This window comes from Arvicola amphibius, chromosome 15, assembly GCF_903992535.2.
Source record: "Arvicola amphibius chromosome 15, mArvAmp1.2, whole genome shotgun sequence".
Classification (NCBI taxonomy): Eukaryota; Metazoa; Chordata; class Mammalia; order Rodentia; family Cricetidae; genus Arvicola; species Arvicola amphibius.
This window is the reverse complement of record NC_052061.1, coordinates 25284087-25355752: the sequence shown is the minus strand read 5'-3', so window position 1 is coordinate 25355752 and position 71666 is coordinate 25284087. Positions and strand designations below refer to the sequence as shown.

Sequence of the window (71666 nt, the reverse complement as noted above, 5' to 3'; positions counted from 1 at the left end):
GGAGGAATTTTATAAGCTCAGGGATCTTTTAGAAAAAAAAGGATAATTGGATGATGGGATAATAGATTTGTAATTGTCAGTTACTGTTTTTAGACAAATATATTGGGATCGATTCTTGTATATTGATACAATGTTAAATTATATTGACTATTGTATGCATGCATGCTTCTACCTCTGTTTAAAACATTTTTATGTATATATATATATATATGTGTGTGTGTGTGTGTGTGTGTGTGTGTGTGTATTTCATTGACATATGTATATTTACCATATTGCAGTATACATTTCTATCTCTGATTAAGATACTTATATATTGTTTATATATTGCTATATATTTACCATATTGCAATGTATATTTGTACATTGTTTATATTTGGAGGTCATTGTCCTCATTTGTTGCACAGTTATTTATTGTCTTAATCTTTAAGTTAGGTATTGAGAATTATACAGATCAATAGTCATCTATGTTTGTCATTTATAATTAGACTAATCAGGTTCGTTAGATACATAAAGATTATACTCAGAATAGATAGATAATCTTCAACCTCTTCAAAGAGCTGTAGAAAATGGCCTTTAATTTAACTCAGAGTTCCATGGTAGACAAATAATTTGGTAGTGAGACACAATTGCTCCTGTCAATACCGATCTATTCCCGAGAGAATGTTGAGCACCAAAGACACTCCACCTGGAGCCTTTCTTCTTGGTAGAACTGGCCTTTGGGCAAAGAAATGCCCATACGTCAACCACTGACAGATACAGAGTATCCGTAAAAGTATAAAACAGGACTGTCATATCCTGCCAAGACAGGGTAAGATAGTTTTGAAAAGTTTTTTGCCTTTGAAAATGGTATGTCAGTTACGTTAGGCCTTAGCCAAAGTTGGTTGCTTCAATGCTGCAAACGTGACTTTGGGTGATTGTCCAGGTAGCTAGTTGTCTCTGTGATTTGTTGCATGTTTTAGAAGTTGTTTGAATGCACTCCTAATTACTCAGGTAACACTATTTCCCTTCTCAGATCTTCGATGGGGTTAAAGACTATATAAATGTAGTTACTTTCCTCTCATGACTTGGACAAGTTATTTATTATACAAGGCTTAAGCTAGTTGGGATAGGATATTGGTACTTATTGTATATAATTTCATGGTAGGTTTAGAACTTTCTTACTTAAACAAAAGGGGGAAGTGTTGCGGGAGCTCCTTCTGCTCCTTCAGCCAATAGCTGCTGAGATACCAGCTCATTGGGACATGGTCTCTCTCTTTAAAAATGGTCCACTTCCCTCCACTCACTCTCTGGCTTCCGGCTCTGCTTCTGGCGACTAGGCTCCCTTCCTGATTGCGCAGAGGGCTGTTGTCTGGGACGATGATCTGTAAGTTTTTCCCCTTTAAATAAACAACCATTCTATTAATCATAATTCCAAACTGGTGTGGGATTGTTTGTGATTTATGCCTTCACATGTGGGGCCTTTAGAAGGTACTGGCTCCCAGCAGGTGAAGGGACATGTCACCCCTGTGTTGGCTGAGAGACAGCCTCACTTCCCCAGCCCCCAAGCTGAGGCCCATTGACAGGACTGGGCTGCCATGGGAGCCCGCTACCTTCCACAGTCCCGAGGCCTGCCCTTCCCAGCCCCAGAGCTCTGTTAGTGATTTTCCCCGCTGGGCGGCCTGGTGGCTGGTGCCTTGAGAAGCAATTATGTGAAGTGGCTGAGTGAGGGAGCTATTACTGGCAGGGTGCCATGACCTCAGTTGCCACTTAGCTGTGCCCAGCTAGAGCACCCACAGCAGGCCCAGACACCCCACCCTGGCGTCGCAGACTGCCTCTTGTGGAGACCAGCTGTTGGGGAGGCTAGGGTGCTGGGCTCAAGGCTATCACTGATTGGGCGGCAGTGGCTGCCTAAGGCATTGGGTCGAGAAGGGTTAGAAGGCCAGATCTGGGTGGGAGGTGGGCCTCCATTGATTAGTAACTTCTGTTATAGGCTCACCTGTTTCTAGGGGAGGCTGTTTGTTGTCTGCACTTTGTTGACTTAAAGCTCTGGAGGTAGTTTTTCCCAGATGCCCCCAGCATTGTGTGTGTGTGTGTGTGTGTGTGTGTGTGTGTGTGTGTGTGTGAGTGTGTGGTATCATGTGTGTTCACTTGTGTGTGCAAGTGTGCTCATCCATGCCTCTGTGTCTGTGGAGGTCAATGATACCTTCCTCCATTGTTCTTGACCCCTGAACCATCTCCCTAACTCTATGGTATTTTGTTTGCGATTTTTAAAGATTGTGATGAAAGCGGCCAGGGTGAATCTGAGCTCAATCCCTAGAAGCTCCATTAAAAAGGCAGCCGTGGTGGCTCACACTTGTTCCCAGCACTGGGGTGGTGGAGGCTGAGGTTCCTGAGGCTCACTGGCCAGCAAGCCCAGTTTAATCTGCACTCTTGGGCCAGGGACAGAACCTGTTCAAAAAAACAAGGTGTCTGGGCGGTGGTGGCACATTTCTTTAATCCTGGCACTTGGGAGGCAGAGGCAGGCAGATCTCTGTGAGTTCGAGGCCAGCCTGGTCTGCATAGCTAGTTCCAGGACAGCCAGGGCTTTTACACAGAGAGACCATGTCTTGAGAGAAACAAGCAAATACACACAAGACAAGGTGGACAGGAACTGAGGATGAGGCCCAGGGCTGATCTTTGGCCTCCACATACGTGTGTACATGTGTGAACATGCACACATAAATATTTTTATAAAACCCACAGAACAAAATTATCATCTTAGCCATTGTTAAATTCATGAGGTCAAATACATGCAACCATCGCCGGCATCTTTCTTCAGAATGGCATCTCTGTGCCCAGCGAACATGGCTCCCCTCTCACTCCCAGCCTGGTGGCGATCACAAAAGCTGGTTCTTGATGAATGGCAGGGTTGAGGAAAACGTACTCTCCACTCAGTCATAACTGGTGGGACACCTGCTCAGACAGGAGAGAACCCGGGCCTGTCCCATGTCCGAGTTTTAGCAGGCCTGGCCTGAGTGGGATGGGGGTGCGCTCCCATCGGAATGCATTCGCTAACCTTTGGTTCTGGGTTTGCAAACAAGGTCTCCCTGTATACACCAGGTAGGCCTTGAACTTGTGACCTCTTGCATCAGCCTCAGTGCATCCTTTAACACCTTCCCCAGCAACTGTAACCTGCGGTGGCTCTCTCTCCACCCAAAGCTCCTCAGGAGCTCCTTTTGCTCCAGGGACCCATGGGCCTGATATCCCCAGCCTTACCTGCCGTGATATCACAGCCCTCAGTTTCTGCTCTCCTGTGACCATAAAGACGTCGATGTAGCAGGACAGAGAAGGGGCTAGTGTGGGGTTAACATTGGGGGACAGCACTGAAGCTTCAATATTAACTTCTTGTTATTGCCTTGGGGTTGCCAGTGATGGAGCCCAGGCTTTGTGCATGCTGGGCAGGATCTCGACCACTAAACCCTGCCCTGCAATAACGGCAGCTGTGGCGTGAGTTTCAATATGATGCTTGTTTGAAAGACGAGAATTTGCTCCACGGAGAGCTTGAAGACTTGTCTGAGGCCATGCAGGCTTTGTGTTTCCCTCTGCGCGGGCCCTTGTAACCCATGTCAGAAGACACAGATGCACCCTGCACCCCGGCTTCCTGCACCCTAGGACTCGTCACCCAGCCCAGCTTTCCCTTTAGCCCCATCACAGCAGCTCCCCAGTAGCCCCCATAAACCAGTGTCGTTTCCAAGTTCAAGGGATGTTTTCGTGGGTGTGGCTGTGTTCTAACCCTGCTGGATTTTTGTTATTGCTTTGGTTTTTTTTTTTTCTTCCATACAGGGGTTTCTCTGCATAGCCCTGACTGTCCCGGAACTGTAGACCAGGTTTGCCTCAAGCTTACAGAGATCCGCCTGCTTCTACTTCCCAAATGCTGTGATTAAAGGTGTGTGCCACCTCCGCTTGGCTGACCCTGCCGTGTTGTTATCAGCTCCTGCCCTCCTGTGTCTCTCCAGCCCCATCCACACAGCCGTGTAATTGAATGGTGCAGTTCACCTGTCCATGCTGTGATGTCCAGATGTGCAGGCATCTGTTTTAGTGGCGTCCCTGTTCTGTGGCATGTGAGGGGAAAGTCACATGGAAGTGTCGAGGGGTTGAAAAGAAATGCCTCCCACAGGAACCTGAACTCTGGGTGCTGGCCAGACCTGGACTCCTTCCAAGTCTCGGGGCACTGGAAGGATACAATGAGGAGCTGGAGGCAGGTGGAGGTGGACTGGTGAGACAGGGAGGTGAGGGCCTGTCGCTGGGTTCACCCTAGACATATACCCCATGGAGGGTTGTTTCCATCACCTGCCTGGGCTTGCCCATGTGTTGGCGGGGAGTGAAGCCTGAGCTTGGGGTGAAAGGCCAGGCCTTGTCTGCCACTCTGGGCCCTCCCCACACCTCTCAGCCTCCTCCTGTGAGGGCTCACCTGAAGCTTGTGTTCACTCATTCATTTAGTTAGCTACTTAAGTTTTGAAACAGACTCGTGCCATGTCATTCTGGCCAGCCTCAAACTGACAGTAATCCTCCTGCCTCAGCTTCCTGAATGCCTTGCTGTCAAAATCAATCTTTCTCATGTTTGCCTTTCTCCTCCCAGATGCTCTGCTCTTTTATATAATAGAGGATTTAAACTTTCTTAGACACAGACAAAACCAGATAAAGCCAGCCTCCCTGCTGCTGCCGGCTCAGTAGTGCCCCCATCTGGAGGGTCCTTACACTGTTCCTCGAGGTTAAGGGATAATGGGGAGATGGCAAGAACCCAGCTGGTGCTGTTCTAGCCTGGACTGTGTGTCTCCTCCACAGTACCGGGAGCCCAGGCTCTGACACAGGTGCCCCGTCTGTGCCTTACGGCACCCCTACATCCCGCATGGGCCTGCCAGGTCTCTAAGACCCATCTCGGGCAAAGCGCTTGCTCTCCCTACTCCGCTGTGTGTGTCCTGTGTCCTGTGTAGATGAAGAGGCAGACACACAGCAAGGCAGAAAGGTGGTTTGAGTCTTGGTTGCTCATGGCTACAGCCATGCCATCTTCATCTTCTGCCCGTCACCGGGTGTGCAGCTTGGTGCGCACCTGCAGACTGGTCGAGTTGGAAATGAAGGTCTCCTGAAGGCAGGGGTGAGGAATGGAGCCTGGTCAGGAATCTTGAGAGTGTTCTAGTGGCTGGATGGGGCAGAGTCAGTTGACAGTCACCCTTTGGCCAGTCAACTTGTGGGGAGGAGTCCGGTGCAGCACCCCTAAGTTCTGTTCACTCCAGTTCCTCTAAGCCAGGACTCCCGGGGCAGAACTCTGACTTAGCCAGGTTCGCAGCTCCTCACTGGCATAATCGGACCCCTGCCTGGTGTGTGTGTGCGCTTTATGGCAGCCAGCTGAGTGCTGTGTGTCAGGGTGAGTCTTAGTCCAGACCTGCACTTTGAGGGATTCCAGGTGTCACCTACACTCACACATCAGCCCCTCTGGGCTTCTGTCTTGCTGACCCTGGCAAGCAGGTGGCGCTCAATGCCATTCCTCTCAGGGAGACACACAGCAGTCAATGCTGCTCCGCTTCCTGCCCCAGTCTGGCCCTCATCTCATCCCGCAGAGGAGACCAACTAGAACCTTCCTCCCCAGGGTAGCACTCCGGTGCCTATCCAGGACACCTGAGTCAATTAGCTGCCCGAGGCCTGTGAGTTGCAAAGCTGTCTTGCCAGGATGAATTTGGCTGGTGACCACACAAAGTCCAAGCAAGCTTTGGCTGGTCCCACACATAAGGTCTCGGGGCATAAGGTCTCAGGGCAGGTGGACTGAGCCCCGGGGCCCCTTTGGAGTACCTCCTGCTTTCAGAGTGCTGCCCCAACAGCCAGTTCATGTCATCGGGTTCTGAGACACCTTCTTTGAGCTTCCTTTGCTTGTGACTTTGCAGGTAGCCACACCTTGCAGACTCTAAACCAGCCAGAGAGTCAAAACCCAGCCAGCCCTCTTCCCCTAGGCTCAGACTTCATGTGCAGGGGCAGGGCCTGCAGAAACTGGACTTGACTCAGTGACGGGGAAGCCTGATGCCCCTCCCCTGTCACAGAGTCCACAACCGCTCTTACCCTAATCTTCCTGCCTCTCCCTCCCAAGTGCTGGGATTACAGACATGTGTCACCATGCCTGGAATGAAATCTGTCTTTTAAACACACTGGTGGTGGTGACAGCTGGGGCCTGGGTGAACTCACCTCAAGGTTCTCCCTTTTTGTATTTTTTTCTTTTTTACATTTACTCTGTGTGTGTGTGCGTGTGTGTGTGTGTGTGTGTGTGTGTACCTGTATTAGTATGCACGTTTCATGGTGTGCATGTGAAGGTCAGAGGATAGCTTGGAGGAGATGATTCTCTCCTTCCACCATGTGGGTTCTGGAAATTGAACTTGGGTCGTCCAGCTTGGTAGTAAGCCCCTTGTACCCGCTGAGCCATCTTGCTGGCCTCTCTAGGTTTTCCCTTTAATCATATGTACAAACTCTCGTCTGAATACTGCAGGTCATTCATTGCAGGTATGAGGAAAGAGGAGGGTGTATCTTTGGGGGGGGGGCACCTTGTCTGATGTCAGGAAACTGAATGAGGAGAGTAGGCATGGAGTGACACCTAGTGATGCTGGAGTCGTTCACAGCCAGGGTCCCTAGCTCTGGCGTTGGCACATTAGACTGGGATAGGCTGTGACTGGACCTCCCGGCCCTGTTTCCACACCCCACTCCTTCCACTCCCTGGATGTCAAGTTCAACTCTGCCACTAACTCCAGTGTGCTCTGGGTTCTGGTCTCCAGAGACCTCGAGCACATTACAAACATCTCATTAATTTTCTCTGAGGCCACTGGAGGCCAGGCTGCCATGACTTTGCCTTTGGAGGACTCAAAAATCACAAAGAAATGGCTCCTTGCAACCCTTGTTTCCTCTTTCAGGAAGCTCCATGTGGGTGAGGCTTGGTGTTTGAGTGTTTCCCTGATGGATAGTTGAGCAGTGAGCTGAGGTCCTACACAGGAGGGACAATGTTCAGCTGTGGGGGCAAGGAGTCAATGAGGAAAGGGCCTTGGTCACATTGGAACGGCTACTCAGGCTGTTTTGTGGGAGCAGGGTTCTGGGACTTTGGACCCCAGCCCCATCCCCTTCTGGCTACTTGTCTGCCATCTGAGTCATTGCTGATCCCCGGTAGTTCTCGGGGGTGACCCAGACACAGTACTCAGGCTGACACCACTGCAAGTGTCAGGAGCTCTGTCCCTGCTTCGTGCTGCTCCAATGGTGAAAGAACTGGGTGGCAGGTGGCATTCAGGCCTGGGTCCCTGACAAACCCTGTTCAGGACATTAGGGTTTTTTTCCCAGAAGCCTGGGTACAGAGTCAAGGCTTTGATGGACATTTCTGCTGTAACCTGAGGTCCTCTGAGGTCGAGCCTGTCCTTAGTTTCCTCTCTTCTGTCAACAGTTGTGTTTCAAAGCCAGATCTGACTGGTGGAGACAAGGGCAGTCTACCTTCCAGTCCTGCTCAGGCACTGCCTTCCCTTCCCCCTCCCCTCTGTCCATTCCCCACCCACACTGTCTCCTCCTTCCCTTTCCCTCTCCCTTCTTTCTGCTCTCCTCTCTCCTCTTCCCTTCCTCCTCCCCTCCTCTTTCTGCTCCTCCTGTCCTCCCCCCTCATCAGATTGAGATCTGTGGCCCTACTGTGTGAGGAGCTGCTGACTGGTCTCTGAGCTCCACCCGACTCTGTCCTTGGTTGCTGGCTGCCTTTGCAGACAGCGTCCCCTAGAGTGGCCTTCATCTGTTGACTGCATTCAACCATTGCCTGTGGGGCTGCCCTAGACTCACCCTGCCTTTGGCTCATGGGGGCACATCCTACCACATGCCCCGCTCACATTGGAACACAAAGGTGAAATCCAGGAACTCCAGCAAGGTTGGCAGGACAGGACCTCAGAGATGAGGTTTAGCTTGGGAATTTGCAGTGTTGGGAAACATCAGAACCTGTCACTAGGTGAGGCCCCAGGATTGGCATTGGGCCTGTGCTATGCAGTCACCTCGGCCTGTGCCCAGCCAGGCATGTCTTAAAGAGAATACTCATGGTTACCACCTTGAAGTTCCAGGAGTTTTATCTGGGTGTGGAAGCCAACCAAGGCAGGGAAGACAGCTGATGACCTGAGTGCAGCTCACTCCCAGACAGTCCCCTGGCCTTGTGCTCAGGCTCCTCTTGGTCTCATTGACCTCCTGAGAGGATGCTGGGGTCCTGCTGATAGAAAAGTCTGAGTTCCTCTCTGCCCTCTGCCACATGGAGATCTGGAACCCGCTGACCAGGCAGCACCATAGCAGACATGTCCTCGTGGTATGGGGGCTGCTGCTCTTTTGCCTGTTGGCTAAGGGCTGGTGCTGAGGCCCAGGGTAGAGAGAGAAGCAGGGTCATCACACATGATCCGCTTGGACTATTCCTGGGGAGGAAGTGGTCCTGCTTGAGACTCCATGTATGAGGTTTCTTCTTCACCTGGTGTTGCCTCATCACCCAAAGTTTGAGGTTTCTCTCTGTGAATGCCGGGAGTCGGAGGGGGGGGGGGTGCTCTCCGGACACACGATTCCACTTTTAACTGAGTAGAGCAGATTAGATGTACACTCGGCCCTACACATGCAAAATGAAAGGATGGAAAAAGGTTTAGGTTACTGAGGCTCCATCCACACACGTGAGGATTCTGCTTTTATGTAAGCCCATGCCTGATCTTCTTCCCCCACCCCCTACCCCCAGCATTCCTGCATCCAGGATTCACCTAGCCATCCCCTGGGGGAAGACCCTGAGCTCAGCCTGGTGGGAGGACTGCCCTCTTCAGTGGTTCTCTAGGCTGTTCCTCGTACAGTTCGCATGGTTTACCTGCTATTCCTGGGCACGGGGGTGGGCTGTGGGGTGAGGGAAAAGAGGGGGTGCTGGATCTAAAGATAGATAGGAGGCCTGAAGGTGAGGGGAGGCACCAGAAGGGGGGTGAAAGGATGCTTAAAAATCAACCCGCCTTTGCAGTTCTCAGGCTTCCCGAGCTCCTAGAGCCCTGGGGTTGTCATGACAACTGAGATACATCCTCTCCATCCTTTCCTACACACAGAAACTGGTTGGTGTGAGTGGGGCCTTTTCTCTGACTGGCCAAGAGCTCTCTCAGCACTGGAGAGAATGAGCATTGACCTAGCTTCCCCGCTTAAGTAACTTTTTCTCTGCCTGTGACACGGGGTGACCCCTGCAGCCTGTGTGTTATGACGGCAATACTCTGAGCAGAGCCCTGCCCACGAGGAACCTCAGGGCCACTAACTGCCATTCCTGCCAGTAAATCCTTGCCCTTCTCTTGTTGAACCGTGTAGCATTATAAAATTGTTTTTTTTTAATTTATTTATTTATTTTTTTATTTTTTTTCCTTTTTTTGGTTTATTTTTTTATATTTAAAAATTTCCATCTCCTCCCCTCTTCCTCCCCCTTCCCTCCCCTCCCCCTATATCCCCCCTCCTTTTTCAGGCCAAGGAGCCATCGGGGTTTCCTACTCTATGTTAAGACCAAGGTCCTCCCAACTCCCCCCAGGTCCAGGAAGGTGGTCAACCAAGCTGAGAAGGCTCCCACAGAGCCTGTACATGCAGAAGAGTCAAAGATCAGTGCGTTTGTCCTTGGCTTCTCAGTCAGCCTCCACCGTCCGCCACATTCAGAGAGTCTGGTTTGGTCTCATGTTCCATCAGTCCCATTCCAACTGGAGTTGGTGAACTCCCGTTAGTTCTGTCCCACCGTCTCCATGGGTGAACGCACCTCTCACAGTCCTGACTTTCTTTCTCATGTTCTCTCTCCTTCTGCTCCTCATCAGGACCTTGGGAGCTCAGTCCGGTGTTCCAATGTGGGGCTCAGTCATTTTCTTCATCTATCGCCAGATGGAGGTTCTATGGTGATATGCAAGAAATTCATCAGTATGGCTATAGGATCTGGCCTTTTCAGACTCCCTCTCCTCAGCTGCCCAAGGAACTAACTGGGGGCGTCTCCCTGGAAACCTGGGGACCCCTCCAGGGTTAAGTCTCTTGACAACCCTCAGATGGCTCCCTAAATTAAGATATATGCTTCCCTGCTCCCATATCCACCCTTCCTGTATCCCAAGCATCCCATTCCTCAGAGCTCCCCCCATTCTCCCCTTCACGCTTTTCTCTCCCCATCTTCCCTTGGCCCCGTCTCGCCCCACCCTCAAGTTCCCAATTTTTGCCTGGGGATCGTGTCTACTTCCAATATCCAGGGGGATTACTATATCTTTTTGGGGGGGTTCACCTTCTTATTATCTTCAAGGAACCCAAATTATAGGCTCAATGTCCTTTAATTATGGCTAGAAACCGATTATGAGTGAGTACATCCCATGTTCATCTTTTTGGGTCTGGGTTACCTCACTCAGAATAGTGTTTTCTATTTCCATCCATTTGCATGCAAAATTCAGGATGTCATTGTTTTTTTACCGCTGAGTAGTATTCTAGCATGTATGTATTCCACAGTTTCTTCATCCATTCTTCCACTGAAGGGCATCTAGGTTGTTTCCAGGATCTGGCTATTACAAATAATGCTGCTATGAACATAGTTGAGCAAATGCTTTTGTAGTATGATTGGGCATCTCTTGGGTAGATTCCCAATAGTGGAATTGCTGGGTCCTGGGGTAGGTTGATCCCGAATTTCCTGAGAAACCACCACACTGCTTTCCAAAGTGGTTGCACAAGTGTGCATTCCCACCAGCAACGGATGAGTGTACCCCTTACCCCACAACCTCTCCAGCAAAGGTTATTATTGGTGTTTTGGATTTTAGCCAATCTGACAGGTGTAAGATGATATCTCAAAGTTGTTTTGATTTGCATTTCCCTGATAGCTAAGGAGGTTGAGCATGACCTTAAGTGTCTTTTGGCCATTCGAACTTCTTCTGTTGAGAATTCTCTGTTCAGTTCAGTGCCCCATTTTTTAATTGGGTTAATTAGCATTTTAAAGTCTAGTCTCTTGAGTTCCTTATATATTTTAGAGATCAGACCTTTGTCAGTTGCAGGGTTGGTGAAGATCTTTTCCCAGTCAGTAGGCTGCCTTTGTGTCTTAGTGACAATGTCCTTTGCTTTACAGAAGCTGCTCAGCTTCAGGAGGTCCCATTTATTCAATGTTGCCCTTAATGTCTGTGCAGCTGGGGTTATGCGTAGGAAACGGTCTCCTGTGCCCATTTGTTGTAGAGTACTTCCCACTTTCTCCTTTATCAAGCTCAGTGTGTTCAGATTAATATTGAGGTCTTTAATCCATTTGGACTTGAGTTTTGTGCATGGTGATAGACACGGATCTACTTTCATTCTTCTACAGGTTGACATCCAGTTATGCCAGCACCATTTGTTGAAGATGCCCTCTTTCTTGCATTGTGTACTTTTGGCTCCTTTATCAAAAATCAGGTGTTCGTAGGTTTGTGGTTTAAGATCCGGGTCTTCTATACGATTCCATTGGTCAACTTCTCTGTTTTTATGCCAATACCAAGCTGTTTTCAATACTGTAGCTCTGTAATAGAGTTTGAAGTCAGGGATGGTAATGCCTCCAGAAGTACCTTTATTGTATAAGATTTTTTTGGCTATCCTGGGTTTCCTGTTTTTCCATATAAAGTTAATTATTGTCCTCTCAATATCTGTGAAGAATTTTGATGGAACCTTGATGGGGATTGCATTGAATCTATAGATTGCTTTTGGTAGAATTGCCATTTTTACTATGTTGATCCTCCCAATCCACGAGCAGGGGAGATCCTTCCATTTTCTGGTATTCTCTTCAATTTCTTTCTTCAAAGACTTAAAGTTCTTGTCAAATAAATCCTTCACTTCCTTGGTTAGAGATACTCCCAGATATCTGATGCTATTTGTAGCTATTGTGAAAGGTGATACTTCTCTGATTTCCCTCTCTGCTTCCTTATCCTTTGTGTATAGGAGGGCGACTGAATTTTTGGAGTTGATCTTGTAGCCTGCCACGTTACTGAAGGAGTATCAGCTGTAGGAGTTCTTTGGTGGAGTTTTTGGGGTTGCTTATGTACACTATCATATCATCTGCAAATAACGAAAGTTTAACTTCTTCCTTTCCAAATTGAATCCCCTTGATTCCCTTATGTTGTCTTATTGCTATTGCTAGAACTTCAAGCACTATGTTGAAAAGAGATAAAGAGAGAGTGGACAGCCTTGTCGTGTTCCTGAATGTAGTGGGGTAGCCTTGAGTTTCTCTCCATTTAATTTGATGCTAGCTGTCGGCTTGCTGTAAATAGCTTTTATTATATTTAGGAATGACCCTTGTATCCCTAATCTCTCCAAGACCTTTATCATAAAAGGGTGCTGAATTTTGTCAAATGCTTTTTCAGCATCTAATGAGATAACCATATGGTTTTTTCCTTCAGATTATTTATATGATGGATTACATTGATAGATTTTCATATGTTGAACCAGCCCTGCATCTCTGGGATGAAGCCTACTTGATCGTAGTGGATAATTTTTCTAATGTGTTCTTGGATTCGGTTTGCCAGTATTTTATTGAGAATTTTTGTATCAATGTTCATGAGTGAGATTGGCCTGTAATTCTCTTTCTTGGTTGAGTCTTTGTGTGGTTTAGGTATTAGGGTAATTGTAGCTTCATAGAAGGAATTTGGCAGTGACTCTTGTGTTTCTATATTATGAAATACCTTAAGGAGTATAGGTATTAGGTCTTCTTGGAAGTTCTGGTAGAATTCCGCATTGAAACCATCTGGTCCTGGGCTCTTTTTGGTAGGGAGGTTTCTGATAACAGTTTCTAATTCTTCGTGACTAACAGGACTATTTAGAGCATTTACCTGGTCCTGGTTTAACTTTGGTATATGGTATTTATCTAAAAAACTGTCCATTTCTTTTACATTTTCCAATTTTGTGGCATACAGGCTTTTGTAGTAATATCTAATGATTCTCTGAATTTCCTCTGTGTCTGTGGTTATGTCCCCCTTTTCATTTCTGATCTTATTAATTTGCGTGTTCTCCCTCTGCCGTTTGATTAGTTTGGCTAAGGGTTTGTCAATCTTGTTGATTTTCTCCAAGAACCAGCTTTTTGTTTCATTGATTCTTTGGAATGTTTTCTGTGTTTCTATTTTGTTGATTTCTGCCCTTAGTTTGATTATTTCCAGTCTTCTACTCCTCCTAGGTGAGTCTGCTTCTTTTTTTCCAGAGCTTTCAGGTGTGCTGTTAAGTCACCAATGAGTGCTTTCTCCATTTTCTTTAAGTGGGCACTTAGTGCTATGAACTTTCCTCTTAGCACTGCTTTCATTGTGTCCCTAAGGTTTGAATATGTTGTGTCTTTGTTTTCATTAAATTCAAGAAAGACTTTAATTTCTTTCTTTATTTCTTCCTTGACCCAGGTGTGGTTCAGTAGTTGACTGTTCAGTTTCCATGAGTTTGTGTGCTTTCTGGGGGTAGCATTGTTGTTGATTTCTAATTTTAATCCATGGGTGATCTGATAAGACACAGGTGGTTACTAATATTTTTTTGTAACTGTGGAAGTTTGCTTTGTTACCAAGTTATATGGTCAATTTTTGAAAAGTTTCCATGAGTCGCAGAGAAGAAGGGTATATTCTTTCCTATTTGGGTGGAATGTTCTATAGATGTCTGTTAAGCCCATTTGGTTCATTACCTCCATTAAGTCTTTCAATTCTCTGTTAGGTTTCTGTCTGATTGACCTGTCCATTGGTGAGAGAGGAGTGTTGAAGTCTCCAACTATTAGTGTGTGTGGTTTGATGGCTGCCTTGAGTTCTAGAATTGTTTCTTTTACATAAGTGGGAGCTTTTATATTAGGGGCATAGATATTCAGGATTGAGACTTCATTCTGAAGGATTTTTCCTGTTATGAGTATAAAGTGTCCCTTTCCATCTCTTCTGATTGATTTTAGTTTGAAGTCAACTTTGTTAGAAATTAGTATGGCCACACTGGCTTGTTTCTTAGGTCCATTTGCTTGATAAACCTTTTCCCAACTCTTTATTCTGAGTAGGTGTCTGTCTTTGTGGTTGAGGTGTGTTTCTTGTAAACAACAGAATGTTGGATCCTGTTTTTGTATCCAATCTCTTAGCCTGTGCATTTTTATAGGTGAATTGAGCCCATTGATATTAAGTGATATTAATGACCAGTGGTTGTTAACTCCGGTCATTTTTTTGTAGTAGAGTTTGTGTGTTTCCCTTCTTCGAGTTGTGCTGGTGAAGGGTCGCTAGATGCCTGAGTTATTGTAGGCGTTGTTGGACTCCTTGGTTTGTGATTTTCCTTCTATTACTTTCTGCAAGGCTGGATTTGTGGCTACGTATTGTTTAAATCTGTTTTTGTCCTGGAATATCTTTTTTTCTCCATCGATGGTGAATGCAAGCTTTGCTGGGTATAGTAGTCTAGGCTTGCATCCATGTTTTCTTAGTGTCTGTAGCACATCTATCCAAGCTCTTCTGGCTTTCATGGTTTCCATTGAGAAATCAGGTGTAATTCTGATAGGTTTCCCTTTATATGTTACTTGTCCTTTTTCCTTTGCAGCTCTTAAGATCTGTTCTTTATTCTGTATGTTTTGTGTTTTCATTATTATATGGTGTGGGGATGCTTTCTTTTGATCCAGTCTATTTGGTGTTCTGTAGGCTTCTTGTACCTTCATAGGAATATCCTTCTTTAGGTTGGGGAAGTTTTCTTCTATAATTTTGTTGAATATGTTTTCTGGGCCTTTGAGTTGTAATTCTTCTCCTTCTTCTACCCCAATTATTCTTAGGTTTGGTCTTTTCATGGTGTCTCAGATTTCCTGGATGTTTTGTGTTAAGAATTTGTTAGATTTGTTTAGTTCTTTAATCTGTGAATTTATTTCCTCTATAGTATCTTCAGAGTCTGAGATTTTTTCTTCCATCTCTCGTATTCGGTTGGAAATACTTGTCTCTGAAGTTTCTGTTCGTTTACTCAGAGTTTCCATTTCCAGTCTTCCCTCAGATTGTGTTTTCCTCATTATCTCTATTTCATTTATCAGGTCTTGTACTGTTTCCCTTACCTGTTTGATTGCTTTTTCTTGTTTTTCTTGTTTTTCTTGGGTATCTTTGAGAGATTTATTTATTTTGTCTACCTTTTTATTTGTCATCTCCATTTCTCTATGGCAGTTTTTTACCTCCTGTTTAAGGTTCTCTATTATTTTCATAAAGTACTGTTTAAGATCGGTTTCCTCTATATCTTCTGGGGTAGAGTGTTCAATTCTTGTTGTTTCGGGATGTCTGGTTTGTGGTGATGTCATGTTGCCTTTCATGTTGTTGGAGGAGTTCTTGCATTGGAGCCTGCCCATCTCTTCCTTCAAATGGAGCCGGGAGGCGCTTGGTGTCCTAGACCAATCTTTGCTGTGACTGAATCTGGTTGGATCTCCCCAGTGCCAGAGGAGGACCTATTTCTTGCGGCACAGTCTGAAGAAGCCCGCACTCCCTTGGAGGAATCCTCAGACCTGCCTGGAGGCCAGAGTCTAACCCCTTTGGGTGGATGGCCTTAGTACAGGAGCAGGACACCTGAAAACACTAGGGAAGGCTTGGGAGAGGCAGGGACGTGAGAAACAAAGACAAGCCTGCAGAGGGAACTGGGGGAGGGGGTCTGTGCTCTCTTCCAGGGCAGGTTGCCCCAGGGTCTGCCAAAATTGTTTTTTTTAACCTCACCTTGGAAGCCAGCTCTGGTCTTCCTCATCTTAGCAGCAGTGGCACTGGTGAGGTTCTAGTCAGCAGGGAGGTGTCCACAGAAGAGGGCGCTAATAGGGACAAATGGAGGCCGTGGGGGATGTGACTTTCAGATGGTGGCGTCTATCTAATGCAGATCGTGTGTGGTGTTCATTAATGGGGCCAATTTGGGCTCCATGTGGGGCACAGGAAAATGGAAATCTCGGCCCCACACCTCACTCAGAAGTAAACCCCAGGTGTGCAAAATGCTTGTGTATGAAGCACAAAGAGCTCGATTCTTTACTATGTGAAGCCTAGCTCTGAATTCAAACTTCCAGCCATGACAGTGAACTCTTTTTGTCTCAGCACTGGGGATGCTGAGGCAGGACTTAAAGTTGGAGTCCAGCAAGATCCTTGCCCCAAAGCAAGAACCTGTTTCAGGTGAGGATACTGCTCACCTGTAGAGCGTGTGCCTACCTGTACAAAACCCTGGACTCAAACACCAGCACACCATTAGACAGTCAACCTAACTACCACACACCAAGCCCTGGGCTTAGCCTCTCGTACCACATAAAACCAGATATAGGTGTTGCAGAGATGGCTCAGTGATTAAGAGCACTTCCTGTTCTATCGTGAGGACCAGAGTTCAGATTCCAGCATCCATGCTGGGCAGCTCACAAACACCTGCAACTCTAGCTCCAGGAAAACCAATGCCCTCTTCTGGCTCCCAAAAGTTCTCATGTATACACACATAGCCACACAGAGACACATCCATGATGATGATGATGATGATGATAATTATAATTATAATAAATGCAGGCATGGTGGCACATGCCTATCACCCCAGCATTCTGGGTTTAGAGAGAAATGTTCAAGGTCATCCTTTGCTACATTCTAAGCTGGAGGTCAGCCTGGGCTATATGAGACCCTGTCTCAAAAATAATAGAAAGGTAAACAAAAAGAGAAATACAAATGAAAGCCACACTACAACAATGCTTTCTAGCTCATCAGCTTGGGAGATATGGGTAAGCTTTGCTGACCCAGAGCAGGAGAGCTGTGGACAGGCCTCCCGGGGAGCTCTTGTCCTGCTGGACACAGCACCAGCCTTGGTGTCCCTGATGCACCTTAACTTGGAGATCATACTTACAGAAATTTATCCCAAAGGCAGATTTGTGTTACAAAAGTCAAACACACAGGTCACTGTTGGGTCAGGATTGGGATTATAGGAAATGACGTGGCCACACCAAACTTGGGGCAAGTCAGTGGCCAGAACTGAGAAAGTCTATAGTTCACTGATAGCACACAGATGCCAAGGAGTGGTGTTAAGTGAAAAAGGCCAGGAGTGAGGCAGAGCAGGTGATTCAGCTTCTAGCATCCTCATGTCCCATGTCTGATGTGTGGGAACCATAGAGCTCAGAGCAGCCGGGATGAAGTGACCGGAAGTGCTCTAGATTGCAGGCTTTATTGAGTTTTAGACTATCTGCATATCCATGGCGAGGTTTCTTGGAGCCACTCAGGAGGCTGAGACAAGAGGATTGCCCATTTGGAAAACGTAGGGTACATAGTCAGACCCCCATCTCAAGAAATCAAAGCAAAACAAAGCAAATACTTCTTGGAGAGAGAAGCCAAAATTTCACTTATGCCTCCAATGTGCTGTCCACAGGGCCCAAGGGTGATCTTATACATGTTGTTAGTGTGTCTACTTTGTGACCCGGACTCGCTTCTCTGTGTGGCCTCCAATACTGCAGGCCACTGTGCCAGGCTTCTGCTAGTCTTTCACTTACAGGGCAGGCCCTGTTCTGTGCCCAGGCCCTAGCACCTGCCTGTGTCCAGCATCTATGTCCAGCAATGGACAAATTGGTCCAGTGGATGCTCCCATGGGGAACTGGTGCCTCTGATGACAGCAGAGATGTAGGGCCTTTGCTCCACTAGCCACGTGCGACTGCTTGCAGTGAGAGCTTTAGAGCTTTGTTCTTTTCTTTTCCCCCAGGTGGGTTTCTCTGTGTAGCTCTGGCTGTCCTGGAACTCACTCTGTACACCAGGCTGACCTTGAGCTCACAGTCTCCTGAGTGCTGAAATTAAAGGTGTTCACCACATGCTCAGTTTCTTTCCTTTCTTCCTTCTTTCTTTCCTTCCTTCCTTTTTTTTCTTTCTTCCTTCCTTACAGCAGAGAGTTTCCTCCCACTTAGAGAGGAACCTTTGAGAAAAGTAAGAGTTGTGGCCCCTGGTGCTGTGGGGAGCAGGGGGAGGAGAGGTGCCACATTGGCCCTGTCTTCCAAGTCACTGCTGACTTAAAGAGACTGGTGGGTGGCTGCTCTGTCCTTAGATTTTTGTGCTCTGTGCCTCCCCCATTGTACCCCAGCCTACCTCACCTCAAACAGATGCTGCCAACACCAGCCCCTCCCTGTGCCCCGACTCCTTGATTTCTCCAGAAAGGCCTAAAAGGAAGCAGGTCAGCTGTTGCCAGGAGCTGATGCTGGGTGTGTGTGGTTACATGGGGGGGCATCAAGAGAAGGTGAAACTGGACTGTGGGAAAGACTGCACACCCCAGAATGTACCCAACACCTTTGAACCTAATTGTTGAATGAATATGACATGTCAGGGCAAATGGGCCATAGCTCTGTGAAGCCACTTAAAAGTTGATGCATGATTAAAAAAAAAAACTCAGAGGCAGAAATTGGGGTGCAACTAAAAACTAAAAAAGCAAAGCAGCCAGCCACTGGCTCCTACCTTGACCTCAGTTTGAAAATGGCGATCCTGCCTCCAGGAATCTCAGAATGAGACTGTGTCTGAAGGCTGTCTCCTCCCGTCTTATAATCCTCTCTAGGGCTGGAATGAAGAGTGTGCACCACTACCTCCTGTTTCCTATGGCAAGGTAATGTGGCTATTGGGACTAAAGGTGTGTATCACTGCGGCCTAGTCTATGAGGCTGTTGTACTTTACTGATCCTCAGGCAAGCTTCATTTATTAAAATACAAATGAAATGCCACTACAAAAAGTGAACCCCAGAACATCCACAGAGGAGCAGCAGGCCCCACTACAGGCTCTGTTCCTACGGAGACCCCTCTCTGTACCTGTTCTATAGCTGAGGACACAAGTCCTGGAAACTGCAGCCCCTTCCATGGCAGAGAAGCTGTGTGCTGACCTCAGCCTGCCAGGGTTCCACCCATAGTCACACTGTGGAGGGCTGTGGTCAGGATGAGAGTGTGTGTGTATGCACTGTGTACTGTGCTGTGTAAGGAGTATCAGTATACACAATGTGGAGGGCTGTGATCAGGAGGGGTCTCTGTGTAAGTGTACACACTGTAGAGGGCTGTGGTCAGGAGGGGTCTCTGTGTGAGTGTACACACTGTGGAGGGCTGTGGTCAGGAGGGGTCTCTGTGTGAGTGTGCACACTGTGGAGGGCTGTGGTCAAGACGATTCTCTGTGTGAGTGTACAAACTGGAGGGCTGTGGTCAGGAGGGGTCTCTGTGTGAGTGTACACCTGTGGAGGCCCACCATCTTCCATCGAAGTGGAGCAAGCAGCTGGCTGAAACAGTGGCTCCAACACTGGCTGCCCTATGCTGCAGATTTTCTTTGCTGTGAGGAAAGCCCACCTTGGTGACCATACTCCGACCTTTGCATGAGCACTCGGTGGCTGCATCCGGGCATGGTGCACAGGCCCACAGCTTTAGACAGGAAGACCGTGTTTTAAAGTCTGGAAAGGCCATTTAGCAAGACTGTGTCTGAAAGATAAATTCAGACAAGCCACCACGTCCTGTGACTGGCACAGAGGGAGGGAGCAATGCTGTGAAGTGGGGGTGCCTGGGAACGCCCAGCCTCTGTTGGGGGCTGCTGGGTCTTTCAGCCTCTTCTTGTGGTCCATGGCAGGCAGGGTGCAGCAGACATTTCTTCTAATTCCTATGTGTGAGCACCACAAGTGGTTAGTTCCTGAGAAACCATGATCGTAATGTGTATGCCACTTGATCTGTGGCCCTGGCCCTGAAAGTGTCCCAAGCCTTGTGTCTAGGAGCACCACAGCAGTCTGCAGTACCCATTGGCAGAGTGGCTGTGCAGTTTCTGAAGGACAGAGCCAGCCTGAGTCCCCTTGGTTGTGACATGAGAATGGCTCCATCATTCCTGTGCATAGTGCCTGGCGTCAGCACAGCCCAAAGACCCCATACCTGTCAGGATAAACACCAAGAAGCACTAGCCTGTTCACAGGACCTGATGAGCCCTGGTCCAGTCTCTGAGGGCTGGCCTGAGAGTCAGATGCCTAAGCATATGGAGCTCCTCCCCAATGGGGACCTGTGTGGGGGCAGGGCCTGCAGGGACCCTGTCTGAGCACAGTCCCTCCTAGCAGCCTCCCTGGAGGAGGTGGGGTTGCCTTGACAACTGCAGCCCAGGGAGAGGAAGAAGAAGAAGAAGAAGAAGAAGAAGAAGAAGAAGAAGAAGAAGAAGAAGAAGAAGAAGAAGAAGAGGAGGAGGAGGAGGAGGAGGAGGAGGAGGAGGAGGAGGAGGAGGAGGAGGAGGAGGAGGAGGAGGAGGAAGAGGAAGAGGAGGAGGAGGAAGAGGAGGAGGAAGAGGAGGAGCCACATTTACAGTCTAGTGAAAGCTCAGGATGACACTCAGCTAGGGAGGCTGAGGCAGGAGAATTATGAATTCAAGCTCTGCCTGAGCTACAGAGTGACACCTGTCTTAAGAAAGGAAACAAACAAAGTAAAGCAAGCGAGGGGGGCAGGGTAGGGAGGCTAAGAGGACCATCAGACTTAGCTGGCCTCATGAGGGATGGAGTCTGCCCCAGTGTGGCCCTGCCTGCATCCTGTGTTTCTCTATGCCATTCACTGTCCTTGTCCCTCTGATGAGTGCTGATTTGTGGGGACAGTCCTTCAGAGAAGCCTGTTCAGGGTGGGTGAGGCTGCACACAGAGGGTCTATAGCTCAGCTCTGGGGTACTAAAGGCCTTGGGTTGTGGGAGGAGACCTGACAGGGGTTTTCATGAGAGGGGTAATAGGCTGAGCCAGTGGCAGACATGCACAGTGGGTGATGGAGTGGATTTCCAGGAAGGAAGAAGAGCCAGAGCCCCGACAGGTACAAACCTCCCTGAGATCCAGTGGAGTCTGGGGACCATATCTAGAGGGACCCCAGCATCTGTTGCCATTGCTGAGGATGACCCGAGGGCACATGAGTGCCTGAGTATGGTAGAGATTAGCGGTGCTGCTGGTGGGCAGTGGAGGGGTCGGGAGCATACACATGGCCGTACTGGCCTGTGGTACGAGCATACATAGTTGCCACCAAGGACCATTCTATGAGATCCCAGACAGGTGAAGGGACACAGGAGGGGAGCTGGGGTGCCTGTGACCCTTTGCCTTCCCTCTCCTGCCAGCCTAGACCAAGAGTAGATACAGAACAAGAGATAGAGTGAGACGCTGGCCATTGAAGATTCAGTTCCTATGATCTGAGGGAGGAGGTACTTCTTATAGAAAAACAGAAGTGCCAACACAAGGGGGAGAAAGAAGACTTTGGAACTTTCTCTAGAAGCTCACTCTGACTCCTGACCCTCAGGAGACCTAGCGTCCTGTCTCTTTGGTGCTCTCTCCACCATGCTTCTCTAACACTGGCCCTAGGCAGGCAGCAGGAACAAGAGGCCTTCTGTCTCAGAGCATGGCAGCGCTCCCCTATAAGACCAGTATAGCAGCACACCCCTGTAAGCCCAGCATTGCTTATTGCTTATACCCCTGTAAGCCCAGCAATGTGGTACACCCCCCCGGCAGTTACCTGGACCACAGGCAGGAGACCTGTGAGGAGAATGCCACCTTTATCTCAGGGACTGGGGACCACTGTGTCCAGTGTTGGGGAGGTGGTCTGGCCTGATCTAGTCCTAGAGTCAGATGCTGGAGGAAGGAGGAGCTGACGAGGAGCTGACGAGGAGCTCTCCATACTGCCTTAGAATTCCAGCCTCTGCTCATACAAGGACAGGGTGGCCCTGTGGGACTCAGCAGAGCATAGCAGAGCTGGAGGAGTAGATATAGGTCCTGGTCCTCCACCCACAGTGTCCTGTGTCCTCTTTGCCACAACAGGAATATTCCCATCCCTGAACCCTGGAGCAGGAGGGAACGGTTCATGTCGCATGGACTCCCTGGTGACCTGTCACCACTTCCACCCTGAGACAGGGATTGCCCAGCTTAGCTTTCCACAGTGTGGCATATTCATTGATAAAAATAACATATTGGGGCTGGACAGATGGCTCAGAAGTTAAGAGCCCTGACTGTTCTTCCAGAGGTCCTGAGTTCAATTCCCAGCAACCACATGGTAGCTCACAGCCATCTGTAATGAGATCTGGTGCCTCTTCTAGCCAGCAAGCAGACAGACAGACAAAACACTGTATACATAATAAATAAATAAATCTTTTTTTTTAAATGTAACATATTCTAGGACGTCTTGAGAATGTGTCCTGCCCCTTCCAGTGGACCTGAGTTCTATTCTCAGCACCCATGTCTAGCAGTTCACAGCCACAGGCAATTCCAGGGATCTGACACCCTGTTCTGTCCTCCAGAGGCCCTCTCCCACATGTGGCTTGTACTCACAGACACAGACACAAATATACACACATGTAAAAATACAATATTTTAAATAATGGGATGTAGTGGGATCTCGATGGTAAGAGCATTGGCTGCCCTATGCAGAGGAACCAGGTTCAGTTACAGCACCCACATGATTCACAGGTGCCTGCAACTCCAGCCCTAGAGAAACTGGTGCCCTCTTCTGGCCTCTGTTGGCACTTACATGCATACCACACACACACACACACACACACACACACACACACACAGTGCAGCCCAAGCACCCATATACATAAAGTAAAAAATAAAAAAGAAATATGCCAACCTGTCTCCAGGAGCTGCTGCAAGAAGGCTGGTTGGTTGGTGCCAGCGATGTTTGTTGAGTGACTTAATGAATGAACAGCATCCAAGGGTAGACACCTCGGATCACTGCACAGGGTCCCTTCTGAGCCGCCGCTCAATGCTCACCCTTTGCCTCTTTTCTCCCCCAGGACCTTCTACTCCTGGGCCAAGGCTGAGACAGCACTCACAGCCGCTCAAAAAGCCCAGGAGGAAGCACGGATTGCCAGGATCAGTGCCAAAGAGTTCCCACCTTCCTTCCAGCACAGGGAAAATGGTGAGTTCTGCCTGAGCCAGTGGCTCTAAGGGGCAGGGCCTGGGCAGCGGTTCCCAGTGCCACCTGGGGCTGATTACCAGTGACATCCCTTGCTGAAGCCGATTCAGCAACACATGGGTGTGTGTGGATGTCAGTGTCTTGATTCCAAGCCCCCAGCAGTGTGGACACTGCCTCTCCTCTTCTGGGTCCCCGGTGTTATAGTCTATAGCCATCTGCCATGGTGGCTTTGTGCCCACTGTAGCAAGGGTGGCTGGAGGGTGCTGAATCTAGTCTCATTCAGAAATTATTGTTGCTTGTTTCTAGTACAAGATTTTATTCTGTAACCCAGGATGGCCCATCGCAATCCTCCTGCCTCCTCCTCCTCTGTGCTGAGTTTTATTTAATCGTCATGTGAACTCGATGAAGTGCAGACATTCACCTAGGGCCAGTGGCTTCCAGGTTAGAGAATCTAATGAGTGAGAGCTTGCGGTGCATCCTTTGGAAGTCACTGCCCTTCTGGTCGGGGAGCTGTGTGAACGCTACCTGGAAGCACAGAGCCTGCTCCAGGGTGGGACAGTCAACTGCCGCGGGGTTGTGTTGTGCACACCTCAGAACAGCCAGCTCTGCCTTACGTCTCTCCACTTTACTGGGAAGCATCCTCATCCCAACGAGCCTGAAGCAGGGTTGAGGTCACTTTTCCCTCTTGTCTGCTCCCAGCTACTGGATACTAATGGTCAGAATAGAAAGATGAGGGAGGCTATGGACTCGGGTGTGCCATGCCCATCTGTGTTCTCACACAGTGATGAAGAGGCCTTTGGGTCCAGGCTGAGGATCAAAGCTCACATAGAGGTACTAGACCTAGCTAGATCAAATGAGTCTTGCTGTCTGCTCCGCCTGCGGCTCTACCCAGGACCCACTGTGGTACCCAGCTGTGACCACCACCTCCTCTTTCAGGAGTTTCTGATGTAGAGGGGGAGGTGGCCATCAACCCTCTGCATCGTCTTCTCACCCAGCTGCTCCCAGCTTAAAGAGAAAGTCAGAAAAAGCCACAGTCTCCAGTGGAGGACCTGCCTCTCTGAGACTGACGTGGCTCTTGTCTAAATCGGTGGGCCACAAGCCCACATTCAGACTGCTAGGCACCTGACTGACTCCCCAAGCCAGGTAGTCCACGTGTAGAATATGTAGATAGACAAGCGTGCTAATAATTCCCATGGGTCCTCAGGTCCCAGCCCTGAATGCTGCTGATTCCTTCCTGGGGTCCTTCTATACTGCTCAAGGAGCTTTGGTTGGAGGGAGGGCAATACTGTCTGGGGTGCTTGGATGCTCTGAGAAGCCTGAGCAAAGCCCACAGAAGCCAGCCCTGGCCCCGCTGGACTTTGGATTCCTGATTACCAGATGTCACGAAGCCAGACATGTCTCTTTACGCTTGTGTATGGGGGCCTCGGAGCACTCAGCTGGTGGGTCCAGAGTGCTGCTTCTGTAGGGAGGCCTCAGCTGAGATTGATTCTCTGTTCAGACTCGCCTCCTTGAGAAACATCTATGAGGGAGGCCTCAACACACAGTACCTCAGCTGCCCTTTACTGGGATGGTGTAGTAGGAGGAGCTGCAGGCTGCTTTCCCACCTGGCTCCCAGCCACCTGGCTAGCTTATGCCCTGAAATAATTACACAGAAACTGTATTCATTTAAACACTGCCTGGCCCATTCTCTCTAGCCTCTTACTGGCTAACTCTCACATCTTGCTTAACCCATTTCTAATAATCGGTGTAGCACCACAAGGTGGTGGCTTACCAGGAAAGATTCAGCATGTCTGACCTGGTGGCTAGCTTCATGGTGACTTTCTCACTGCCTTCTTCCTCCCAGCATTCTGTTCTGTCTTCCCCGCCTACCTATGTTCTGACCTATCAGGCCAAGCAGTTTTCTTTATTAATTAACCAATGAAAGCAACAGATAGAAGACCCACCTACATCATTTCCCCTTTTTCTGTTTAAACAAAAAAGAAAGGTTTTAACTTTAACATAGTAAAATTACATATAACAAAACAGTTATCAAGCAAGAATTACAGTTACAATATTTATATCTACTTTATCCTTTATCATAACTAAGGAAAACTATAACTATCTATTTATTCTTCAACTCCATCAAAGACTCCAGAAGGACACAATATTACCTAGGTGATCAAGAAGTAAGCAACTTCCAAAACTCTAGAAATGACAGAGACAACTCGCTACCTGGACAGTCACCCAAAATTCCTCTGTACCGTTGGGGCATCCATCTTCAGCCTACAGGCCCATAGTATCCAGCGGACATTTCCATGAAGCAGGAAATTTCAAAGGCAGTTCAGTCACTATCTGCTGTGTCCTGCAGAATGTCTCACAGACTCTTTCATGAATCAGGAACCCCGAAAGACCATCTCACATTCAGGCAAGTTCCGCAGTCCTCTCTCTGTGGGTTCTTTGTTTCCAGTTTATGCAACAGTCCAGGCAAGAGCAGTTTCTTGCCCAAATGGCTATCAAACTCCATAAGGAGCCTCTTCGATGCCCATCTTCCTCTTGAAGTAGATTGGTGCTGCCAGGAGCAGACGTGTCTCATTGTCATGAAAAGCCCTAAGTTATTAAAACATTTAAAATACTATATTCTGTAGTCTTTGAGAGATATGAAGAATACCTATCTGAAATATATCTATGTACATTTAGAAAATCTAACATGACTACAAACTTGACTATTATAGATGATTATCTATTAACCTATATTTCCCAATTATAATTACATTCTTGAATGAACTACACAATCACAATACCTTAATCAAGAGCAGAAATACATACACATATAACAAAATTGACCTTAAATCTCTATCAATAAAGCAAAATCTATACCAATGCAAATTATTCATATCTATATCAGGGTGGGACCGGACCATGGGACTTGACTGATGTAGGACCCCTTCCTGGCTGTTGTTCTCTGTGGTCTCTGGCCAGGCCTGCTGCCTGGGAGGCTGCCATGGCCTTACCTCTCCAGCCTTGTGTGACTGCCAGGCACCCTTAAATCCCTTATGAGAGCCACTTGCCCACATCAGGGCATTTCCTAGAATATATTATTGGCTATTGCGGTCCATGCTAGAAGGGGACTGGGTGCTGAGTCCCCCTCCCTGGTCCTCAAGGCTGGCAGCTGTTGTCTTCTCTTATAAAGATAAAGCTTCTGACTGCCTGAGGTCTTGTGAAGACATGGCATAACTGACATTTTCAAGGGGTCTTGTTGCACAAGCTCTGGCTATCTCTGGTTCTAAAAACATTACCAAAGTGCTTCGGGGCAGAAGGCTACCCTCCTATGGGCTGGCTGTTTGGGGAAGACCCTGCTGACCAGTCCTTCTGAGACTGCCTGAGGCCATTGAGATGGAAGGGGGGTACAGGATGAATCAGAGCAGAGCCCATGAGACTCACATGAATACCCATCCCTAAAGCCTGTGTGAGTATCCATGTACCTAGGATACAAGCTGAAGAGAAGTACCGGGATTGTGTTGTGGCTGCTGCAGGTTTCTTCTTGTTTTTCATAATGGTCTTCCAGGGACAGCACATGCTTTGCAGCTAATTTTACCTGAAAATGGCCTCTGTGGTGCTGGCAGCCAGGCACGAGCTTCCCTCTGAAGTGCTGCTCTAATGGGCATGCAGCCTCACCCCTTGTGAGGAAGGCCACCGGGCCACCCCACCTGCAGGCTCATGCCCTGACTTTCCAGGTCCCTGATGTCCAGCCTCGGGACTCTGATGACAAGAAGTGCCCAGGCTCTAAGGTCCTGCCAGTCGTCCTTGCTGGGTGACCCAATCCACACTGGCACAAGGCCTCTCTGCAATGGGTTCCGTGTAACACATGTACTTTTGTCTCCCACCCAAGGGCTTGAGTACCAAAGGCCAAGGCACCAGATGTCCTGCGATGACATCGAGGTGCTCTCCACCGGGACACCCCTGCAGCAGGAGAGCCCTGAGCTGTACCACAAGAGCACTACCCCTTCTGACCTGACCCTCGACAACAGCCCCTTGTAGAGCTTTCCCATCAGCCCCATGGCCACCCCTCCGCTACCTCCTGCCTCCAGGAACAAGATGGCCCACTTCTCCAGGCAGGTCTCCGTAGATGAGCGAAGCGGGGACATCCAGATGCTCCTTGAGGGCCGCGGAGGGGACTATGCAACAGCTGGGGTGAGGAGAAGGCTGGGGCCTCAAGGGGTGTCCACAGTGGTGCCCTGCGCAGCGGCCAGCCCACTGAGGACTTCCACACCCAGGGCTCGGGCCACAAGCAGCCTGAAAAACCCAAGCCCCGGGAGCGGCGGACGGAGTCCCCCACCACTTTGTCGTGGACTTCTCACCACTGGGCAGGCAATCCCTGTTCTGAGGTCCCCAAACTGTCAGAGCCAGATGAGGAGCCGCTGTGCAACTACAAGCTGAAGATGAAGCCCTTGCTAAGGATGGGCGCCTGTCCACAGGACACGCACTCCCAGAGATGGCGTCATGGTGGGGGTGCTGGGGGCGACCGGCGCTCCGAGGACCAGGGCTTTGGGCTGCAGAAACTGAGGTCTAAGTCTCAAAATAGGGAGAACCTCACGGCCTAGTGGGCAGAACCCACAGTGCAGAAACTAGAGAGTCTGCGGCTGGGGGACCAGCCCAAGTCCTGTCTGCTGCGTTGGGACTTGACCTTCTCCCCACCCCTGAAGTCCCTGCCTGTTACACTCGAGTCTGATGAGGAGACAGGGGACGAGCTCAAGTCCAGTACTGTAAGTGCTGCCTGCCTTCGCAGGACAGAGGCAGTGGGACCCAGGGCCACCTCCTGGTCACTCTGCTTTGTGTGCATGTCCTCTCCAGGATTGGGGTGCAGCTAGTGTGAGCATCTACAAGTAGCAGAGATATGATGTCATAGGGGTCACACTTGCTTTAGTCTGATCTTTGAGAAGGCTCCCCCTGGGATCGACCCTTTAAGAGCAGCGTGGGCGCTCTCGAAAGCTCCTGAAGGGGAACTAACTGGTATGCCTGGGAGGGCATCTTGCCCCTGACTTGTTCAGACTTGCCTGTTGTCGGTGGCTTGTGCTCTGGACCTGGGCTAGAATAGGGCTGAGGCCCCTCTGTCCAGACATCTTTTGTCTCCCGAGCATCTTGCAGGTCAGGGTCCAGCTCCCAAGAAGATGATTTACACGTGGGACAATAGGATGGAACCCTGCAAGCCTGCCCTGCAGCCAGGCCCTAAGGTCTCCCCTTCTATAGGTCTGTATTTATTCCAAGCAGTTGGAGGTTGTTAGGAAGCCATAGCATTGAGGTTCCTGGGCCCCATGACCTTTGGAGGTTTATCATGTCCCATGAGGTATAGGTCAGACTCCCAAACAAGATCCCCAAGAACAACTCTTTGCCTGGCCAGACACCCCCTCATCTTCTTTCCCTGCCCTAGGATGGGCCTTTTGAAGGAAAACAGCAGCCTCCCCTGGGCCAGAGAAGATGGGGCATTTATAGGGCCTTCTGGGATCGCTAAGCCTATAGTTGGCTCCATGACAGAAGGCATAGGAGGGATGATGGCAACACAGAAGCCTGGTGCCCTGTGTACCAGCGGCCTCGACAGACAGGGCCCCATTTACCTGCTATGGCACAGATGACCACCCTCCGGTGCCTTGGCTTTATGTGACGAACTGGGTTTCTGAGTATCTGGTTGTGTGTGCAGAGGTTGGAAAGAAGATCCCCACAGGAGTGCTCTGTGGGATGTTATTTGTATGGGTCCCACACGGAGACCCATAGGGACCCTCTGCAGGGTTCTTGTTGTTGCAGGGGCTGGTGTCCATCTCAAGGGACCTGGGGGGGGTGCTGTGATTTCATTTGACAGCCCCAGAAGTCACTTGCCCCAAGTGAGGCATTTTCTGTGGTCCTCAATTCTCCTTGAAGTCACCAGTTATCTGTCTTTCTCATCGCTGTGATCCTAAGATGTCTCCTCTGCTCTGGTTGCTGCTGGGACCACAGCACTAGTTTGGGCCTCACCCTGCCGGCACACAACCTGCTGTGTAGTTGTGTGCACATGCGGAGTGTGTGGCTATTTCAGGAGCAGCGCAGCAGTGGGCAGGGGGTGGGAGGTTCAGGAGTAGTTCTATATTTAGCCCACATCACCGTGTAGGCTTTTTGGTGTGCTTTAAGACGGAGCCTCTGGCTGGGAATGTATCTCAATGGTAGAGTGCACTTGCCCAGTATACATACGGCCTAAGTTCAGGCCCCAGCACCACTGAACAGGAAAAGCAAAGTTTTAGCCATGCCCATACCCACAGCACTCCGAAGTTTGCTACAGGAGGAGCACCAAGAGGTCATCCCAGCCTGGGCTACATAATATGGCTGTCTTTAGAGAGAGCACAGCATGGGAAATGCTGCATGAGCCTCAGTGCATGAGTTTGATCCCTGGATCCATGTTTTTTGGTTTTATTTTTTAAAACATCAACCACCATGGCTCATGCTTTATAACCCCAGCACTGGGGACAATAGAGACAGGCAGGTCCTCTGAGGCTAGTAGGACTAGCCCACTTGGTGAGCTCCAGGCCAAGACACAGGAGCTACTATGTCCAAGTATAATGAGGTGGGAGGCTCCTGAAGAAACCTCGGATTGTCCTCTGACTTCCATATGCACATGCATACATGTTCACCCATGCCTACACACATGTATACGTGTTCAAGCATACAATACGTGCATGAACATCCACAGAATGCACATCCACATGCACAACCAAAATCAATACGCAGAGTTCCCTAGATATGCAAAACATAGGGACTCGCCACAGGCTGGCCTTAAGTGTGGAGTGGGACAACCAGAGGCTTACAAGTGCAGGGTCCCTTTACCCCAGGGCTTCCAGCTGGGGTGAGTGATCTGGGACATTCTTTCACTGCCCAAGGCCACCCGCACTCTGAGGATAGAAATTGAAGAAAGAACTCCAGCCCCACTCTATGGTCCCAACTTCCTGAGAAAGTAGGCAGGGTCTCTGTAGGTGCCACGCTGTCCTATGGGTCTGAAGGGAGGTTAGGCAAGGCAGTAGGAAGGTGAACGTGTCAGTGATGACCATGAGTGGCCTCTGGGAGGTTGGCTGTCAGGCATCTCAAGACCTAGATGTCCCCTCCCAGTGCAGGGCTCTATGCAGTATGGCCCATCCTGTGTTCTGGTCTGGGAAGGTGGCTTCTGACTAGTAGCATCACTACCTCCTTCAAGTTGTCTGGCAGTGGTGAATGGGTAGGAGAGACCCAGGGCTCTGGCTCATAAAGTTCCTGGCCCTGGTGAACTCTGTGGTCCTCTCTACACCTTCCAAGACCTTAGAAGCCTCACACTCCTCTGAAGTGATGGGCGGAATATGAGTCTCCTGACCTAGACGTACCACTCCTGGGAGCAACTACAGACAACTCCTGGTGTCAAGTCATTCTGCTGATGAGTATGGCCTGGCCCCAAAGCATCCTTCACCTCTGCCCTGTGACACACCTATGGGCCTGGGTCTCGACTAAACATCCCAGAAACATGTGGAGCAGTGGGCTGGCATCAGGGCAGGACCTACCCTTGGCCAACTCTAATGTTAAGGCCTTTTCCACTTCCTTGCAAGGCTGGCTCAGCCAAGATGTCATATAAGTCCTTGTGATAAAAACATTAGAGTTCAAAGGTAATTACCCTAGTAAAAACAAGGCCCTGGAGGTAAGCCTTCTTGTCCCCTCCTGCCATGCAGAGTCTGGGTCTCCATCCAGTCTTCAGCAATGTGGTAACAGGACAATGGGCTGGGTTGCTGGGTGCTGAACCCAGGCAGGACTGACTATTGTTACATGATTAATAAAAACCCAGAGACAGAAATTGGGGTTCAACCTGAAAGCCAAAAAAGTAAAACAGCCAGTCACTGGCTCTTACCTTGACCTCAGTCCGAAATGGCAATCCTGCCTCCAAGAATCTCAGAGTGAGATTGTGTGTGAGAGCTGTCTCCTCCCGTTTTATAATCCTCTCTAGTTCTAGGATTAAGGACGTGCCCCACTACCACCTGGTTTTTATGGAAAGCTAGTGTGGCTACAGGGATTAAAGGTGTGTGTCACTCTGGCCTGGTCTGTAAGCCTGGCCAGTATGGCTGCTTTACTCCCTGATCCTCAGGCAAGCTTTATTTATTAAAATACAAATTAAATGCCACTACCAAATACTTGGATTTTTTTTTTTTTGAGACAGTTTCTCTGTGCAGTTTTGGAGCCTGTCCTGGAATTCACACCGTGGACCATGCTGGCCTAGAACTCAGAGATCCACCTGCCTCTGCCTCTGCCTCTGCCTCTGCCTCGGCCTCTGCCTCTGCCTCTGCCTCTGCCTCTGCCTCTGCCTCTGCCTCTGCCTCTGCCTCTGCACTGGGGTTAAAGGCATGTACCACCCCTGCCTGGCTCCCCAGGGAAATTTTTAAAAGCCCTTGCTTTTTTTTTTTTTTTTTTTTGGACATAGTTCAGTAGTGTAAAGCACTTGTCTAATGTAATCATTAGCATCACAAAGTCAAACATATGTATTTAAGAAACCTTCTACTTAGCCAACCATGTGGCATACACCTATAACCCCAGCATTCAAAAGGCTGAGCCAGGAGACTCAAGACTGAGTTCACTCTAGGCTGTCCAGCAAGAAATAAGGGGGAAAGCGCCCTGAAGCCTACAGTCTGAGCAAACTCCTTGGTCTATTATAAGCCAATGTCTCTGGCAGGCAAGGAGCACACCCCCGTCGTGTGGAGTCTCGTGGGTCTGGGATGTGAGCTAGAAGGTGCATGTGTGGTCCGCAGGCCGGGTACCGGTCTACTCAGAGGATGAACTGCAGAGCTGGAGGGTGGGGCCAGATGTGCCGGCCACGCACAAGTAGGCCTGGCTGAGACTTCTGCAGTGCTGGCTAATGCGCTTCTCTCTCAACTGCTGGCCGTCCAGGGCGGAGGCAAAGCCTCCTCTAGGATGGGCCTGTGGAGGCGAGGTGCAGGAGCAGGCAGCTGGCCAGGAAATGGCTGTGATGGGGGTGACAGTGAGCCACACTGAGAAGGGCGGAGCTGAGGGCTTCAGGAAGTACTGGGGGAAACCAGGTACTGTAGGCAGCAAGTAGGCCTACAAATAGGTGAAGATTCCAGGTGACCCCCTGGAGAGCTTCCCGCCAGGTTCACGAGAAAGATTAGTGCAAGGGTACCAGTGAGCAGCCCTGCAGGAGGGTAAGCCTTCTCTCCCTCGACTGTGGGCTACTCCCATGTAGGCAACAGTGTGGAAGGAGACCCCACATTGGTATCACTCTCACCCGTCTTCTCTGTTCCAGGGCTCAGCTCCCATCTTGGTCATCATGGTAATCCTGCTCAACATTGGAGTCGCCATTTTGTTTATCAATTTTTTCATCTGATGAGATTGTTGTGACCACGGAAGCAATGATGTACAAAAGGGACGTTAAAAGCAAAACAAAAAGGGGAATCTTGACTCAGACAGCCCCATGACTCCTGTCTTTCCATGGAAGAACAACATGACTGGGTATCACTCACAGTATGCCTTTTTTTCTGGGTAATGTTTTTGGATTTTAGCCAAAATTCTTTGCTTGTATAACACGATGCTGTGTGGCATGGCAGGAGGAGGCCGGTATGCCATCCCTCCAGTGTCGTGTGAAAGGGTCCTGGGGATCTTCTTCGTGTTTCCTGCTGGGTGTGGAAGGTGTGAGAGGGGGCACCTTCACCAGGGTGCCCGTCTAGCTGGGGTAGGGGGAGGGCAGCAAGGTAGCACAGCTGTGGAAAGCCAGTGGCTCTGCCCTCCTCTCTGGAGTAGCTGCTGGGAGTGTGGGCCTGGGCCCAGGGACAGGAACAGGGTATCCTGGCCTCTGTCTCCATGGAGTCTGTGCTGCATACCTGTGGAGGGAGAGGGAAGCCCCTGCTCTTCTTCCCATAACAGACCATGATCCCTCTTCTCGGCACTGCCCCATGGCCCTCCTAAGGAGGCTGCCTCCCCACACTGAGTCACTGAGTCTTAAGGCAAAGTCTGTTCCCCTGCTGTCCTCTGCTCACTCATTGTTGGCCTTGTCCAGCCATCCTCCCTCCAGACCCAGGGAGGCCATGCTGCAGACATCCAGGGCTAACCCTGACCCAGCCAGGCACATCTAAGCCCTGATGCCAAGGGGCTATGGCCCACATGCCCCAGACAGCCTGACAGCACGCCTGGGCTGAGCAGGTGGCGTTTTGCACCTAGTATGCAGGATGTATATTTAGGCTTCCGTGTCCCTGGCAGTGACGCCCCATGGAGGACGTCACCTCTCACTGACCTCCATGAGGTCTCACATCTTTGTGCTGTGCCTGCCTCGACTACCCCGACAGATATGCATATTCCCTCCAGATGCCTCAGTGCTACTCCAGAGCGAGTCTGGTCCTGGGACAGGAATGCAGTTGAAGCCAGTGGCTTGAATGTCCTGGAGACTGTTGCATACCCAGCACTCCCGGATGTACAATGTAACTTGTTTCAGTCAAACAACAGGTTCCTCATGTCTCTGCCTTCTCTACTATGTTGTTCCCTCATCAAAACAAACAAGGGATGCCCGCTCGACTGGTATCCGTCAGTCTTCTTGGGTGCAGCCCATCAGTCTTATGGACTCTGCCTTGCTTTGCTCGTGTTCAGCTGTTCTCTGCTACCTTTCGAGCAGATTTCTTTACTACAGTGCACTGGATTGCTATATTTTTAACCAGAAATAGACTACAGATTAGAGCATGTTCCAGCAACGCTCAGCTTTATTGTTTCCGTTATCCACCCTGTTCCCTAGCCACTGCCAGACTGCCAGACTGTTCCCTAGCCCTTCTCCCAGACTGGTGTGGATCAAGGTTCGAGGTGGGGGAGAGGCTCAGCAGGGGCCCTGATGCATTTCTGGTGTCTCTAAAGGGTTCCATCTTTCTGTATGGCTTACTTTTCCATTCACTTTTTTTAAATATCAAGAGGTTGCTGCAGCTCTGACATGAACCAAATAAAGATTCCTACTCTTTGCAGCCATGAGAGCCATCCCTACTGGACTATGTGAATCGTAATTCTGTCTGCTGAGGTGAGGGGCTCAGTGTGCATCCCAGGAACTGCATGGCCCAGAGGGGAGAGGGGTGCCGACTCATGAAGGTGGCATGGTCACTCATGTCCCCCTGACAGAAGCACAGCCCGCACGTGCCTAAGAGGCTCTCCCAGGGCACAGCACTCATCCACGCATCTGCCGTGACTAATGTTACCACAGAACCAAATCCACAGCCTGGGGAGCTACGTGAGGCCTTCATGGTAGCATGAGAACAAGGGTGCAGGTATGTGGCAGGAAGGGAAGCCCTTCAAGGGCACTGGCAGCCCTCATGTGGCCGAGCACTCTCCAGCCGTAGTAGGCACTGCTTCTGGAGTCTGCTTCTTCACTCACCCACCCCCCAGTGTGGCCAGGCTGAAATTCTCAGTTCCTTACCAAACCTCAGATAAATACTGGGACTACATCAAGGTGGGGGTGGGTACATTCCACAGGAGCTGGACTGTGGGGACACGGGTTGGTTTCGAGGTTGTCTGAACAGGCGAGGCCACACACATCTACGTCACTTCTGGGCTGGCCTGTAGCCCATCCACCCCAGGCACGTCAAGATGCAGACACCCATGTGTAGGGTAAGCACTTCAGGCTGACTCATCCTGCCCTTTGTCCTAACCATCTATACCTCCAGCTCCAGGGATGTGAGACCCTCTTCTAGCCTCCACGAGCACCAACATACACATTCACATAAGATGAAAATCCATGTCTAAACCAGGCGGTGGTGGCACACACCTTTGATCCCAGCACTCAGGAGGCAGAGGCAGGCGAATCTCTGAGTTCAAAGCCAGCTTGGTCTACAGAGCAAGTTCCAGAGCAGCCAGGGCTACACAGAGAAACCCTGTCTCACCACCCCCCAATACACATCTGAAATGAGGGAGGAACAAAAACCCTAATAACATTGCAATGGAGCCAATGGACATATCCATGCATCCGTCATATTCTGCCATGAGACTCCCAGCACAAAACCAAGGCCAATTGGCACAAGAGAGCTAAGCACTCCACAGCAACTCTGGGTGACGGATGACACATACCCATCTCCTCGTTCTGTGAAGAAAGAAAACCTTGCAGCACACAGCCCAGTTTTATTAGGACAAGAGCACATACCCTATGGGTCCCGCAAATGTCCATCTCACCCTAACCTTCCCTCTGCGTGGACAACAGCTGCGGTCAGGGCAGTACATTCCTCCTCAGACTGCAGCCTCTGCAGGGGCCTCCTCATGCCTGGCTTAAGGACACCAGTGATGTTGAAGCCATCGCTCAGTCTAATGTTGGGCCCGTGCCATGTCTTGACCTGCATCATCAATGACTGCTTTCGCCATAGCATGGGCTACTTTCAGCACTTTCTTCTCCTTTGCATCAGGGCCCATGTGGTTCCGGGCAAGCTTCAGGCAGTACTGTTCAGTCCGGGACAGGTACTCTTCGTTCTGCTCCCCAAGAGCCACGTCTGGGTGCTGTGGATCTTTCCATCCCAGAAGGAAGAATGACACGGAGCATGCTCAGTCAGGAAGTGGAGAGGGATCAGGGCACTGCTACACTGAATGGCAAGCTACCCAGACCCACCCTAGACACAAGCAGTGTTAAACAGGCCTCCCATAGAAGCACTGCCAGAACAGTCACGGCTGACTGGGGCTCTCACCTGCTCCCTCCTCAGCCCTGTCCTCTGTACTGTCCTCTTCCTGGTCCTCATCGCCCCCCTCTGCACCCTCTTCATCTGAGCTGCTGTCCTCTTCCGAGTCTGTCTCCTCCAGCCACTCCTGAGATTCTGACAAAACAAAACCAACACAGGGTTCTGGTTACAGCCGAAGGGCCACGGGAGCTGGCACCACCTCATAAAACCCTTCCTTCCTCCAGGAACTGGACAGGAACCCCAACTCTTCTGCCCTGAAGCCTGGGATTAACAGACCAGCACATGCCTGTCAGACCTCAGAGCAACTTGGGAGTGACACTGTGGTGGGCACCAACTCCGACCATACTGCCATCCTACCTGTGGGCACCTAAGTGGAGGCTGCCTCTTCCTAGACCCTACAGCTCCAGGGGTTCCCAGAAGACAGTGACAGACCCTGCACTATGGGTAGGGCTCTCCCTAGCACTGCAGGTTTACTATCCAATCTTAGAAAAGTGAAGGACGGAAATGAGGGAAGGGGGTGTGGAAAGCACACCTTTAATCCCAGAGCTCAGGAGAGAGTACTGGTGGAGGTATTTGAGTTCAAGGCCAACCTGGTTGTTATAGCAAGTTCCAGGTCAGTCAGGAATACATAATGACACTGTCCAAAAAATAAATAAATTAAAAAGTAAAGGATTTGGGGCCAACGGCAGACAAGGATAAAATGGGGATGTCATGATTTCTGAGCAGTGATGGAGAGAGCGACCACCTCAGAGTACCAGCCACCAAAGGCAGGCTCAAGTTCTGCCTGGTCTGCACTGGCCTGGGAGAAGATGCCAGGCACCTGTAGCAGGTCTGACCCAGGAACCAGTGACTTGTGCTGTGACCCATTTTGCTCCTGCTAGCACTGAGAGCACATAGGTGTGTGCCAAGTGGGTCCCTCTCTATCCCCCAGGTTCTTCTCAGGGAAACCTGGCCCAGAGTCAAGAGCAGAGGTCCCTACAGGGCAGGGCACAGGCTATAAGAGTCTCATTCCATACAGAGGTCTCACCCAACCCAGCTTACTTGGATCCATCTCTACCAAGGTTTTCCATTCTTCCATGTTGTGAAGGTCAAGGCAGTAGAGGTCACTAAGAGTCACCTGGCGATCACCATCTTCAAACATGCCACCATAGACATAGAGCAGTCCATGCTTGACAGCCAGCATGGCATTTGAAAGCGGACATGGCTCCTGCCCAGTGCTGCTGGCCTCCAGAGCACTGTCTTCAGCCTTAGGTGGGGGTCGCACCGGCAGCCCAGAGGGAGCAAGCACTTGTTTGATGGCGATCACTGTCCCATCTTCAGCCACCACCTCCTTTATCACCTCCAGTGGCTTGGGGCACCAGTCCCCCCACTCTCCTCTTCAGTGGCACCTTCCTGTTTTTCTACTTTTCCCCTCCTCCGTTTCTTCTTCTCCAACTTGGGGCCCTGTTAACATAGCAGGGCAGTGAGAGCCCTCCCTCTACCACACCAGTCAACATGCCATCTAACATGCTACCCCGGAAGAGGTGTGGAGCAGCGCAGGCGTGAGCAGACATTCCAGGTAGCCAGGACGGCAGCGAGGAACGGCCTCCTAGCCTTCACTGTAATGAGGGACAGACATTCCTGAGTCCCGCCCTGGGAAGCACCCAGGTAAGGCCAAGCCCGTCTAAAATGCAGATAAATGTGTCTGAGGCTCTTCTTGGGAAATCCTACCCATTCACACTGTCACTTACAGAAGGGATGCAGATCACTCCCAGCCAACAACAGGGCTGGATGACAAGAGGGTCAGCACTCCACTCTGTTCCTCAAGACTGTGCAGGGCCCTCCATCACCAGCACTAAGGTACTCTCCTACTGGGTTCCCCTGCAGGAGGACATGTACTCTGTCTCCCTGGCCACCCTGAAGAGTACAGCTGAGTGGCTCTGTAGTAGCCACTGTCGTCTGGAAGAACACCATGCTCACAAGATGGCATTTACTGAGTTATACTCAAATATTCCAGCTATGACTACCTCCAGCCAACCTGGACCTGCTTCCTGTTCTAGACAGAAGACCCACTTCATCTGGAGGCTGCAGAGGGCGTCTCATATGGAACAGCCCCTGAAGGACATCTTGGGGCCTGAGGGCCAAGGAATCTGGGTTCAATGCTCTGGGCAATGTCAGAGACCCTGAGTGGATATGCCTGGTATAGCCTCTCAGAGCAGGGGCAAGGTTTTCTATCATATCGTATCTACGTCTATCATAGACCCTTCCACGAGGATGAGCCCACAGCAGGTACTAGTGCTCACATACTGTGGGCACTCGGAGCAGTTTCTTTGTGCAGATGCCGGGGCGACCTGGGACGATCACCTGCTAGGCTGTCTGCTCCAGGCAGGTCCTGGACAGCAGCTGCACTGACAAGGACAACAGAAAGGGGGATGGAAACAGGGCTGAGCTCAAGCAACAACAGACATTAACTGGCACAGAGAACCTGACATGATCAACATCTCAGCTCTGCCAAGGAGTGGTAGGTGACACCAAGAAGGAACAGGGACCACAAGCCTAGTCACCCAGGACCCACACAGAAGAGTATGTGGGCCTTAAAAGGAAGCAACAAGGCTTGAGAGTGGGTAGGAGACAGACAGGTAATATGGAAGACTCTCAGGAGCCTAGGCTACCTTTAGCTGTGCTGCGAACCAGCGACTCCTGGCAGAATCATAGATATATAAGTCACTAAAGGATGAGCTCTCCAGGCTCTCCTCCTCCTCCTCCTCATCATCATCATCATCATCACACACGCCCCCCGAAGACCAGTATCTGAAGATTTGGAGCCAGGGCCACAGAAAAGCCAGACCTTGGAGTAGGCTTGACCCCTGATGGGTTAACCTGGGCCCAAGCCCATTTGCCTGTCAAAGAAAACAGAGGAAGGGGTAAGAGGGGACACTAAGAGCCAGGAAGAACACACAGAGAGCCTTGGGCACCTGGGATGAGGCCAATTGCGAGCTTTTGAAACTATTTAGGCATGGAAACTCACTTTGTCCCCCTTGTAGGAAGAGGGAATGCCAGTCAACCACCCTCAAGGTGGTTCACAAAGCTCAGCTGAGTGACACCAGACCTCACCTTCTAAGGGAGCCTGAAAACAATGGCCGATAGGCAGAGAGACAGATGTGGAGGTGCTGTCTTGCTAGAGGAGGATCATGGACTAAAATATACCTCACTGGGGTCCTAAGCCAGCTCACCCAGCCCTGGACTACACCACCTCTCATCGGGGACAGCTGCTCTCAGCTTTCCCAACAGGTGTCAAATTCTTCTGACACATGGAAAATGTCTTCCCGATACTCCTGGAAGAAAGAACTGAGATTGTCCCTCGCCAAACATTAAAAAAGTGCTGGTAGTCAAGCACTGGAGGTGGCCGATGAGGTCCACAGTGAGGGTAGGACTCTGTGCCTGCCCACTAGTGGTCCCCAGTCAACCCATCACATCAGCAGGTGCTGTGGCAAGAGACTAGAGCTGAAAACACTAACATGGAGTTAGCGAGGCCCACCATCTCACACTGTGCATCTACAGAGGGAGTGCTGCTCATAGCACAGGACTCCCTTTTCATGGGGCTACTTGCTGGGCCCAAGGGACAGCACCACACTGTCCAGCCTCCAGGTTCCTGCCAACACTGGCCAATGACTCACATTTGAGCACACAGTATTACATATCCTAGTAATGTCTGTGTGCTCTTGAGTAAGAAAACACTCTTTAAAATGTCAAGCAAGGACGGGATCACAGCAGCTCCTCCTTCCCATCTCTCATACCTCATCTGCCCTCACATATGGCTCCACACCTTGGGGCTGAGCACGCATGTTCAGGGAGTCCGTCCAAAGGTGTCCTCCCCAATCTTACCTCTAAGCATGAGGACTATACCCGAGAATAACACAAATACAACACAGGGTTTTCAAGGGGGACACAGTAGCTGAGCTACCTGGGCTCCTGCTGCCTTCCAGGGCACACTGAAGACTCACCTGTGTCACATAAGGCACCACGGTCCAACCACCCCTGAGAAAGCTGGTCTGGTCCTTGGCTCTAGACAGGCAACAGGGAACTCAATGCAGATCCCATCTTGATCAAAGGGACACACAGTCTTTGCTTCTGCCCAGAGGCTAAATGTAACCCACCCCAAGGCCACACATCCACAACACAATCCTCAAGCACAGCAGCACCAAGAGTTGAACCTGAATACCGACCTTCCAGACAAGATGTGTCCATTGGTGAAATAGTGGCCTTAAGGTTATGGGGACAGTAGCCACTGACTGGATCTGAGGCTGCTCCACAGGAGGCAATTCATGCCTGGTACTGTAAACTTGGTCAAAGGCCCCTGGTTCAAGAGGTCACAGGCCCTAGGCAGAAACCTACTACTGTTCTGCTAAATGGACACATTGCCTATCTGTCTTCTAAATAGTTATGCTTCTACCCACAGATCAGTGCTGCCCTCTACTGTGGGCAACAGTAAACACAGGAGTCTCACAGCTAGTCACAGAGCTGAGAATAAGTGGCTGTTGAGTTCTTGGCCCTAAATAGGATTCTGAGAGCAACCCCACCTCCTAAGGCTCAGGAACATCACTGAAGAGGGGACAGAGAGAAGGTAAGAGCTAGGGGAGAGGGAGGAGTACTGTGAAAAGGCATCACATGTTTGGGACATGACACAGCGTTACACTCGTGAAACTCAGAGCAGCTGTGGTCACTTGCACTAAGATCAAGCCAACAAGGTTTATCACTGTTCTGGCAGGCTGTGCTAATTGGACTCAGTGGGTTACAAAATGCATAAAAGAAAGAGCATTAAGGTGGGAAGGGACATGCTGGGAGATGTCCAGGATGGGGAATTGTAAGAGCTGGCTTTGTTCTAGATGTACTGTAAATGGATGTAATTGTCAAAACAATAAATAAAGGATATTCTTTTATTTATATATTTATTTATTTATTATGTATACAACCTTCCTTCCATGTGCACCTGCACAACACAAGAGGGCGCCAGATCTCATTATAGATGGTTGTGAGCCACCATGTGGTTGCTGGGAATTGAACTCAGGTCCTCAGGAAGAGCAGTCAGTGCTCTTAACCACTGAGTCATCTCTCCAGCCCAATAAAAGATATTCTTAAAAAGGAAAGAAAGCAAAGAACCACAAATTGTAGACTACAGAGCTAGTGGGGCAGATAGGACTATGTGGGGGCCCAACAGGAAGAATGGCCACACTCCACGACTGCCACAGTGGGGTGTATTCACTGCCTTGCAAATAAACCATGTGACAGTCAACACCGACCTCTACCTGACTCTCCACACTCACATACATGAAAGGGCATGCACACAAACTCACGTTCAGGCATGACCCTGTACTTTTCTATGAACTACACAAAAGATAACGAAGAGTCAGGGACACAGCTGCGTGAACACACATGATCAAACATGTGTGCTGGAACAGGGAAGACAGAGTCCCTGGGCATGCAGGTGGTCACTGAAAAGATTCACGTTAACTATGTGAGAATTTTTGAAATACAAAGTATTTTTAAAATTAAAAAAAATATGAGCTAGTCTTTGTTTTTGTCTTTTTAACCCTGAATTTATGGCAATGTCAGGAATGGCAAATTACCAGTAAGGAGCAGGGCAAGTGGGTGACCAGCGCTTGCAGATACGGCACTCCAAAAGCCAAGAGACTCCTGAGCACTGGCTTGGGAACACAGCTACAGCACTGGCTGCAGACACACAGAGAGGACACTATGCAGTCCTTTTATCGGCTAGAGTGTAATCCCCGATTGTTCCCCTGGCAGTGCTCCTGGGAGGTTGGCATGACATGAACTAACCTTGCATCCCCAACAAACACATGAACGCTGGGCTTGGCAGCCAGCATCTATAATCCTAATCCCAGGAGACATCAGAGGCACAGCCAACTGACCAACTCCATGTTCAGTGTGAGGCCTGTCTTAAAACAACCAGGCAGAGAACAACTGAGAAAGATGCCTGATGGTAACCTCCAGCCTAAACACACACCCACAACCACATGCCTACATAAATTCACATCCACATGAACACACACACCCACACCCCCCCACACACACACCCATCTCTGTATGCTTAAAGAGGAGCAGAGCCATTGCCATTGCAGCTACAGCTCAGAACAAGGCTGCTCACATCTCAATGGAAGCCTCTCTTGATTCTAAGCACAGGGGCCCTTACCTGCTTTGAGTAGCCCCCATAGATGGCAATGCTGCCCTGGGGGGTGACAGCCATCAGGCAGCCTGATCTGGGTGTGGGCCCAGGGCCTGAAGGGGACAGCTTGCTCCACTGGAAGGTATCCAGGCTGAAGGTGTACACGTCACTGTAGTAGATATAGTCCCTGGTGAGAAAAAAAGGACACAGGTCCCCAGAGAGATGACAGGGGAAGGCAGGGTCATTAGTGCACCAATTATGTTGAAGGCAAACTTGTGTTTCACCTAGCCATCTGCTTCAAGTCTAAATCCAAATGAAAGGCTGAAGATCCTGAATTTACAGAAGAATCAGAAACAACTCCAGTCACAATCACAGTATAGTTTTATTATGAAAATTGTCCATTTCCTACCCCAGTGACAACCACAACCTTCATCAGGCAAATTTGGCTACTTAGTGTGACAATGATCACAAGGCAGAAAACTGATCATTTGATAAGAACTGAGGCAGGAATGGGCAGGGACAGAGCAATGCACACAGGCCAAAGGCAGGAAAAGACCCTTCGAAACCTACCATCAGGTAGGAATGGGAGGCTCCACCTAATGCTCACTCTGTTCAGAGCCAGGGACTCAGACACCAGAGCACTCAGTACATAGGGGTCTTGGAAACAAAACAGGGAGGCTTGCTATTCTGGGGTGCCTGTCACTGAACAGACACTGGCCTCAGCTGTGAAGAGGAGCTCAACTGTCCACTGAGGAAAGGTAAGGGAAGTCAGGACAACCATTGCTCCACACCGTGTATCTGAATAATCCAACCTGGGGTTCTATAGCCACTGTGAGCCCTGAAGGCTGTAGTGGGAGAGCTGGCACAGGCAGGCTCTGTTCCCTCATATGCAAAAGGTGGAGGGCTGAAACTGCAGGGGCAAAGCAGGCACAAGGCCGTCTGCCTCTTCTGCCCTAGAGGAATGCTAAGAAGCCATGGGAACTGCTAGTTGCTCCTCAAACCCACAAAGTCCTCTCCAAGGGCACATGAAGGATGGGAGGCTCCAGGTTTCTAGGAGAATTACTATAATCCAGTTTTCTCCAATTTCAAACTCCACTTTCAGTTAAAAAAAAATGTCTACTCTGAATTGAAGATAAATAAGAACTGTCTCAAGGAAAATTCAGAATGGTGGTATTTAAAAGTCAAGCTAATTTAATACAGATGGTGACTGCATCCACTGTAGGACTGTCAATTTGTCTGTATGCCTAAGTGTTTCCTAAATAGGTTTGTACTTAAAAAAAGGTTTATTTCCATTTATGTGCATTTGTGTACATGTCTGCATGGGCACGTGGGGGCTGGTGAGAGCATTCAACATCCTGGAGGTGAAGCTACAGGCAGCTGTGAGCTACTAGACATGAGTGCTGGGAGCTGAACTCTGGAGGAGCAGCAAGTGCTCTTACCTGGTGAGCCAGCTCTCCAGTCCCCTAAAGAATTTTTAAAAACCACTGTGAAATGGTGATCAACACTCTACAGATCTGTAAGAGAGAAGGGTTACGCTGGTTCACACACAACCATACACACAGTAGGTGCTGACTTAATGTACGGACAAGCCCATGTCTCCTCAATACTTCATGTGGCTGTCACACACTGTCGCTGCCAAGCCATGTGCCCAGGAAGTTAGTGAGCAGTGTTCCTACGGTGATCAGATTGTTTGGTCCATGCAACCTCTACCCTGTGCTCCAGAAGAGGCCCAATCTGCTGAGTACCAACCTCATGCTTTCATGGAAGCCACCAAAAAGAATTAACTGTCACTTCCAGGCCACCATCCGATGTCCACTAAGACCTGAAGGACCACCTGTTGATCTAAAATGAAGAGGAGGGGGAAAAAACACTATTAAGTTAGATATTTCTGTGGGGTTTTTTGCTGTTGCTGTTTTCATTTTTTGAGACAGGGTTTCTCTGCAATAGCCCTAGCTGTTCAGGAACTTGTTCTGTAGACCGGGCTGGCCTTGAACTCAGAGTTCCATCTGCCTCTGCATCCCAAGTGCTGGGATTAAAGGCATGCACCACCACCACCTGGCTGATTTATTTTTTTTAAATATTTATTAGCATTTGTGCGTGTGGGTGTTTAGTTCACATGTATGTTTGTACACTATGTGGGGTCTTGGTGCATCAGGAAGCCAGAAGAGGACATCAGATCCCCTGGGACTGGAGTTACAGAGAGTGTGAGCTGCCGTGTGGTGCTGGGAACTGAACCCTGGTGCTCGGGAAGAGCAACCAGCACTCTTGACTGCTGAGCTATGTTCAGCTCTTGATTTTCATATTCAATACACTTAGTAAGTTCCCTTCATTATCTCTTCAATTACCAGACTTGATCTAACAGTCCTGTCTGATGCTATAGGACTTCTGGAGGGGTAAAAGGGTAGATCAGTGGTAGAATACTTCCTTAGGAAAGTGTGAAATCCCTGAGTTCAACTCCTAGACAGTAAAGACTTCCAGAAATATCAGAATCTCTGACTTGGAATAAATGTTTTTCAGGCAAATAATAATAGGTTGGATTCTGTTAAAGAAAGAATTCAAAATATGATAATATATAGAGAGAGAGAAAGTCAGGTATGCTGAGCAGTGGTGGTACACACCTTTAATTCCAGCACTTGGGAGGCAAAGTGCATGCCTCTTTTTGAGTTCTGGGCCATCCTGGTCTACAGAGTAAATTTTAGGGCAGTTAAGGTTACACAGTGGTAGCATAGGCCTTTTCTCCCAGCACTTTGTGAAGCAGAGCCAGGTGGATCTCAGTAAGTTTGATGCCAGCCTAGGTCTACAAAGTGAGTTCCAGGACAGTCAGGATTGTTACACAGAGAAACCCCATCTCGAAAACAAACAAAAACAAAACAACATACACACAAACACACACACACACACACACACACACACACACACAGAAAGTCAGACGTGGTTGCCTACATCTTTAATCCTAGTACTGCGGAGACTGAATTAGGCAGATTTCAGTGAGTTCAAGACCAACCTGGGATACATAGAGAGATAGTAAATTAATAATAATAATAATAACAATAATAATAACAACAACAACAACAACAATAGCAATAATTGTTAAAGGAAGGCGTCAGAGCACTGGTTAAGATGCTGGCTGCATTCCAGAAAATCCTGGTTAAATTTCCATCACCTACACAGTGGTTCACAACCAACCTTCTCTAATTCCAGATACAGACATCCTCTTCAGACATTTATATGCATACAATCAAAACATTCACATACATAAATGCTACAAAACAAACAAACAAAAGAACCAGCATACAATAGGTTAAGTATGGTGGTGCACATCTTTAATCCCAGGCATTTGGGAGACAGAGGCAGGTGTGTCTCTGTGCATTCAAGATTAACCAGGCCTGCATAGTGGATTCTAGTACAAACAGGACAACATAATGATCTTGTCTCAAACCCCTTCACCAAAAACAAAGAAAAGAAAAATAAAGAAAAGAGTCTGAGCCTATAGAATGGTTGTGACACTAGCACAAGGACCCAAAATCAGATTTTCAGCCTCTTATTAGTTAGTTCTCACATCTTGCTTTAACCCATATTTAGTAATGTGTGTAGCACCACAAGGTGGTGTTTTACCAGGAAAGATTCAGCATGTCTGACCTGGTGGCTGGCTTCATGGCGACTGACCCAGAGAGGAGAGGCATACTAACTTCCCTTCTTCCCAGAATTCTGTTCTGTCTACTCCACCCATCTAAGGGCTGGCCTATCAAATGGGCCAAGGCAATTTCTTTATTAACCAATGAGAGTCCTCCATCATTTCCCCTTTTTGTTTAAACAGAAAAAGGGGAAAGGATGTGGGAGAATCTTCTGTTTGTGTTGATTTCATTGGTTAATAAAGAAACTGCCTTGGCCCATTTGATAGGCCAGCCCTTAGGTGGGTGGAGTAGACAGAACAGGAAGAAGGAAGTGAGGCAGATGGCTCAGATAGTCGCCATGCCTCTCCTCTCTGGGCAGATGCGATGGAGTCAGCCTCCAGGTCAGACATGCTGAATCTTTCCTGGTAAGACACCACTCATGGTGTTACACAGATTATTAGATATGGATTAGTCAAGATGTAAGAGGCTGAAAGTAATGGGCCAGGCAGTGTTTAAATGAATACAGTTTGTGTGTTGTTATTTGGGGGCATAAGCTAGCCAGGCAGCCGGGAGCCAGGCGGGTATGCAGCCTGCTCGCCTCCTCACTACATTAACCAAAATCAAAACAAAACAAAAAATACTCAAAAACCCCACCAAGTTTAGGATAATGGTTTGCACTTGTGATCCCAATGCTGGGATGGAGACAGGTGGGTCTGGGCTGGCTGGTCAGGCTTCTCGCCCACTGGTGAGTTCCGTTATCAGTGAGAAACTGTCTCAAAGTATGGTGGAGAGCATAAAGAACACACCAAAAAAGAAAGTCAGGCTGTGGCGGTGCGTGCCTTTAATCCCAGCACTCGGGGGACTGAAGTTCAAGGCCATCCTGGTCTACAGAGTTAATTCCAGGATAGGCTGTAATTATGAAGTAATTACACTGTTCTGTAATTAAAAATAAAGGGGGTATAATGAGGCTCCACATTCCCTCTAGAAAAATAAAGCCACCCTCCCAATAGCCCATTTATATTCAAATTTCCAATAGACTTTCAATTGCCATCAATCCTAAATATGGAGTTGCCCCACTCATCCAGAAACCTATGTATAGCACAAAGACATGCATGCAATGGTGTGGGTACCAGGCTCTTAGCTCTTCTGGGCTGCGCACAGAATGAATGGCATTCCCATAGGACATGCTGCCAGCCAGCATCACCAACTCCACCACCCAGCCGTTGTGAGGTATTCATAGAGAATATCCGTGCATCAGAAACCGGGGCAGGCTTAGAGAATGAACAGCCAAGCATCCAACACAAGTGCTCTGAGTTATGTTCATGTTTAAACTGACAACACTATACAGTACCCATTATCCAAGGCCATGGCAAGCTTAGCAGACTGGATTCTACTGGAATTCTGAGTTCAAGGTCACAGGGCCCATCACAGAACAGAAACACTCCCTGCTCCCATGATGGTCCCAGCATGACTTATGGCGCTATGTGCAGCATGTCCTCTCTTTCGCAGAGCCTTCAGCCACACTTTGCCATACTTACCTGTCAGTCCCAAGAAAACCACAGTCAGGTCAGAAGCCAATGGCTAACAAGCCAGATCACCCTCTTAGCTTTCCATAAGTCAGCCACACTTCACACACGGCCCTCGCTCCTTCCAAATACTCACTGGCACAGCATGGGTGAACAGCTGACTTTGGATCAGGGTCTCAGACACCTCATTCAGAAAGCCTTACATAGCTGCAGAGCCAAGAGGTAGGGCTTCAGCCACCCAGTCCACCTGGCCATAGTGGAAAGGGCCAAGGGCTTCCTTTCCTGGGCACAGGGTCTTCAGACCCAAGCTGTAACAAAGGACAACTCTTTGGAGGTACAACTGGTGTAATGCTCCTGAAGTAACAGGTATAAGAGCACTGCTTGGCCAAGTGAGGCTTAGAACATCCAGCTGTTGTCCACTATCTAGGGTGAAAAGCAACAAAGATCTCAGGAAAAGTCATGCAACACCAGGACTCTGAGGCCATCATCACTGTAATGCACGGTTTCTGTCAGCTCCTCCTCCACACAGGCCTAAGCACACTTCCTCTCTAGAAAACCAGTGGGCCTGGGTGCATACTGAATACGGGCTTCCTTCTCCATCAGGAGAGACAAAAAGCACACACAAACCACATGCATTTTTACCCTTCTAATCAATTTTATTATCTACAGAAGGCAATCATGCATATGAAGATGTAGAAATAGCCCAAGTGTCCCTCAACGGTCAAATGGATCAGTAGTCTGTGGGATAAAACACTGGCACATACTCCAACATGATGAACTTGAAAACCGTACACTGAAGGCCACAATATTCCCTAATTCTGTTTACAGCCAGAAGAGGCAGGTACAAAGACCAAGTGGGGGCTAGGTGGATGAGGAGTAAAAGTTTCTTTTTAGGGGCTAGAAGTCCTTTAGCCTGTGACAGCAGTATTGCTTGCACAACTGAAGATGTTAAGAAAAAATCATGCACTTTATGTGTGTGGTGTTACACATGTGCATTCTTGAGCCTTTGTGTGTACACATGGATCAATGATGGCATCTTCCCCAATCTCTCTGCATTTATTACTTAGTCTCCCACTCAGACAGGATTCCCTGTTCCAGCTGGTCTTGCTGGATGACAAGCTCCTGGGACTCATCCCCTCCACATTCTCCCTCCAGCATACAGGCTAAGTGTGCACCTGACTTGTGCATCAGTGATGGGGATATGCACCCACCATGTTTGGGCACTGTGATGGCTACTCTTGCTTGCCAACTTGACTCCATCTAGAATTAATGAAAACCCAAGTTGCTGAGTTCACCCATGAGGGATTTTTCTGGTTCTGCCTGCCAAGTGCTGGAATTAATGATGTCACCACCACTCAGCATAATTTTCTTATCTTTGATTTATATGCACATACCACAATACACACGTGGGAGTCAGAGGACAGCCTGAGAAAGTCAGTTCTCTTTCCTCTGTGTAGGTCCCAGGGACTGAACTCAAGTACTCAGACTTGACAACAGGTATCTTTTTCTACTGAGTATCATGACCCTGCCCCCTTTCTGGGGCAGCTCTTGTTGTTTTCTTGTTTGTATGTTTGTTTGTTGAGACAGGGTTGATGGAGGAGAGTCATCTGTCTATGTGTTACTTTCATTGGTTAATAGAGAAAACTGCCTTGGCCCTTTGATAGGACAGAAAATTAGGTAGGCGAAGTAAACAGAACAGAATGCTGGGAGGAAGGCAGTGAGTCAGTCACCATGCCTCTCCTCTCTGAGACAGAGGTAGGTTAAGATCTTTCCTGGTAAGCCACCACCTCATGGTGCTACACAGATTATTAGAAATGGGTTAGTCAAGATGTGAGAGTTAGCCAATAAGAGGCTAGAGATAACGGGTCAAGCAGTGTTTAAAAAAATACGGTTTCTGTGTAATTACTTTTGGTAAAGCTAGCCGGGTGTTGGGAAGCAGCCCTCTGCTCCCTTCACTACAGATATCACATTGGAGCACCACTCTGTAGAGCTCTGTAGAAGGAGCTGCTGTGGGCTGCATTCCCGCATGGCTAGCTTTACACCCGAAATAACAACACACAAATTGTATTCATTTAAACACTGCCTGGCTCATTAGTTTCAGCCTCTTATTGGCTAACTCTCACATCTTGATTAACCCATTTCTAATAATGTGTGTAGCACCATGAGGTGGTGGCTTACCAGGAAGGATCTTAGCCTACATCTGTCTTGGGTCAGAGAATCATGGTGACTGACTCACTGCCTTCCTCCCAGCATTCTGTTCTGTTTACTTCGCCTACCTAATTTTCTGTCCTATCAAAGAGCCAAGGCAGTTTTCTTTATTAACCAATGAAAGTAACACATAGACAGATGACCCTCCTCCATCACAGGGTTTCTCTATGTACTTTTGGAGCCTGTCCTGAAACTAGCTCTTGTAGACCAGGCTGGCCTTGAACTCACAGACAGAGATTCGGCCTGTCTCTGCCCCTTGAGTGTTGGTATTCACAGCCTGCGCCACCACCCGGCTCTTTGGCAGCTTTTTATGGACCCTTTTTGTTTGCTCGTTTTTCAAGAAAGGCTTTCTCTGTGTAGTCCTAGCTTTCCTGGAACTCACTCAGTAGACCAGACTGTCCTTGAATTCAGAGAACCACCTGCCTTGGACTCCCAAGTGCAGAGATTAAAGATGTGCACCAGCACTGCCAGTTTACGGACACTTTTATATAAGATTGTAGAGATTCCTAACAGAAATAAACAAGTAAATAATAAGCTGAGCATAGTAGCATGTGCCTAAATCTCAGCCCTTTTGGGAGATGGAAACAGGACAATCTCAAGATCAGCTACAGAGGAAAATTCCAAGCCAGCCTGGGCTACTTATTAAGAGCAATTTGACTCCAATAAAAAGACTGGCGAGATAGCTCAGTGGGAAAGTGAACTTGCTGTGCAAGCACAAGGACTCCCCAGTATTTAACCCCCCAGCACCCATGAAAAAGGCAGAGTGGCCACATAGGTTTGTACCCCCAAGCTGTGGGGATGGGGCAGGAGGATGGCTGGGACTGGGACATGCTGGCAGATGGCTCAGCTCCAGGTTCAATGAGACCTGTCTTAAAAGAAGTAAGATGGAGGAGTAATAGAGCAGGGCACTCAGCACGCTCCTCTGACCTGCTCATGCACACGACAGACAGAGACAGACAGACAGACAGACAGACAGACAGACAGACAGACAGACAGACACTGAGATCCAACACATTAAGCACACCATCCATCCACCCATATCAGAGGCTAATCTCAGATCCACCTCAGATCAAAATGGAGGATTCCATCCGAACTGACTGGTGTCGGGGTGGGAAGCACAGAACTTTGTCCTTCCTGAACTTCTGGGTGCTTCCTTACACACTTCAGACCCAACACCAAGGCAGATCTCCCCTTGCCAACCGCCATCCTAGACTGGGTGCCACCCACTCCTGCTGGACAAACCCTCCACAGTTCTGGAGGGCTCATTCCAAGCACCACTAAGAGCAGAATCAAAAAAAACAAGGGCCCTGCACTGTGGCTGGCTTCCAGATCTTTCCATCAAATCAGACAACTGCTCACTCAGCAAGACTGCCACAAGATGCCACTGCTGTGGTATCTGTCACAGTCATGAGGTCAGGGGGACAGCCAGGAAAATGGGAAAGTAACCCATGACTTTAATCCTGGTACTTGTGAGGTAGAGGCAGAGGCAGTAAATTCAAGGCCACCTGGTCTACAAAGAGAGTCCCAGTCTAGCCAGTGATGCAGGGAGATCCTTCTGAAAAGAAGGGAAGAAAATCCCTGAAACACCCCAAACCAAAAGGGTATCAGCAATCAGGCCTCTCAGGATCTGGGACTTGGCAACTGAGTGGAGGCATGGGCTCTTCCATTAAGGTCCTCAAAACAGTGTTCTGCATTTCATCAGGAGCCTTAAACAAGAGTAAGACTCACATCAACACAAGGAGTGTGAACATCACAGACCCCTGACACAGTGGCACTGACTAGACATGGAGAGCAACTACTAGGCAAGTGCACAGCAGGGCATAGCTGTGCAGTGCTCACTCCTAACTTCCATGCCCAAACTAGCTCAGCTCCAGGGACGGATCTGACTGGGGAGGCAAGGGAATGAAGAAAAGACAGACACAGACACACACAAAAAGGCTGGGACTGGCTGGACTAGGATCTCTGATGGAGAAACCACACCACCCGGAAGTTCAGAGTGCTTATTCTATAGAGCTGAACAGGGAGACAGGGCTAATTGCATTTTACTGAACAAGCAGGTGCAGTTACTACATACAGATGAGCAAGGAGCTGGATTAGGAGACTGGTTTAACTAATCTCAGCAGTAATGGTCTTGTAAATATCTGGGGGAAAAGAAGCCATGGTGGACATTTTCTACACACAGTGACACCCACACATGGGTCAGAGGAAGGAATTACTATCTTCCTCTGAGCAGAGCCTCAGTGGTGTGGGGGTGGGGCTTTACCATTCTTCCATGGGTCAAAGACTATGGGGTCTATGGCTTGGCTGTGCCCATATCAACAATGCACTTAGGACTTCGGGCTTCCTAAAGGAGCCAAGAATGACTCGTGAAACAGTCATTACGCCTGGTTACGAGGAAAATATCTGAAAGCACATCCTGCTGGATCTGTATCAGCACTGTCCCCTGATAATGCCAGAGGCCACGCTGAGTCTGAAACCATCAGCAGAAGCTCCTCTAACAGTGACTTGGACAAAAATAAAATGGCAATAAAGCACCACCATTCTATCTACCATGAATCTGCAGCTGAAACTGAGAGGTGAAGATGGCAAAAGATGTTAGCAGTGGTGGCACATGCCTTTAATCCCAGCGCTTGGGAGGGAGAGGCAGGTTGGATCTCTGTGGAAGACGAGGAGGAGGAGGAGGAGGAGGAGGAGGAGGAGGAGGAGGAGAAGGAGGAGGAGGAGGAGGAGGAGGAGGAGGAAGAAGAAGAAGAAGAAGAAGAAGAAGAAGAAGAAGAAGAAGAAGAAGAAGAAGAAGAAGAAGAAGAAGAAGAAGAAGAGGCAACTAAGTAACTAAGTCACAGGTCGTGGTGTGTGACTGCATCAGGAGTTAAAGGTACCTGAACTCTCCAGTGACAGCCACACCTCTTTCCAGTCAGCTGCCTGCAGCCTGCAAAGTCCACACAGAAGAGCTGTCCCTAGTTCCACACCCAACCCCCTCCCAGGAGAGGAGAGCAAACTGTTCTGAGAAAGAACTGGGGTGTTGGACAAGGAGGACAGCTACACCACAGAGCTCAGGGGACACCTGACACTTGGGAACAGCTTTCCTGAGGCAGAGCAGCTCTCACCTGCTCTCTGTATCTGCCAAAAAGCTAACTGTAAGCTTATACCATACAATTTATCCAAAATGATTCCATTCCCTCAACCATCCTGGAGGACCCACTCCTGAACACTGCACCTTGCTCTGGTTAGCAGCAGCCCAGCCCTGCAGCACACATGGGATGCTCTAACCAGCAGGTGCTGTTTGACGCTGTCCTAACGTGCAACATTACACTCAATCATCGCACTCAGAGCAGGGGCTCACTCCCTTCTCACGGGGAAGAGACCATGCAATGAAACTCAGTAAGGTGTCCAGGGAAGATGGCGGAGCCCAGGCTGGCGACTCCAGCCTTCTGTTCCAGCACACAGGATGTTTAAGGCAGGAGGATGCTAAGGTGCAGAGTGAGACCCTGTCTCAAAGACCCAAACAGATGTAGCAGGAGGGAAGCAGGAAGTGGCCTGTCATCTGTAGATGACTGTGACAGACAGTTCAGGCATTACCTGATTAGCACAGCGATTTGGAGGTGGGCCAGGGATGTCAACTTTCGTCCAGGAGTCCTTTCTGATTCTGTAGACATAGAGTTCGTTATACATGAAGGTCTACAGGAAGGAAGTGACCATCAGTGCCACAAACGACATAGCAGACAGCAATGCCACAGCATTGAGTGTGCTCCAGGGAGCTTACACACCAATCACACCAGTGCAGACAGCAATGGCAGTGGTGAATACGCTCCAGGGATCATGTACACCAATCACACCAATGCAGACAGGCCTCATGTACGCCCCAAGTCTGCCTGGGAGGACATGACAGACGCTCCCGACCTGCCACATGCTTAAGTCTCCATGAACTTATGAGCAGGTAAAACAGTAATGGAAGACGCTGTGCATGCCTAGCCCTCCAAACCTCCCTTTCTCAGGCCAGCCCACCACAGCATGGTTTCAGAACACAGCCACTGGCTGGCAGCCATCTAACACACCACATTTTACAAAGCACTGCCACATCCCAGAACGAGGTTCTGAAATGACAGACATAACGGCGGTATCAGCATCCTCTTACCGATCTAAGCTCAAAGCTCACAACAAAACCCTCGAGTTGGGGCCAGCATCACCATGTTAACCGATGGCTCAGGCCCCAAGAGTCTGCAAGACTCATCACTCTCTAACTTTAAGCCAGCTTATAAGTGGATGCAGAGAGTGAGCTGGACGAGGAAGGAAGACTTGGAACTTGTCACAGGCTACTGGAGGAGCCCATGCTTTCAACTGCTTTCTTTCCACATTCCAAAACTCCGGGTTTTCTGGCCCCACAATTCACTAACACTTTCTCTGCTCAGAACAACTCTGTGCACCCGTATGACCCAGTGGAGCTGGCTCTGCTGACTAGAAGGACCCCTGCAGCACTAAAGCCTCCGCTGCCAGTCCCGGAGGGATCCTGATAATTGTCAAACACAGCCCACATCAGGCTTGGGGTATGGAAGTGAAGAGACATGACAGGGCACATTTATAGCACCAATTTACATTCACTTGAAATGAGCCCTGAAAATGTTGGGAGAAAAAGAATAACACATGTAATTTACTTTTTGGCCATTGAAATATTTACCTCCAAAAAGAATTAATTCACCTTTCTCAGGGTGAGCAGACAGGGGGGCATTTAACCTGCAAGAAAAAAAGCCACAGAGGAGCAACATCAGAGAACATAGCACCAGGCTAAGCACAGAATCCCCTTCATATTCCCAAGGGGGCAGAAACCACGAACTTTGGCAGCCCTTTGGCGGCATACCCTAGAGAGGTAAAGCCTATGTGTGAATCAGAGAGACACAAAGCTTTCTCACTTACCGTGACCTGGGTCTTTTTGGCATCCAGGGTCTGGAAATGGGCTATGAGGGTCTCCAGGTCTTCCTAAAGATACAAAAGTAGCTATATGTGAGACTCTGTCTAACCTGCCCCAGAGTCAAAGGCATGCTCAGCTTTTGTCCCATTCGCCATACTAGACTGGGATTCAATCACACCTGAGTCCTAAACACACAGCATGTAACACATCCAGGAAGTACTTGCTTTGAAACCAATGGCGGCTTTCCTGTAGGTTTAGACGCATGAACTAACTGCCCTTTCTACCGACCATGGGCTTTCTGTGAAGGGGATTCCAGCCTGGCCACACTGCCTTCAATGGCCTTTGACAACCTGTTTGTGCCAACAGCCTGCCTTGCTGCCTACATAGCCATGCCTGGGATTTCTCTTGCTTACTGGTTGTCAACTCCCACACCCAACCCCATGATAACATATGCGCTCCAAGAGAACAGTCCTTTAAAACAGTGCCTGAATGATAGGGCTCAGTAGTACCTTGAGCCCACCACTCACTGGCCCCAATTTCCCAGATGTGGCACTAGTCCTAGAAATTAAAGTTTCAATTCGCAAGTATTCTGGACAGCACTAAAACCAAGCCTGCCTTCCCACCCCGACCCAGTGCCCACTCCCCTTCATTTACTAGGCTGTCCTAGCTTGCTTTCTATTGCTGGGGAAGGAAAGAGTCTCTGCATCTTATATTCCAACATGAAAGGAAGTCAGATCAGGAACTAAAGGCAGGAACCTGGGCACAGGAAATGAAGCAGAGACCAAGGAGGAAAGCTACTTACTGGCTTGTTTTTTCTACTTGCTCAGCTTGCTTTCTTAACAACCCAGGACCACCTGTCTAGGTATAGAATGCCCACAGTGTAGACCCTCCTACATCAACTACTAAGCAAGACAAGCCCCCACAAACTTGCCTACAAGCCAACTTTATGTATGGAGGTGTTTTGCGTGAATGTTTGTAAATGCAACCTATGCCGGGCAGTGGTGGCGTATGCCTCTAACCCCAGCACTCGGGAGGAAGAGGTAGGTGGATGATCTCTGTGACTTTGAGGCCAGTCTGGTCTACAAGGGCTAGTTCCAGGATAGGCACCAAACTACACAGAGAAACCCTGTCTTGAAAAACAACAACAACAACAACAACAACAAAAAGATATAAAATGATGCCTACAAAGGCCAGCCAGTTGTGACACAGTGGGTACACAGAATAAACCCTGGATCCTCTGAAAGAACAGCACATGATCTTAACAGCTGAGCCACCTTGCCAGCCCCGTACAGGTCAACGTTACAGATGTATTTTCTCAATTGAGGTTTCCTCTTCCCTTCTTCTAACACCTTCTTCTCCATCTTGGTGGCCGTCTTCTCTGCGCCGCGGCCCTTCTTCTCTTTCTTGCCCTTCTTGCCCATAGCGCCGGTTCTGAAGCGGCACCTGGAGACAACTGAAGGAGAGCAAGCGGCGTTCTGCCACGGTTGAGAACAAGCAGCGGGCTAAATAAAGGTGACGTCCTGTCCGTTTCTCTGGTGTTCCGGCGAGCTGCCAACTCTACAAGTACTTTGGGTCCACCTTGCCGGTGCATCTTGGAATTCTCTAGTACGTGGGTGCTCCTGGATTCACTAGCTAAGTCGGGGACTCTAGACTGGAGCAAGTGGGCTTCTGGACGTCTCATATCCCCAGAGAAATTTCCGTGCATTTATGGGACTTCTGACCTAAGTTAAGGCAGCCCCATTCCCTACCTCATGTAAAATGTGCCAGTCGTTGTCAGGCTCTCGAGGCACTGCCCTGAACGAGAGAGCTGCCCTTGCCCTTCTGCCGGCGTGGCTCCACTGGACCAGCACGTCTGTCCATGGGGAGACCTGGGCTGGTGGGGTCAATCTATCCTCCCAATGGTGCCCAGTTTACAGTATGACAAATAGGTGGTAGGAAAATATGCTCCAGAATTTGACTTGAATGGCAGAGTGGAAGACAGATCCTGCTGTTTGAAAAGGCAGAGTGGAAATGCTCGTTGCCTAGAGGGTGTCATCTTTGGGCTGTACTCAAGGAATGGCGCAAAGTAAGGACAAGGAAAAGCAAAATATCGGCAAAGGGAATACAAATGAAATTCCTTCTCCATGGGAACGCCGCCAAAGCACCGCCTTTAAACAAACTGGCTTGGATCTGGCAGCCACTAATCTCTGAAGCTCTGAGGAAGCATGAGCTCCCAACTCACAAGATTTTTCTGTAAACATAGTTAAGAAGAAAAAATGCTTTTGAAGAAAAAAAAACAATGGCACTGTGTGATTTTTCTCGAGAGATTCCCAGAAACAGCTTTTTACCCCAAATAGGACGTCAAAAGATAAAAGAAATGCGTTCATTTTGGTAGCAGATACACAAGAATTGGAGCAATGCAGGGATTATCATGGCGACATGCAAATTCGTGAAGCGTTCCATATTTTTTCCTTTTATTTGTATATATATTTTTTCATGGTTTATGGAGGTCACTCATGAACCCAGAAGTTTATTAACATTCAGCAAATGCAATATACCTTGTAACATACAGGCAATATTCGAGATATCCAGATGCCAGTGAGTACTAGGGAAGAAGAGGTCACGATGCAGATGATTCTGTGATGTGCCAGGAATGGGAAAGGGGAGCTCAGGCATAGCAAAGAGCTCCCCTCCCCTTTCTACACTGGAAGAGAGAACTCTTATCCATGGAGTAAGGATGTACTGCAATTCCTAGAATCTTTCTGCTTCCCCCAGCCTTTTTATTTAACAGACCTAAATATACATTCCTGGTTTACCCCAACCCTTCCTCACCCCCATATATAGGAGGGAAAATAATCACCAATAGTAACAGGAATAATTAAAGCCCCCTCTTAATAAACCCAACCTCACAAATATACATGCCATGTGGATTTTCTTCTTTGGAATGATTATAGGATGGAGAAACCATAGATCAAGCCACCAAGCCATGACTGTAACAGTCACCATTCCCAAAAATGCCATCCTGGCTAAAGAGGTGGCTCAGCCATTAAAGGCTAAGGCTTAAAACCCAAAACACAAGATTTTGGTTTCTAAAAGTACCATCCACTTGTGAGCTGGAACAGGGAAGAGAAGGAGGAGGCAGGAGGAGGGGAAAGATTCTCCCAAAGTAGCAAGAGGGAGTAAGGAATTACCTAATGTCTTTTCTGGACAATGTCACAATCTACTAAGATCCTGGTAAGTACCATTCAAGGGTTTCCTCAAGGAGACGAACAATTCCTAGTGTTTCAAATATCATTGTCAACTGTCATCCCAACTATCTTGGTGAAGAGTGTACCCCTATGCTCCTTTGGGGAAACTTAATACAACCAATCACACAATGTGGACACGATGCTTTGCAAACAGAAGCATAAACCATAAAGAAAGGGAATGTTTCATATCTTTCAAGGCTGAAGTTGAGATTGTTATCCTCAGAAAGCTCTTCTGGACTAGAACCTGTCTGCAGTGCTGTCCTAGGACTGCACCCCCAACAGCCGCACCTCACTGTGCCCCAAGGAAAAGCCAATCAGGATGGTGTCTTTGCTCCCTCTTCAGACCTGTGAAAGGGAGAGAAGATTCCCCATGGAAGATTTAGAGGGATCTGAAAGAGGCAGGAATTGATGCTTTTATGGTCTAGAAGAATCTCCGCGCTAAGTTGAAAAGCTCTTGGCTGATACAGGTCACAGTGATTCACGAGAGGCTGAAATTTTCATTACCAGGACCAGGTTTTTTGGGAGGGGGTTGTTTTTATTGTTATTCGTTTGCTTGTTTTTGAGACGGGGTTTCTCTGTGTAGCTCTGGCTGTCCTGGAACTCACTCTGTAGACCAGACAAACAACGCACTCAAGAGATCCACTTGCCTCCTGAGTGCTGAGATGGGAATAGCATGCCCGGAGGACAGATTTCCACTACAAATACGAGAAAAAAAGAAGGGAACCAGATGAAGGCTCTCATGGTCTACAGCATTGCTTGCAGATCCTGTGTGATGGCAGTGGGAGAAAAAAGCAGAAAACAGTTACCTGATCAGACAGAGACAGCAATATGGGCTGAGTCTCTAGACATCATGTTCATTGTAGCAACAGACTGCATCCTGTCCATTGCCCGGGGGAACATTATGCCCCTTCTGTACCCTTACGTTGTCTCCTTAAACACATCCCCTAGGGCTGGAGAGATAACTCAGAGGTTAAGAGCATTGCCTGCTCTTCTAAAGGTCCTGAGTTCAATTCCCAGCAACCACATGGTGGCTCACAACCATCTGTAATGGGGTCTGGTGCCTTCTTCTGGCCTGCAGGCATACACACAAGACAGAATATTGTATACATAATAAATAAATAAATAAGTAAATAAGTAAATAAGTAAATGAATACCACATCCCTAATCCTCCCTGGCTTTTATAGGAATATTAGGTAACTTCCAAGCAGCAGTACAGAGGACATCACATCAGTACATGGTATAGAACGGCACTCCCTCTTCACACCTGTAGAAGGGAGCATGTATTCCCTGTGGAAGATTTAGAGAGATCTGGAAGCAGCCGGGATTAATGCTCTTATTATCTGAAAGACTCTCAGAGCTAAACTGGAGACGACATTATAACAACACAAAAGGAAACAAAGCTGGCAGTGGTGGTTCCCACCTGAAATCCTCCCAATCATAAGGCTGAACACTCAAGTTTGAGTTTAGCCTGGGACACAGAGTGAGTTCCAGGCCAACCTGGTCTAAAGAGTGAGTTCCAGAACAGACAGACCTACACAGGAAAACCCTTTCTCGAAAAACAAAAACAAAAACCAGACAAATAAAAAATGATGGGTAAAAGGTAGAGGTTCTTGAAATCTTGAAATACTGTGTACAAGCACTAGCCATGAACTCAGATTTGAGGACTCAGGTTTTCGAAGTTGTCCTGGGATAATGTGTCGAATGATGCCACAGATAGCTACACACTGTGCTACTCCCAGGAAGGACACACAACTCCATTTTCCCATGAGCTGTGTGTAGATAAATCTGTAATCACCCATCTGGTACCAACTGCTGGCCACTGGGGACTGACTGCAGGATTCTAATGCAAGGAGGAACTGCCCAAGCTGTGACAGGGGTCTTCCCTCTGCCTTCCCAACAGTTTCATCAAATGTGATGGGTCTTGGCATGATGGGGTTCCAGACAAAAATGCCCTTGGCTTCCCCAGCATGGGCCCAATACAGATCACCAGAGCAAGTATTATGACATTCACTGAGGCAGGTCCTACCTCTGAAACAGCTGGTCCTTCTGGCTGTGCACAGGAATTTCGCCCCACATCAGAGGCAACCTCTGGAAGCTGCCTGAGCTCCTCTAAGACCTCCAGGCAATCTTCCAGAGCAGACTTCAAAATGAATCTGTCGACCTGCACCTGAGGTATGGTACATGTGATGCCAGATCTCCGAGAATCCTCCATTACCTGTGGAGAGGTTCATTTTGGGCAGGATGGCCATAGCACCATGATGCACACTGCAATTGCTTTGTTGTGGAAATGTGTGGTGTACACATGCATACATGTATGGGCTCATGTGAAGGCCAGAGGCTAACATCAACTGTCTTCTTGATACTGCGTCCTACATGGTGTCTCACTGAACCTAGTGTTCACTGTTTCAGCCAGGTTTGTTGGTTGGCAAAGGCAGGGATTTCATCTGTATTTGGCCCCAGTACTAAGACCCCTACACACCCAGCTTTCATATGTGGCCAAGAACCCAAACTTATGCCCTCAGGCTTGCACAAGTAACATTTCACCTGATAAGCCATCTTCCTAATCCCTACTGTGGTTCTTGCTTACCCCCACCCACTCCCAAACACACTGCTTGCTTCTCACAGGATTCTCTCTAGGAAGATGTTCCTGGCTCCCTTGGCCCTTCCTGTTCCATATCCAGGCAGTCCCGACTCTGGTTCACCTGGTTCTGTGACCCTTCCTCATTTCTGTGTGCTTGTCTATACCAAGTGTGCCTCCCCAGAAAGGGCAGTGTCCCATGCCCTTCCTTCTCCAAGGCCTTCCTGTGTCCAGCTCAGTCCAGCCACACTGGCACACTGTCCAGCCATACTACAATGGTCACCTGCTGATGTGAACTTTTCTAGTTTGTTGACACGCTGCTTAAATTTCTCCATCACTGAAGAAATTTTCAGAAGATCCAGGCCAGTCAGTTCCTTGTTCAGAATTTTGGTTACTTGTGCAAAAATCTTGGTCTCCTACAATAGAAGATTATTAGGGACAAGGACAGAGTTAAAGATAGTCAAGGGCTGCAAACTAGGGACAGGTTATCAGGACATTCTGATGGGAACCATAGTCTCAGCACAGTCATTGAATGTAGCTGATGGCTCGCCTGTCTCAGTATGAAAGCCAATGCATCAATACTCTGAATGCCGTGAAGTTAAATCACAATGTAGGAAGTTTCTTGCACAAAGAGAAGACATTACAGCAACAGAAAGGGAAACAAAGCTGACTGTGGTGGTTCCCACCTGAAATCCTCCCAATCGTAAGGCTGAAGTATGATTACTCAAGTTTGGTGTTAGCCTGGGACACAGATTTCCAGGCCAACCTGGTCAAGAGAGTGAGTTCCAGGACAGACAGACATACACAGTAAAACCCTGTCTCAAAAAACAAAACAAAAACAAATTTTAAAAAAAAAGATTCGTAAAAGGCAGAGCTTCTTGAAATCTTGAAATTGAAACACTGTGAAAAAGCACTAGACATGAACCCAGAAGTGAGGACTTTCAAATGTTGTCCTGAGATAATGTGTGGAAAGATGCTGGAGATCATGACACACGGTTCCACTCCCAGGAAGTGGCACACAACTCCCTTCCACAGTGAGCTGTGTGGAGACACATCTGTAATCACATATCTGGTACCAACTGCTGGTACCTACAGGGGACTGACTGCAGGATTCTGATGCATGGGGGAACTGCCCAAGCTGTGACAGAGGTCTTCCCTCTACCTTCCCAACAGTTTCATCAAATGTGATGGGTCTTGGCATGATGGGGTTCCAGACAAAAATGCCCTTGGCTTCCCCAACATGGGCCCAATACAGATCACCAGAGCAAGTATTATGACATTCACTGAGGCCGGTCCTACCTCTGAGACAGCTGGTCCTTCTGGCTGGGCACAGGAATTTCTACCTGCCTCTGCCTTCGGGAGTAGCTGGGATTAAAGGCGCGTGCCAACACCGCCCAGCTACACCTTCATTCTTCCTGTGGATGGCCTTTTCGGCCTATATGTTGGCACACTCCACATTTTTCAGCTGAAGGGCCTAAGATTCCTAGGGACTTGTACCTGGAGGACCACTCATAAGAAAGCTTGTCTATACCTGCAGGGTAACATTTACCATTGGGGACTGAAGGCAGCTTTCTGTCTTATCCAGATATAAACCTCAGACTTGTGTGAGCCATGGCCATAGCTTTGCAGCTACTCTGGCCTTGAAGCAACGCTAAAGAGCTACACTAGCCGGGCGGTGGTGGCGCACGCCTTTAATCCCAGCACTTGGGAGGCAGAGGCAGGCAGATCTCTGTGAGTTCAAGACCAGCCTGGTCTACAAGAGCTAGCTCCAGGATAGGCTCTAAAAAAGCTGCAGAGAAACCCTGTCTCGAAAAACCAAAAAAAAAAAAAAAAAAAAAAAAAAAAGAGCTACACTAAAGAGATTTAGCTGAAGGTCTGCTCTGAGGACAGTCATGCAACTTCACTTTCTGTTCTGTCTCTCTTTAGGCAGAGGGTCAATTCCTACAAAAGTCAATGCCTCTGCCTGGATCCTCATTCTCCAGGCAGTAGCTCTGTAGGAAAGAAAGTCATTTGAAAATGAGGAGACTGGAGCAGACAGCTAGGGCCACACACACTAGAGGAGGAAGGAAGAACTGAAGGCCATGCACGTGTTCTTCTCTGGACACTACTGTGTGCAGAGAGGGGAGGAGGACAGCTGCTGCCTTTCCTTCAGGCTCACCTGTCTTGTGTATGAAAGCCAATGGATCAATACTCTGAAATCAGTGAGGTTAAATCACAATGCAGGAAGTTTCTTGCACAAAAAGAAGACATTACAGTAAAGCAGGGAAACAAAGCTGGCTGTGGTAGTTCCCACCTGAAATCCTACCAATGGTAAAGTTGAAATGGGGGTTTGCTCTTAGCCCGGGACACAGAGTGAGTTCAAGGCCAACCTCATCTACAGAGTGAGTTCTAGGATGAACAGAGCAACACAGAGAAATCCCATCTCGGAAAACAAAACCAAACAAAACAAAAACAAAAAAAAAAGTAAAAAGAAAAGCAAAGGGCAGAGAGGTACTTGAAATCTTAAAATTGAAATACTGTGAACAAGCACTAGACATGAACTCAGGCTTTCAAAAGTTGTCCTGAGATAATGTGTGGAAAGATGCCAGAGATCATGACACACAGTTCCACTCCCAGGAAGTGGCACACAACTTCCTTCCACAGTGAGCTGTGTGGAGACACATCTGTAATTGTACATCTGTTACCAACTGCTAGCTACAGGGGACTGACTGCAGCATTCTGATACAAGGGCGAACTGCCCAAGCTGAGACAAAAGTCTTCCCTCTGTCTTCCCAACAGTGTCATCAAATGTGATGGGTCTTTGTATGATGGGGTTCCATCCCAAAATTGTCCCTAGTGTCTTCAACATGGGCCCAATGCAGAACACCAGACAGAGCAAAGTATTTATGACATTCACTGAGACAGGTCCTACCTCTGAAATAGCTGGTCCTCCTGGCTGGGCAAAAAGCTCTCACCCCACATCAGAGGCACCCTCTGGAAGCTGGCTGAGCTGGTCTAAGTCCTCCATGCAATTTTCCTCAATCTTCAAAATGTGGCTGTCAACCCGCTCCTGAGGTGTGGTCAGCCTGCTGGCAGAGCTCACTGAATCCTCCATTACCTGTGGAGAGGTTCATTTTGGGCAAGACGGCCATAGCACCACGATGCACACTGCAATTGCTTTGTTGTGGATATGTGTGGTGTACATGTGCATACATGTATGTGCTCATGTGAAGGCCAGAGGCTAACATCAACTGTCTTCTTGATACTGTGTCCTACAAAGTGTCTCACGGAACCTAGTGTTCACTGTTTCAGCCATGTGGGTTGGGTGGCAAAGCCGGGGATTTCATTTGTATTTGGCCCCAGCACTAAGACCCCTACACACCCAGCTTTCATGTGGTTGCCAAGAGAGCACAAACTTAGGCCTCAGGCTTATACTAGTAATACACTTCACCTGATGAGCCATCTCCCTAGCCCTCACTCTGGTTCTTGCTCTCTCCCACACATACACTGCTTGCTTCTCACTAGGAAGATGTTCCTGGTTCCCTTGGACCTTCCTGACCCATATCCAGGCAGTCCCGCCTCTGGGTTCACCTGGTTCTGTGACACTTCCATATTTCTGTGTGCTTGTCTACACCATGTGTGCCCCCCCAGAAAGGGCAGTGTCCCATGCCCTTCCTTCTCCAAGGCCTGTATCCAGCTCAGTCCAGCCACACTGGCACACTGTTCAGCCATACTACAATGATCACCTACCGAGGTTAGTTCTTCTAATTTCTTTAATTGTTTTTCAAACACCTTCCTTTTTTCATATACCAGCGGGACATTGATGAGAGTCAGATTCTTTTTTAGAACATTTGTCACGGATGCTAGAGTCTTCATCCCCTATAGTAGAGGATTAGGGACAAGGACAGAGTTAAAGATAGTCAAGGGCTGCAAACTAGGGACAGGCTATCAGGACTTTCTGATGGGAACCCAGGGTCTCTGCACAGTCATTGAATGCAGCTGATGACACAATGAAGTTCTATGTGTTTCTCTTCTTTGCAGGGAAATTCAGCTGTGCAACCAAGTGGTCCATGTAACTTCCATCCTATTGTGGGGTGATGTTATGGAATCCAGGCCTTCCTGAGGCCTTCCTGTGTCCTTGATGCCTAGGTACATTGCTGGTCCAGCTTCCCTCTGCTGATTGTACCCTACAACATATGCTGGCCACATGGCTTCATGGTCTAGCACTTACCTCATTCACTGTCACAGCTCTATTCACATTGGAAGCAAATTTCTCAACATATGATGCTATCCTGAGATGATTTAAATATCTAGTCTTCATTTTTAAAGCTCGTTCAGAATACATTCTTGCATGTGCCCAATTTTCCAGGTGGTAAGCCTAAGAGTCATAGGGAATGTGGTAAGTAACCTTGTGTATCTCTCCAGGCTAAGGTTTGCCATAGGAAGTATAGGCAGCTTTCTTTTTTCCCCAGGTATAAACCTCAGAAATGTGCGAGCAATAGCCATAGACTTCAAGCTACTCTACCTTGAAGCTAAAAAGCTGCATGAGATTTAGCTGAAGGGAAGGTCTTCTCTGAGTACCGGCACACTACAACACCCTCTGCTCTGTCTATCTTTAGGCAGAAGGCCACTTCCTGCAAACACCCCAGCAAGCTTCTCCCCTGCCCAACCTTTGGAGCCCCACCATTATTATCAATGCTTCTGCCCAGATCGATTCTCCAGGCAGCAGCCCTGTAGGAAAGAAGTCAGATGAAAACGATAGCACTGCAGCAGGGACAGCAAGGGCCACACACTGGACGAGGAAGGAAGGCGTGAAGGCCATGCACGGTTCTGCTCTGGACACCACTGTGTGCAGGGAGGGAAAGAGGAGGGCTACTGTCCTTCCCTCAGTCTTGCCTGCCCCAGGTATGAAAGCCAGTGCATCAATACTCTGAAATCCGTGAAGTTAAATCACAATGTAGGAAGTTTCTTGCACAAAAAGGAGACATTACAGCAACACAAAGGGAAACAAAGCTGGCTGTGCTGGTTCCCACCTGAAATCCTCCCAATCTTAAGGGTGAAGTAGGAACACTCGAGTTTGATGTTAGCCTGGAACACAGAGTGACTTCCAGGTCAACCTTGGATACAGTACTCAATCTCAAAAATAACACAAATGAAGTAAAACAAATAAAGGGGATGGGGAAAAAAACCCAAAGCAGAGAAGTTACACACCTTTTTCATCTTAGCCTCATAGGCCTTGAAGGCTGCTTCTGCCTCCTCGGCCTCTCCCATTAAATTCCTCACTTTTTCCTGTGTGAAAAGAACATCATGATATGAACAGGTGGCGCTCACCCTCTAAGCACCTGTCTCTGCACATCCTTTGCCAAGGAATGAGGCACAAAGCCTCAAAACCTAAGTCCTGATGACTCCTATGGGATGTGGGAGATGGTAACAGCATCAGGAAAGAACCCCCCTCAGTGTGCAAGGAGGAGGCTACAGTGGGTGTCCTAAAATGTCCATCATCTAAGAAGATCCCAACCCATATCCTTCTCTAGAGTGGAAGGCCGACAAGGCAATTATCACCAAAACTGCCCTTGCTTATGAAAGACTTTGAACTCAGAAAACTCACATGGGAACCTTCTTCAGCCTTTAAAGTAGTGAATCTTGAATGCTTTCTTTAGAGAATTCTGCATATACAGCTTCCTCAGTTCTTTACCAACAAGAGAAATGATGTCATACCCACACTTCTGGCTACATATCTCAAGGGCTGGAGACCAGATCCTGGCCAATAGTAAACGAGGTTGAACACTGCCCCCCTTTTCGGCATCAGACCACTACCCGACAGCCTCAGTGTGACAGACTAGCAGAGCCATGTTCGGCAGCTCTGTAACCTCACTCGTGCCCTGACCTTTGGAGTCCAGGAGAAAAATAAACAGGATAAAGTTAAACCTGATCATCGTCTAAAAGGCTTTTAAAAGTGGCAGAAACATGCCATAAATTATTAGTTATATCCAAGTATCTCCCCGGTCGGAGGCACGTTCAGTTGCCCATAACACTCTCCAAGTGTGTTTAAATTTCAGTGTGTGGTTTTAAAGGTGCGTGCTTATCACCCCAGTGATGTTACTTAAAGATAACACAGTTTTCATGGACAAGTCTGAGTCATCTATTCCTACTTAGCCAAAAACAAAGAATGATCCTGGCTTTGGTCTGAGCCTTGCATGGTAGTCATTCAACCATGATAATCTGCCCAAGACTCTGGGTGTCTGGGTTCCAAGCGCCGCTGTAATTTTTGCCCTTATTGGCTAGTTGCCAGGACAGGACTGAAGAATGGTGGTCTTGTACAAACCTCGATTTGGGAAAAATCATCTGCAAAGACAGAAAAAAAGTTCATTTTAAAAAATGGAGCAAGTAGCACATCTGTCAGGCAAGTGGGCGCAGTAAGATCCTTGCAGATGCTAGGATCTGGCCCACAGGAGGCAGACACGGATGGGATTTGTCTGGGGCATTTGGAAGGCCCAGCATTGGAGTCAGATAGATCCATGTTAGACAAGGGCTCCAAACCAACAAAGACCCTCACTAAATATGTTTGTCAGGAACACAGGAATGGGACCAGCCAATCTCAAAATGCAGCTCTTAGCCATAGTCATAATGGAGAAGACGGCTTACAATTCTTTCTGCTTTACAAAAGACACATGGATGCCGGGCGGTGGTGGCACACGCCTTTAATCCCAAGACTCAGTAGACAGAGGCAGGCCAATCTCTCTGAGTTCAAGGCCAGTCTGGTCTATGTAGCTGTGGGCCCATGGGTCTACCCCTGCTCCCGGGGTTTATCTTGAGGACAGTATCTGGTCATCATCCAACTAAAACATCATGTTTGTCCCCCTGCTCCTTTATTAAGTAAAGCTATCCATGCTTTATGGCAGCTGAGCATGAACAGCAGGGTCATATGTAATCTGTGCCAGCCAACTTGATGCCAAGGTCACTCTGGGGAGAAACCCGCCACTGGCGCAATCCTCCTACATGTTACCTCTTTGCAACAATCTCCTCCGGAAGGCAGGCTCTGCAAAGCTACCTTTTTCTTTTTCTAAATTCTTTTTCAAGTTTCTTCATTCTCCTTGTTGTCTCTTTCAGTATTCTTAACTTCCAGCTCCTCAAAACTCTTTATGAACTTCACAGATTCTTCATCCTTAATCTCCTCAAAGGCTTTGGCCAAATTCTCTAATTGCTCTTTTGCTTTTACCTGCTCCCAATCAGGAATATTAAAGCCCCCTGCTTGTATATCCAGGGACAATACTCTCTCAAAAAATGAGGCATTAAACTACCTTACACAAAGAAAACTGTCTATAGAAATCTTGTGCTGTCTAGTTGTAATACTGGTACCTTCCTTGCCTTGCTTCTCTAAAAGAGCTATCAATCGGCCTGTCAATCATTTGGCCTGTCAATACTGAATTACTTGCACCCATTTTCAATTCACCCTCACCAATCAATTCCTTACCTGCCAGCGAGAGTCCAAGGGTCATCTCTTAGGGGTCCCCTACAGTTTGCAAGCTGCTGTCCTGTACATAAGCTGGGCAAGCGCCTGGAGATTTCAAGAACACACAAGACACCTGGGTCATTCGAAAGGAGATGAGCTGAATGCCATTTATTCAAACTTAGAAACAACCTTAAATACCTAGTAATGGAGTAAATCACAAAACAATCCCACACAAGTTTGGAATTATGATTATTAAAAGGGATATTTAGTTCAAGGAAAAACTTATAGATCACCATCCTAGACAACAGCCAACTGCAAGACCAGGAAAACAGTCTAGTAGCCTGAAGCTGAGTCCTAAGCAAGACAGGGAGTGTGGTGCTCCCTCTGCTCTTTTCAAACCAAAGAGACAATGCCCAAGTGGGCTGGTATCTTAAAGGCTATTGGCTGAAGGAACAGAAGGCACTCCTGCAGCACCTGCAACCCAGCTGCTCCATGATGGAACTCCCCCCAGGCACGTGGGAAATTTCCATGCACAAGTTGGAGTAAAGAGTTGCCCTATAGCTAACCACCAGGCCTGTCAGCCATTGGCCTATGAAAATGCTGACAGCCTGGCAGTAGTGGTGCAAGCCTTTAATCCCAGCACTCAGGAGGCAGAGTCAGGCTGATCTCTGTGAGTTCGAGGCCAGCCTGGTCTACAAGAACTAGTTCCAGGACAGGTTCGAAAACTACAGTGAAATGCTGTCTTGAAAAACAAAAAGGATTTGCCCTGCTGGTAAAGGGATGGTTAATCTTTCTAGGGGAAGGCCAGGTGTGGTGGTGCACAGCTGCCTCTAATCCCAGCACTTAGGAGGCAGAGACTGGCAGACCTCTGGGATTTCAAGGCCCCCCTGGCCTACAGCACAATTTCCAGAAACAGCTAGAGCTGGACGCATAGTGCCATCCACTTCAACCTGGAATACTACCTTTGTTATTAGGAATTATATGGATGTCATCTTATTACATGGACAGAACCCAGATATGGTTCTTGAGGTGATGGAGGAGTGTCTATGTGTTACTTTCATTTATTAATAAAGAAACTGCCTTGGCCCTTTAAGAGACAGAAAATTAGGTAGGTGGAGTAGTCAGAACAGAATTGTGGGAAAGAGAGGGGAGACGCTTCAGGCAGTAGCCATAGTGAGTCGCCATGCTTCTCTCTGAGATGGATGCAGGTTAAGATCTCTTCTGGTAAGCGACTACCCCGTGGTGCTACACAGATTACTAAATATGGGTTAAAGGAAGATGTGAGAATTAGCCAATAAGAAGCTACAGATAACGGGCCAGGGGCCAGGCAGTATTTAAAAGGATACAGTTTCCGTGTAATTATTTTGGGTAAAGCTAGCCGGGTGGCGGGACACAGACCTGCTGCTTTCTACATTGAGGCTTTTGCTAACTTGCAAGAAAGCCTAGCACGTGCTGGGTTGATGATTGCCTCTGAAACGATACAACAACAGTTTCCATATCAATACTTGGGGCATCAGCTATTGCAGACAGGAGTAAAACCACAGAAAGTTACTCTTTACTTAGCTAAACTACAAATTTGGAATGATTTTCAAAAATTACTTGGAGACCTCAATTGGGTCTGGCCCATTCTGGGACCTCCTAAGGAAGTCTTAAAACCACTTTTTGACATTCTCTAGGGGAACCCAGATCCAACCTCCTTCTGTAAGTTTTCACCTTGGGCAAGGCATGTATTCCTTTAATTGAAGAAAAGCTTGCCTCTGCTCATATTCATTATATTGACTATAGTCAGCCTCAGCTGTTGATAATTTTTCCCTCTCAGCATAATCCTACTGGAGTTTTTTGGCAGCAAGGACCCATCCTATGGGTACATAAACATGTGTCACCTGTAAAAACCATTATCTCGTATCCATCAGCTGTGCTACGCGTTAATCAGAGTATAAACTTAGTTTGCAAACCTTTGGAATGTTACCTGATAAGGTTATTACACCATATACCCAGGCAGAAATAACTTGGCTGCAAATTTTTGTTAAAGATTGGCCCTCGCTTTTATACACTAATCCCTAGAGGTTGATAATCATTATCCTTCTGATAAGTTGGTCACCTTTTTCAAAAATCATCCAGTATACTTCCCTAACGTTATTTCTTTGCAACCTCTGGCAGGGGCATGGAATGTGTTTACTGATGGGTCTTCTACCAGGAGAGCTGTGGTGTCCTCCCCTCCTGAATTTGATATTCAGCCTGTTAATACTAAATCTGCTCAGGTGGCTAAATTGGTTGCTGTACATATGGCTCTAGAGTCATATGCTGATATTCCATTTAACCTTTTTACTGACAGTCAATATAGGAGCAAAATTCTTGCACCTTTAGAAACTGCAGCTTATATTGCCTCTGTATCTCGAGTCCAGATGCAGTTATTGGCTATTCTAGCATTGCTTTGGGCCCAATCTGTTCCCATTTACGTAGGGCATTTGGGGGCTCATACTAACCTTCCTGGTCTTTTTAGCGAGGGAAATGCATCAGTTGATTAGCTTACTCACCAAATTTGTGCAGGGTTATACAAGTTACACTAGAAAAATCGACATGTTAAAGGAGATGTGAGTGTAACCTTCTGCTGTAGAAAGGTTATTTCCACATGAGTAAGCGGGAATATAAAACATGGGGCTTGAGAGAAGCTGAGATATGGCTCAGCAGTTAAGAGCACTGGCTGCTCTTCCAGAGAATCCCAGCATCTGTATGACAACTCACAGCTGTCTGTAACTCCAGGTCAAGGGGATTCCTGATTCTTTTCTGGCTTCTGCAGACACTGCACTGGCAAATAACCATACACATAAGATGTATAAAAGTTTTAAGTGGGGGTGGGGTGGAACTTGGAAGTGCACTTTTAATCCCAACACTCAGGAGGCAGAGGCAGGTGGATCATTGTGCGTTTTGGCCAGGCTGGTTGGTGTAAATAGTGAGTTCCAGGCCAGCTACATGGTGAGGACTTGTATTGGAAAAAAAATGCAGAGGCTGTTCTGTAAATCAGTTGGTAGATTCCTGTCCTTGGGATCCATTGCCAGCACCATACAAATCTTTCCTGGTGTTGCATGCTTGTAATCCCAGCAATTGGGTGGTAGAAATATGAGGATCATAAATACAATGAATTGAATTTTATTTCTCAAGAGTAGCATCATTCTAAACCTTGAATGAAAGAAAGGCCTCACTGTTGGGACCATTTGGAGTCCTGGCTTCCAGCTGCTCTTCCCTGTTAGAGATCTTTACTTTCCTTCTGATTTGAGTTACTAAAGGCTGTGTCAAAGTTGTTTACCAGCTCTGCTTCACAAGCACGTGTTGTCTTGGCCTTGATGATCAGAGGATGAGGTTTTCACCTGTTGGCCCACCTGACTGTTGGGTATATAAGCCTCCATGGTGCTACTGAATAAAGGGCTTCTTACCAGTGACTAGAGGTCCTGTCTCTGTTTCTCTGTCTGTCTCTGTGTGTCTTTGTGTGCTTCAACCTCCAGGACAGGCATTGTGGGCTGCACATCACTAAATAATATTGAAGAATATGTCTACACTTAACAACATCCACTCAAGATAGGCATGGTGGTACAACACCTGTAATCTCAGCAATTAGGAGGCTGAGGCAGGAGAAATCTCTTCCAGTTCCTGGCCAGCTGTGACTATAAAAATCTCTCTCAAGCTGTGCAGTAGCGGCACATGCCTTTAATCCCAGCACTTGGGAGGCAGAGGCAGGTGGATCTCTGTGAGTTCGAGGCCAGCCTGGTCTACAAGAGCTAGTTCCAGGACAGGCTCCAAAGCTCCAAAGAAACCCTGTGTCAAAAAAAAACCACAAAAAGAACCTCTCTCAAAAGGAAATACACTTCGGGGTCACTCGGTGTTCCACATTACAGAGTTGATGTTGGGGATGGGGACCAAGGTACATTTTCACCATGGGCCCCAAGGCTTCCTGAAATCAACCTGCATGACAGGTGTTGAGAGTAGCTGCAGTCTCTTGGAACAACTTGTGAGCTCCCTCAAACCTGGAGGGTGCAGAATTTGTGGAACAGTAGTAGATTTGGCCGTGCTGGGTTGGGTTCACATGGGCATCAAGAGATTTCTCTTCCAGGGGAACAGAACAGTTGGGGTGGCAGTGAGGGGCTCACGTGAGACTTGGTAGTTTGGGTCAATAGCTGCTCCACTCAAGACTATGGGGCATTAAACTTGGGGTTCAGTGGGACCACCGGGCCCCAGGAACATCCTTATTTTTTTATCACTCAATATCAGTGCATTATTGTGTTAGCCTCAGGGCTGAAGAAAGTGCCCCAGGCTGGCTCCCTGGAAACCATGTAGGCAAGTGTAGGAGCCTGGGCTGGTCTCAGCCAGTCTGCAAGAGTCAGGAAGCAACAGACAGGGGAGCCACAGGAGCCACAGTCTCAGGCTTGAGGATGCTGCCCTGTGGGAAGCCCAGAACTTGCCAGTGTGTGCCTCTGCGCTCTGCAGTGACACACCCATTAGATTAGTGTTGTACCTTTGTGAGGGTGTTTACAGGGTTATCCACTGAGCCAATCTA

The 71666-nt window shown here is 48.4% G+C and overlaps 2 protein-coding genes across 2 annotated transcripts; one reads left to right on the top strand and one right to left on the bottom strand.

The window, feature by feature from the left end:
• The first annotated feature begins 16639 nt into the window (after positions 1 to 16639).
• Positions 16640 to 32156, top strand: LOC119801714 (junctophilin-3-like). The gene is given in 9 exon segments (XM_042054199.1): positions 16640 to 16854; positions 17396 to 17558; positions 17974 to 18201; positions 20689 to 20826; positions 21600 to 21823; positions 22680 to 22804; positions 26670 to 26957; positions 26960 to 27543; positions 32076 to 32156. Coding segments are annotated over 9 exon segments (2046 nt in total).
• A 2913-nt stretch (positions 32157 to 35069) lies between these two features.
• Positions 35070 to 55298, bottom strand: LOC119801713 (kelch domain-containing protein 4-like). Its single transcript, XM_042054198.1, is given in 16 exon segments — positions 35070 to 35292; positions 35470 to 35595; positions 36502 to 36810; positions 36813 to 36903; positions 38112 to 38237; positions 38239 to 38376; positions 41606 to 41810; positions 43373 to 43465; positions 46967 to 47071; positions 47827 to 48023; positions 50070 to 50248; positions 51851 to 52010; positions 52551 to 52649; positions 53624 to 53723; positions 53875 to 53947; positions 55202 to 55298. Coding segments are annotated over 16 exon segments (2295 nt in total). The 3' UTR covers positions 35070 to 35095.
• Positions 55299 to 71666: the final 16368 nt, after the last annotated feature.